The sequence below is a fragment of the Pan troglodytes genome, chromosome 7 (assembly GCF_028858775.2).
Source record: "Pan troglodytes isolate AG18354 chromosome 7, NHGRI_mPanTro3-v2.0_pri, whole genome shotgun sequence".
Lineage (NCBI taxonomy): Eukaryota > Metazoa > Chordata > Mammalia > Primates > Hominidae > Pan > Pan troglodytes.
Window position 1 is genome coordinate 74,224,446 of NC_072405.2, and position 60,948 is coordinate 74,285,393.

Below are 60,948 nucleotides of genomic sequence, written 5' to 3' on the forward strand. Positions count from 1 at the left end.
TGAACAGACGACATGCAGAATGGAAGAACTTTGCATTCAATAGAGGACTAATATTCAGAATATACTCAACTCAATAACAACAAAAAAACAAGTAACCCCATTAAAAGTGGGCAAAGGACGTGAATAAACATTTTTCAAAAGAAGACACACAAATAGCCAACATACATATGAAAAAATACTCAACACCACTAACCATCAGAGGAATACAAATTTCAACCACAAAGAGATATCATCGTACATCAGTGAGAATGACCATTATTAAAAAGTCGAGAAATAACAAATGTTGGCAAGTGTATTAGTCCGTTTTCATGCTGCTGATAATGACATACTGAAGACTGGGAAGAAAAATAAGTTGAATTGGACTTGCAGTTCCACATGGCTGGGAAGACCTCAGAATCATGGTGGGAGGTGAAAGGCACTTCTTACATGGTGGCAGCAAGAGAAAAATCAGGAAGAAACAAAAGCAGAAACCCTGATAAACCCATCAGATGTCATGAGACTTATTCACTATCACGAGAATAGCATGGGAAAGACCAGCCACCATGACTTAATTACCTCCCCCTTGGTCCCTCCCACAACATGTGGGAATTCTGAGAGATACGATTCAAATTGAGATTTGGGTGGGGACAGAGCCAAACCATATCAGTGAGGATGTGGAGTAAAGGGAACACTTATAGACTGTTGGTGGGAATGTAAATTAGTACAATCTCTATCAAAAGCAGTATGGAGATTTCTGAAAATAAAAATAAAAATAGAACTACTATTTGATCCAGCAATCACACTAGCCAATGGAAAATCATTATATCAAAAAGCTACCTGTATTTGTATGTGTATCAGTACTATTTGCAACAGCAAAGATATGCAATCCACCTAACAGTCCATCAATAAATTATTGGATAAAGAAATATGCCAGGCAGCTCGGTACAGTGGCTCATGCCTTTAATCACAGCACTTTGGGAGGCTGAGGCAGGTGGATCACTTGAGATCAGAAGTTCAAGACCAGCCTGGCCAACATGGTGAAACCCTGTAATCCTAGCTACTCAGTTGGCTTAGGCAGAAGGATCACTTGAGCCTAAGAGGCAAAGGTTGCACTCCAGCCTGGGTGACAGAATGAGACTCTGTGGAGGAGGAGGAGGAGGAGGAGGAGGAGGAAGAGAAGAAGAGGAAGAAGAAGAAGAAGAAGAGGAAGAAGGAGAAGGAGGAGAAGAAGGAGGAGGAAGAGGAGAAGAAAGGGAAGAAGGGGAAGAGGGAGAAGAGAAAGAAGAAGAAGAAGGAGGAGGAGGAGGGGGAGGGGGAGGTGAGGGGGAGGAGGAGGAAGGTGCAGGGGAAGGGGGAAGAGAGAAGAAAGAAGAGGAGGAAGAGGAAGAAGAACTATGCGAAGGTTGCACTTCAGCCTGGGTGACAGAATGAGACAAGAAGAAGAGGAAGGAGAAGGAGAGGGAGAGGGAGAGGAAGAAGAAGAAGAAGAAGAAGAGGAAGAAGAAGAAGAGGAGGAGGAGAAGGAGAAGGAGGCAGGGGAAGGGGAAGAAGAAGAAGGAGGAGGAGGAGGAGATGGAAAAGGAGGGGGAGGGGAGGGGAGAGGGATGGGGAGAGGGAGAGGGAAGAAAGAAGAAAGAAGAAGAGAAAGAGGAAGAACTATGCCGGGCACACTTGTAATCCCAGCACTTTGGGAGGCCAAGGCAGGAGGGTCACTTGAGTCCAGGGGTTCGAGATCAGCCTGGACAACATAGTGGGATCCCCATCTCTACAAAAAATTAAAAATTAAAAAATTAGTCAGGTGTGGTGGCACATACCTGTAGTCCCAGCTACTTGAGAGGCTTGAGGTGGGAGAACTACTTGAGCCCAGGAGGTCGAGGCTGTAGTGAGCTGTGACCACACCACTGCACTCCAACCTGGGCAACAGAATGAGATCCCCATCTTAAAAAAATAAAAATTAAAAAATTACTAAAAAGAAATACACGTGTATTTATTATATACACACACAATGAAATACTATTCAGTCATTTAAAAAAAATAAATCATGTATTTTGCAGCAACATGGATGGAACTGGAGGCCATTATCTTAAGTGAAAAATCTCAGAAACAGAAAGCCAAATACTACATGTTCTCACTTGCAAGTGGGAGCTAAATAATATGTATACATGGACATAAAGTGTGGAATAATAGACATTGGAGTCTTGGAAGGGTGGAAGGGCGGCAGGAGGTGAGAGATGAAAAGTTAGTTAGTGGGTACAATGTACACTGTTCAAGTGACAGTTATGCTAAAAGCCCAGACTTCACCACTGTGCAGTATATCCATTTAACAAAATTGCACTTGTACTCTGTAAATTTAGACACAATTTAACATTTAACCCTTCATTTTAAAAAATTGAGGCTGGGCACATTGGCTCACACCTGTAATCCCAGCACTTTTGGAGGCCAAGGTAGGTGGATTGCTTGAGCTCAGGAGTTCGAGACCAGCCTGAGCAACAAGATGAAACCCTGTCTCTACAAAAAAATACAAAAATTAGCCAGGTGTGGTGGTGCGCACCTGTAGTCCCAGCTACTTGGGAGGCTGAGGCAGGAGGATGGCTTGAGCTGGGGAGGTGGAGGTTGCAGTGAGCCAAGATCAAGCCACTGCACTTCAGCCTGGGTGACAGAGTGAGACCCTCTCTCAAAAAAAAAAAAAAAAAGAAAGAAAGAAAGAAAGAAATTGAAAGAGTGGGAAAAAAGTAATCAATTGAGCAATAAAAAATATATTTAAAAAGGAGGGAATCCCCAAAAGAAAAGAATAAAATGACACCTTGCTGTAGCTGCTTAGACCTCAGGAATGTGAAGGACCCAGTGCAAGCTTCCTCCCTGAGGAAGGGGCAGTGCAAGTTTTTTAGGGCTCCAGGATCAACTTGGCATTAACTCCCAAATATAGTCAACCCTCTAGAGGGTTTGTTTTTTCAGGCTTCTTTATGGATTATAAGGCTGTCACATTTCACTTTTTTCATGAACATCATCTAAAACCCACACTAGAAGTTAATTCGCAAAACAGAAGCCTCACTGTGATGATAGGACACAGAGAGTCTAGAATCAGGAACGTACTGTTTGCCATTGAATTATCTGGCTGGGCCATGCATATGGACAGGATGAGATTCTGACCATAAGAGGACAATTAATCAAAGATGCCCCTAAGGCTGGGCACAATGGCGCACGCCTGTACTCCCGACACTTTGGGAAGCCAAGGCAGGCAGATCACTTGAGGTTAGGAGTTCGACAGTAGCCTGGCCAACGTGGTGAAACCCCATCTCTACTAAAAATACAAAAATTAGCCTGGCATGGTGATGGGTGCCTGTAATCCTAGGTACTCGGGATGCTTAAGCAGAAGAAACGCTTGAACTCAGGAGGTAGAGGTTGCAGTGAGCTGAGATCATGCCACTGCACTCCAGCCTGGGTGACAGTATGAGACATTGTCTCAAAAAATAAAACTAAGAAATAACAAAGATGCCCATAAAAAACTATTCTGGGGTCAGCCCACCTAAAAGAGGAAGTACTGCAAGGCATAGTCACAGCAAAACACACCTCCAAACAAAGTGATACTACTATAGAAACAAGGGAGAGAGGCCAATCTAATGCATCAGTCAGACACATAGCAACTAATTCTAAACCCAGGAAAATCATACAGGTGAAGATCCTTGACTGCAGATATAGAAGACAGGGCCTAAGAATCTCACATTATTCCCAACTAAAGGATGCTTATCCTTTTACCAGAGAGCAATGAGGAGCAGTGGCACAGATGTGACCCTGGGTGATCGCTGGCAGCTGCCCCAGTTTGTCCCCAGCGTGTACACACAGGGTCGCTTCTGTGCACTGCTCCTCACTGCTCTCTGGTAAAAAGATCTTGCCTCTTCCCGGCTCCAGAGATGGGCACATGGTTAGGTTAATCCCAGAGCCCCTCTGCATCCCAGCCACATTGCTGGGCAGGGTTGGACAATGGCCAACCTGTAGCTAAGAAGCGGGCCTCCTGTTGCCTCCCAGATTGCAGCCATAGATGGCCTGAGCATTGGTCCCCACCACTTGGGAAAAGCCCTTCCACAGTAATCTATAGAGGCAAAAATGAAGCCAACATGTGCACAAGCTCCAATGGCCTTTACATCTGTAGATCCAGTGGACCCTGGGGCAGGTTCTATGTCTGCCCTGTCTGCAATTTATCTATAGGAACTGATGCATTCTTTTTGGCTTTAACTAAAGTTGGGTGAAAGAGCACTAATGCCTTTCATCTGCATAACAGTTTTATTGAAGAGACTCACCTCTTTGGGGAAATAAATGTAAAATAATTTTTTTTTTTCAAATGACTGCCTCAAGCTGTACTACATTGAGCCTCCCTCTCATCTTTTAAAAATATGCACAGATTAAATGCCTTTCAGTTGTTATAGGGGTCAGCAAAGTTTTTCTGTAAAGAGCTAGATAGTAAACATTTTAAGCTTTGCGGGCTACATATGATCTCTATTGCATATTCTTGTTTATTTTACAATCCTCTAAAAATGTCAGAACCAGGAGCTGGGCTGCATCTGGCCCATGGGTTATTAAAACAGCTCAGCTTTGGGCTTCAATCTCATTGTTAGGATAGGCGCTTTGGGCCTGGAGAGCCCCGACATGTTCCTGCTAAGTGGACTAGACTGCCAGGACTACATGTCCTTTGACATAGAAAATTCTGTAGCTAGTCTCACAGGCAGCTGAATAAGTCAGTAAGTCAGTGGGAAGTCCAGTAGGACAAGCAGAGCTAGGAAGAGGGTAGGGCAAGCAAGTCCCCCAGGGCATAAGATTTAAGGAAGCTCTCCCTCTCAGGTGCCAATTCTGCATTTGCACAAACCTGAGAGTGAGTACCACCTTATGTTGTCTGCCTTGGGCACCATCCCTTGCCTCATCCTCATCCCAGAGTGGATGACCACCACCTAACTGCTCATTCTTGAGGCCAGGGGAACCAGCTTGCCTGCGGTTTGCTACGATGTGTGCTGCTTGATCAAAAAGCACTGGGCTCTTGGCCCTGGCTTCTCCTGGAACAAAACCCACTGCCAGTGTTTGTGTTATCTCAGCCCATGAAATCACCCTCATGGGACTTGGGAACAAGAAAAACCAACAAATACCCTGAGGCTCATGCTTTCATCATGCTGTGAGTATGAAAAGCCACTTGTTTCTGACCCAGGAGTCTGACATCTTCTGCTAGCAGATATGAAATCATAGTAGGCTAGTAAGTTGGGTAAAATCATACCCTTCATACTTCTCGGCTCATATCTGATGCAAAATCTCCACCCATCCCTACTCCTATGACCATCTCAATCACGGACTGGATGCCAACTCCAGGGGCTCGTAGCAGGGTTGTCTGTCTTTGTAACACCTTCTCTCCTTTCATCTTAAGGCTGGAGTTGGGGGAAGGGAGGAAGGATTAGGGAGACCAAAATGTGATGTACTTGCCTGCCTGCCTCATGGTGGTAGGAAGGGGCCCTCATGATTGGACTTGGTTCTCCCTGATGCTGGTGGTCTCCAAACAGCTATCTGTTTGTTCTTGGGTTACTGTAAACTTCACCATGGCTCCTTTGGTTGCTGAGAAGCCCCTCAGGGAGGAAAAGCCTAGTCCCCTTTGACCCTGAGAGTGGTAATGTCCCAACCCCCTCTTGAGGTGGGTTGCCTTCTCACTTGACCTAGGTGACTCTACAGTTCCTGCCCTTTCTTAAACCTCCAAGCTCCTTCACAAGGAGCCCAAATAACCTCTGGATACCTCTTCTAGAGACTCTGAGGACTATGGACACTTAGAATGGGGTGGCAGTTGCCACCTTCTATCCAGGCATACCACATCAAGGTCCTTTCAAGCTCTGCTGACACAGGCTACTTGTACTGATCTCGCATCTTCAGAAGCCTCTGGATAGACACACGGGTATTGGTTTCTATGTACACATTACTGCCCCAAATTCATATGGGATATATTGCAAGCTCTCTCCAGGCTCTGTCCATCTCCACTGAAGTGACAATACAAGAAGGGCCTGTAAGCACTCTTGGTCTCAAGATTGATTCTCTTGAAGCCACCCTCCCCACTCCCTGGGCTTGGGGAAAACCCTCACTCTTCTCCCCATGAGGAGAGGAAGTGGCCTTCTGCTACAGAAACTGTTTTCCCCCAAGGCCAAAGTGTCACTCCTCCTTCCCAAGACTTTCCTTATATACACCTGGGGGTGAAGGAAGTGGTTTATAATGTAAATTTGGAATTCGGCAGTGCTGGGCAACAGAAACGAGAGAATCTAGAACCCATTGCTCTCAGCTTTGGGCCTTGCCAGCAATTCCAGAATAGTAAGAAAGGCCCATCTTAGTTCATTTTCTGTAGCTATAACAGATTACCACAGATTGGATAATTTATAAAGAAAAGAAATTTATTTCCTACAGTTCTGGAGGCTGGGAAGTCCAAGGTCAAGAAGCTGTATCTGGTGAGCGCCCTCTTACTGTGCCATAACAAGGCACAAGATATCACATGCTGAGAGAAGAAGAGCATGCCAGCTCAAGGTCTCTCTTCCTTTCTCATAAAGCCACAAGTACCACCATGGGGACCCAACCTTGATGACCTTACCTAATTCTAGTTACCTCACAAAGACTCCACCTCCTAATACCATCAGTATATAAATTTGAGGATTAAGTTTTCAACACATGAAATTTGGGAGACATATTCCAACCATAGCAGGCCCCATTGAATATCCTGACACAGGTATTTGTAAGACATGTGTCTTTTTTTTTTTTTTTTTTTTTTTTGAGATGGAGTTGCTCTGTCACCCAGGCTGGAGTGCAATGGCACAATCTTGGATCACTGCAACCTCCACCTACTGGGTTCAAGCAATTCTCCCACCTCAGCCACCAAGTAGCTGAGATTACAGGCGTGTGCCACCACGCCTGGTTAATTTTTGTATTTTTAGTAGTGATGGAGTTTTGCCATGTTGGCCAGGCTGGTCTTGAACTCCTGACCTCAAGTGATCCACCCACCTTGGCCTTCCAAAGTGCTGGGATTAGAGGCGTGAGCCACCACACCCAGCCAGACATAGGTCTTTTGAAACCACACTTGAAATGCTCATAGGCAACAATACTGCATTTTTAGGTCTCACTCTAACAACAGGAAACCTCACGCTATTTTCTTTTTCTTTTTTTCTTTTCTTTTCCTTTCAAGATAGAGTCCTGTTCTGTCACCCAGGCTGGAGTGCAGTGGCGCAATCTCGGCTTACTGCAACCTCTGCCTCCTGGGGTCAAGTGATTCTCCTGCCTCAGCTTCCGAAGTAGCTGGGATTACAGGCACGTGCCACAATGCCTGGCTAATTTTTGTAATTTTAGTAGAGACAGGGTTTAGCCATGTTGGTTAGGCTGGTCTCAAACTCCTGACCTCAAGTGATCCACCTGCCTCAGCCTCCCAAAGTGCGGGGATTACAGGTGTGAGCCACCGTGCCCGGCCATGCTATTTTCATAGTTTTTAGTATATATGTTAATAGCACAAATGAAAGCTGGTCTCAAATTTAAGGAGAAATTTTCAAGAGAAATTTAGATGCATTCAAACATATTAAACAGAAAAGTCAACTTCAGAAATTGGAAAAGCAAACATGTCCTTACTAGAAGTATTAAAATCTGACTCAATAGAGTGCTTACAGCTATTTCAGTGCTCAAATTACTATCATGTGCACCAATGGGAACATTGCCAAAAGTAGCTATTTGTATAGTTTTAGGGTTGGCCTTAAAGAGGTCTAGATTTTTAGAGCAACGGTTCTCAAACTTCAGCACTATATACATCAGAATCCCCTGAGGCACTTGTTAAAACACCAAATGCTGGGTCCTGTCCCCAGAGTTTCTGACTCAGTAGCAACTGTCAAGTGGGGTCTGAGAATGTGCATTGCTAACAAGTTTCCAGTGACGCCATGCTGCTGGTCCGGGACTTACACCTTGAGAACTGCTTAGGGAATCATTTCTAGCTCTGAAAAGTCTATCGGTCAAATCCAATCTGTCACATGTTCATATAAATAAAGTTTTATTGTAACAATGAAATAATAATATATATATTGGTCTCTTCTCCCAGTTCCTGACACACAGGTCCTAAATCTCTTGGAATTTCCTGGATGGTAGGACAATCTTTTGTTCTAATGCGATGACTCTTGGTGGGCTCCTGGATAGCCTCAAAGCGATGGGCTGGTTGCCAGGTGAATTAACTATGTGATTAGAGGGTTTGAACTTTCAACCCCACTCCCTGACCCTCTGGGGAGGGGAAAGGCACTGAAGGTTGAGTTGATCACCAATGGCCTGTGCTCAATCTGGCTATGTAATGAAGCCTCCATTAAAACCCTCCAAAAAATGGAATCAGGAGAGCTTTGGATTGATGAACACATCCACATGCTGAAGGGTGAACAACTACATGAGGACAGAAGCTCCTGCTCTTGGGACCCTTCCAAAGCTCATCCTATGCATCCTTTTATCAGGCTGTTCATCTATATCCTTTGTTATATCCAATATTAATATGATAAGCTGATAAATGTGTTTCCCTGAGTTCTGTGAGTTGTCCTAGTAAATTAATCAAATTTGCTAAGAGGGGGTCATGGGAATCCCAACTTATGGCCAGTTGATCAGAAATACAGGCTAAAACCTGGAACTTACAAATGGTATCTAACGTTGGAGCAGTCTTGTGGACTTGAGCCTTAACCTGTGGGATCCAACACTATCTCTAGGTATAGTGTCAGAATTGAACTGAATTATAGGACACAAAGTTGGTGTCCACCGGAGAACTGGTTGTTGGTGGGAAGAAATCCCCGCACATTTTGGTGAGCAAAGGTGAAGTGGTGAGTGATGTTTCTACTGTCTCATACACAGCCACACTTGTTTACATATTGTCTGTGACTGCTTTCTCAGTACAACTGCAGAACTGAGCAATTGCAATAAACTTTACAGCCTGCAAAGCCTTTTTGATCCTTTACAGAAAAAGTGTGCTGATCTCTACTACAGAGCATCATCTTCTAGTCCACAGCCAGCCCTGTCAACATAGCCTTCTGGAATGGACAATTACAGATGATAACTCTATAAGGCTGCTGCCATGACCAGGGCTTACTTTGTTAATTTTATAAATGACTTTGTATGAGTCATTATAGTTACATGTAGTTTTTTAAATGTTTGCACAAAGCCCTGCTTTATATTCAGATCACTTAATTCTCTTAATTAATTTTTTTTTTTTTTTGAGATGGAGTCTCACTCTGTCACCCAGGCTGGAGTGCAGTGGCACGATCTCGGCTCACTGCAACCTCCGCCTGCCAGGTTCAAGTGATTCTCCTGCCTCAGCCTCCCGAGAAGCTAGGACTACAGGTGCGCACCACCACGCCCAGCTAATTTTTGTATTTTTAGTAGAGATGGGATTTCACCATATTGTCCAGGCTGGTCTCGAACTCCTGACCTTATGATCCATCCGCCTTGGCCTCCCAAAGTGCTGGGATTACAGGCATGAGACACCACGCCCAGGCTATGAAAAGATTTTTTTAAGAGGTATCCACTCACCTTGGAAGATAAAGAGCTTTTTTGATTGTCTATGTTAACTGGTAACAAAGGAAAATTGGAAGGATGCAGCATTTATTATAGTGGTTGCATCTCATAGAGTTGTACACACAAGAAAAAAAATCTCATGGAGTCCAAATTATGCTTGAAAATCTAAGTCACCTTTAAAATACAGTATACAACATTTACAGACTATGTTGGAGGCAGATTCTCAATATGTCCAACACAGCCAGTTTTTCTTTCAGTGTTCAAACAGATGGCTCATTCTTTGGGTGAGCACCAGATGAAGTAGTTGGCTTGCTTTTGAGGCCATCTTGTACAAAAAATCCTTATCTTTAAACACTAGAATCACACTCTGCACAGTGAGAAGCTCACACTGCAAGCCACAAAGAATCTATGACCAATTGAGGGAACAGCAGATTAATGTCTCCCCTTTAACATTTACGCTGGGAAATACTCTTCAGAGAGATAGGCAGGCAGAAGCGACTGCACAACTTAAAGTCTCAACCTTTCTCTCTCTTTCTCTCAGCCCCAGCACATATAGTTGGATTCCAAAACCTCGAATATGCCTCAGATGGGACTATGATCATAAAGAAACTAGTAACAAAATAAAGATCTTAAAATAGTTTATTATATCCCATTCTTGGTACCAAATTCTGTCACTGACATGCTCAAATTACAAATAAAAGATAAGCCCAGGCAAATTTATAAGCAAAAATATTTATTTTTAAGATATGTCAGGGCCAGGGGCAGTGGCTCATGCCTGTAATCCCAGCACTTTGGGAGGCCAAGGTGGGCAGATCACTGGAGCCCAGGAGTTCGAGATCAGCTTGAGCAACATGGTGAAACCCCGTAACTATAAAAAATACAAAAATTAGCCAGCTACTTGAGAGGCTGACGTAGGAGGTTCACTTGAGCCCAGGAGGCACAGGATGCAATGAGCCAAAATGGCACTACTGCATTCCAGCCTGGGCAACAGAGCCAGACAGAATCTCAAAACAAAAAGAGGTAAAATTTTATAAACAACTTTCAAATCTTTAGGTGAAATAGAAACTATTCCTTATAGAGCACACAGGCACCGAATCTTTGTTTTATATAAGCTTGTATTCAAAATAAACCGATATTCATTACACTTACATATTTGATAGTTACAAATTATAATGTACATTATAGATACTTGCACCTACATATGCACATAAACTGGCTATAACTTCTTTAATAATGAGATTGCCTCCGTAGAGTAAATGACACAATAAATGTTCAACTATTTTGAATGGTTGCTATTTCCATTTTATGGTCAGTAATATGTCTTCATTGTTTTGAAAATGTAGGCATTTGAAATTAAGTAGTCTACAGCATTCATCTGTAGTAAGTGCTAAGTATGTTATACATGAACAAAAACACTTATAAAAGCATCTTATGCATTCCTTTGAAACAGGTGAAAAATAACAGACATAACTTGCTTTAAAAAGTCATAAAATAGCTGCTTTTCTACTGATAACATTTTTGCTTTTAGCATTTGAGTATTTTTCATATGGAGAATTTATAAATGTACAGGAAACATGTACATTTAACCAATATTTATAGACCAACATAATTTTGTTTGCATAATAAGTTGTAATTTGTAAGATACCAATTAACAATGCAAAGTTATTACAACTATCAATGGCTTCTTCATACTAAAGCATTTATATTCATGTTTGTTGATTAGTTGCTAGTGCTAAATTTTTTATATTCATTTTGTTAAGTATTTGACTACTCAAAGTTAAGCATTCTGGCCAGGATTGTCTTGAGAAAACTTTGAAGTATATTCTTACCTTTTTACTCTGATGATGGTTTAGATTCTGGATATCTGGAGAATCTAACCATTTTTGGATATATGTGTTGCTAAACCACCTATTTTAAAATAATACTAGTTGGAGCTAAAATAGAGTTTCAAGGTTAAGAAACTTCAAATCTATGGTCTGAGTGCAGTGATGTTTACACCTCACAACCAGTTACAGATTTCTTTGTTCCTTCTGCATTCCCACTGCTTCACTTATCTAGACTTATCTACAAAAAAGATTGAAAGAAATTTCAAATCTAGAAGAGTATCTGCTGTCAAATAGCTGATCAGACATAAGCACAAGGGTAAAATGAGCACACTAAAAGCCATACAACGCCTAGTAAATAATGAAATAGCAAAGATATCCAACTAACAATCAAAGGTTTTGTATACATGTTTTTGTTTTAATTCATGATTTGTATAGTTTCTGAAACCAGCTGGCTGGAAGAAGGAGCTTTACTAAATGGAGCAAAAGTTTAAGGTAACAGGTCTCAGAAGATCTTTAAATCTTAGATGTGCACTGTATGTTAATACAATGTTGAAAAGAATACAAAAAGAAAAAAATCAAAATAAAAATCTTTGATGTGCAAGAACTAAGTCATGCCTTTCAACCTGGGCTGTATATAAGCATAACCACAACATGGTTACAAAATACCCAAGCCCTTGCCCCATCCTTAGAAACTCTGGTTCAGTTGTCTGCAGTGGGAACACAGACTGCTATTTATTAAAAATATGCTGGCCAGGTGTGTTGGCTCATGCTTGTAATCCCAACAGTTCTGGAGGCCAAGGCAGGAGGATTGCTTGAGCCCAGGAGTTCAAGACCAGCCTGGGTAATGTAGTGAGAGCCTATCTACATAAAAAATACAAAAATTAGCCAGGCATGGCCATTTGCACCTGTAGTTCCAGTCACTCAGGAGGCTAAAGCAAGAGGATTGCTTGAGCCTGGGAGGTTGGGGTTGCAGTAAGCCATGGTTGTGCCACTGCACTCCAGCCTAGGCAATAGAGACAGACCCTATCTCAAAAAAAAAAAAAAAAAAAAAGCCACACACACACACACACACACACAAAGCATTTAGGAAATTCTAATGTACCAACAGGGCTGAGACCCACTGAACTAAATGAAGGGATTAAATGAAAAGATAAGAGAAAGGTCTGGCACTGTGGCTCACGCCTATAATCCCAGCACTTTGGGAGGCCAAGGTGGGTGGATCACTTGAGGTCAGGAGTTTGAAGCCAGCCTGGCCAACATGGTGAAACCCCATCTCTACTAAAAATACAAAAATTAGCTAGGTGTGGTGGCACGCACTTGTAATCCCAGCTACTGAGGAGGCTAAGGCGAGAGAATTGCTTAAACCCAGGAAGTGGAAGTTACCGTGAGCCGAGATCACACCACCTGCACTCCAGCCTGGGTGGCAGAGCAAGACCCTGTCTCAAAAATTTTAAAAATAAAAAATAAAAAAAAATTAGCTGGGCATGGTGGCATATGCCTGTAATCCCAGCTACTCGCAAGGCTGAGGCAAGAGAATCACTTGAACCTGGAAGGTAGAGATTGCAGTGAGCTGAGATCGCACCATTGCACTCCAGCCTGGGCGACAGAACGAGACTCTGTCTCAAAAAAAAAAAAGATAAGAGAAAGCAGATGACAATCTAGAAATCTGAAGATCTGTCATGGAAATTACTTCATTCATGCTAATGTAAAAAATATTAGTGACTAAATTATTAAGATTGAACACATTCTCACTGTGCTTAATTTTCTTTTTTTTTTTTTTTTTTTTTGAGATGGAGTTTCACTCCTGTTGCCCAGGCTGGAGTGCAATGGCGTGATCTAGGCTCACTGCAACCTCTGCCTCCCGGGTTGAAGCGATTCTCCTGCCTCAGCCTCCCGAGTAGCTGGGATTACAGGCATGTGCCACCACACCCAGCTAATTTTGTATTTTTAGTAGAGACGGGGTTTCACCATGTTGGTCAGGCTGGTCTCGTACTCCTAACCTCATGTGATCCACCCACCTCGGCCTCCAAAAGTGCTGGGATTACAGGCGTGAGCCACTGTGCCCGGCCAAACATTCTCTTCTATATCTGATCTATCTCCTGAATCCATCCCACCAGCATGTAAATACTTGTCTCTCCCCCATCTTAAAACATGCATCCCTGGACCCCCTATTGGTAACCTTGCCTACAATCCTATCCTAACAGTGTCTCCTTGCTCAGTGCGCAACAAGACCATCAGCGCAGCTACTGAGAATCCTGGGAGTCTTCCCTCACAACAAATCATCACATTCTTCTGTGATATGGCCTTAAAATATAATCTCCCAAACACGTCACCTCTCTCCACGTTCACTGCTACTTACCATCCAGCATTGCCCCTGTACTGTATGTGTTAGTAAAAGCCTTGTAACTTTGTAGCCTCATATCCACTTTTCTCCTCTCCAATCCACTCCCCACACTGTAGCCTGACTAGTCTCATCTTAGGCAAGTACTGAACCATGCTCCATGTTTCCCATATGTGAAGTCCACTTTTTCTTCAAACAGAGCTCATAGGATTGTTGAGAAGATCAAATACTAGACAAAACCACTTAGCAACTGCAAAGCATAATAAATGGTAGCTATTATTAGTTTAACATCCAAACATTTAATACCAGCTGAACTACTAACATTAGGAGAAGAAATACTATAATATTCAGGGACTCGAAGAGCCTGCAAAATCTTGTTTAATCTGGCCTCCACTAACATTTCAGTATCATTTTAGATTTGACCCAGCAGCCTCACTCAAAGCTGTCACAATGGGGGTCCCTTTGCCTGGAATGCTCTCCCTGCCCCCACTTGGCCAACTAACTCCTGCTCATCTTTCAAGTTCTGGCTGAAACCATAATTTATCCAGAAAGCCTACCCTGAGTTTCCCACTGCCCAACCCCACAAACACTAGGTCTTCCAAACCTACTGTGCAACTTCCTGATACGACACATTTGTGGTTATCTGTCCTATGACCTTCCTTCCCACGAGACTATGAATCCTGTGAAGATCTTGTCTATAATTCCACCGAGTAGCACCATGAATGGAACAATATAGGTTTTCAAATATTTGATAACCGACTTTAATGACATAACTGAAAAAAAGATACCCTTTAAGTGCTATACTTAAAGGTGCTTTAACAGCCACTGTGCCCAGCCCTTGGCCTATTTTATTATAACATTAGGAAACTTTATAGTGAAGGAAAAATATTGACTTGCTTTCCCATCTTAGATTGTAACTAATTGAGCAGGATCTCAATTTTTCTCTAACTCATTACCTTACAGTTGCCTATACTTGTTATTTACTATTGAATCACAGGAGAATAGATGCCTGTAGATTTCCATCTCCAAGAGTTTTACTATATATACTACTTCCATTAAAAGTTAAATAAAAGGGCTGGGAGCAGTGGCTCATTCCTGTAATCCCAGCACTTTGGGAGGCTGAGGCGGGTGGATCACCTGAGGTCAGGAGTTCGAGACTAGCCTGGCCAACATGGCGAAACCCCGTCTCTACTAAAAATATAAAAATTAGCTGGGCGTGGTCGCAGGCGCCTGTAATTCCAGCTACTCAGGAGGGCTGAGGCAGGAGAATATCGCTTGAAACTGGGAGGTGGAGGTTGCAGTGAGCCAAGATCATGCCACTGCACTCCAGCCTGAGCAACAAGAGCGAAATTCTATCTAAAAAAAAAAAAAAAAAAAAGAAAGTTAAGTAAAAGATCAGGCCAGGCGCAGTGGCTCACACCTGTAATCCCAGCACTTTGGGAGGCCGAGGCAAGCGGATCACGAGGTCAGGAGTTCGAGACCAACCTGGCCAACATGGTGAAACCCCATCTCTACTAAAGATACAAATAATTAGCTGGGCATGGTGGTACGCACCTGTAATCCCAAATACTCAGGAGGCTGAGACAGGCTAATCACTTGAACCTGGGAGGCGGAGGTTGCAGTGAGCCGAGATCGTGCCATTGCACTCCAGGATGGATAACACGGCGAGACTCCATCTCAAAAAAAAGAAGTAAAATCAAAACTAAAAGTGTAAATACCCATATAAGCAAAAGTTTATTGTATACATCTTTATGGGTATTTTATATACCCATATAAGCATATTTTATATACCTATATAAGCTTATATGGGTATTTTAAATACCCATATAAGCAAAAGTTTATTGTATACATCTTTATTTTTATATACAAGTTATCTTAAAGCAGTGTACTTTTTCTCTGAGCTTCTGCACTGAGAGGTGATGACTCATTTTTCCCTTGAAGTTTATTTCCTAAAACTGAGTCTGGCTTCTGGCTCAGCTCTTTCTCAGTCTGCCTTATGGTTTCACCCACATTTGCTATAACTCTGTTTTAAGGTAGGTAAAGTTGATTTTCCATGTATTTCATTTCTTTTTCCATCTTCTTTTATTCCCTACTATCATCTTCAATTCATTCTATGCCACTTTCTTACCTATCGGTTTTCTAATTCATTTCTAAAGTAAAATTTCTCCTTTTCAACCAATCACATAAATACTTTTTCCCCTGAAAGTGCCTTTTCCATTGCCCAATTTTGCTCCTTCTGCATAATTGGAATATTTCTATTTGCTACAGATCACATACAGAGTATTAGTGTTAATGTGTTCTAATGTACTATCTTCCACCAGAAATAATTAAACATGAGAAAAACAGTACTTATACAACTTATCAGCTTAAACTCCTTACCAGACGGGAATTGGTTAGAAAAGGACTTCAGAGTCAGTAAGGGCCAGAAAGAACCTCAGGATACAGGCTGGTCCTGAAGCCACCAGTAAAGAGGAGGCTTGGGGTTAGGCTTCAATTTGGCTTGATAAGGAAGGGGGCAGTAGAAAAGGGGAAGCACAGGGTTTGAAAGAGATCTCTGCTGTCATAATCTACATAATGAACCCATTAAGTAATGAAGACACAAATGACACAAAATCAGTGTCTAAATATACAGCAGACTGTTTAAGTGTTGGAAAAGTTTGAACAACTGGGAAATAGATCAGCAAGAACCAAAACAAACATGGACAGCTTCATGGAATAGCCAGTTCTTGAAGAACAGATAGAATTTTTTAAGTTGAGGAGAAGAGAATGAGTGGACTCCCAAGCACACAATGCATTTACTGAAGTTTAAAGATGTCAATTTAAGTAAAAATATGAGCGTCAGGTCAATTCACAGGAAAGGAGAGCAGGTTATGGGGATTCCTGAAAACATAAGAATTTAGATTTGACACAGTAAGCCATTAAATGCTTATGAGCAGAAGAGTAGAAAAAAATCAAATAGCTGGTGTTGAAAAACCTGAAAATGTTGAAAAGAATACAAAAAAAAAAGTAACAACGAAAATCTTAAATGTGCAAGAACTAAGTCATGCTTCTCAACCTGGGCTCACTCTCAGTCATAGCAATTATTTGGGCAACAGACTAAAAGGTCACTAAGAAGGACCTCTGAGATTTAAATACCAGCAGCTACCACTGATTAGTTTTTAAGCGTATTTAAGACCAGTTATTTTATTTCAGACGAGATCCGGCACGTTTAGGATGATATGACCGTAGACCAGTTACTTTGTTTCTAAGCTTTAGTTTCCTGTGTAAAATGGGTAAGAAAAAGCCCACCTCACTGGACCACTGTGATAATTAAAGGAGAACACAAGTAAAGGTCCAACAGATAGTGTGGGATATAATAAGTGCTCAAGTAATGTTAAAAGTTATTAAGGCTGGGCGCAGTGGCTCCCGCCTATAATCCCAGCACTTTGGGAGTCCGAGACGGGTGGATCACCTGAGGTCAGGAATTTGAGACCAGCCTGGCCAACATGGGATAACACAGTGAGAAGCTGAGGGGAACCACTCTCACACCTTGCTGGAATACTCTCTAAGGAGGAAAGAACCATCAAAATTAAAAACCTAGCCTTTGGCCCATTTACACCTCTAGGAATCCTTCCTACAGCTATACTTATATAGCACTATTTTTTTAAGAGCAAAAGATTACAAAGCACTAAATAAATCATGGAACATTAATACAGTATAATACTTTGAAGCTGTAAAAGAAGGGAGCTGCTTTATACATGAATATACAGTAACTTCTAAGATATACTTTAAGTGAAAAAAGTAGGTGCAGGATATCATACTACCATTTGCGTGGGAAAAATATATGAAATAGTAAATTTGTAGAATATCTCTGATAGGCATACAAAATTGGTAAAAATGGCTGTCCCTGGTTAGAGGAACCAATAACTAAGGTTCAAAAGAAGAGAAGCAGGACTTTCCGCTGGATGCCTTTTTTTTTTTTTTTTTTTTCTTTTTGAGACGGAGTTTCACTCTTGTTGCCCAGGCTGGAATGCAATGGCACAATCTCGGCTTATTGCAACCTCCGCTCCACTGGGTTCAAGCAATTCTCCTGCCTCAGCCTCCCGATAGCTGGGATTACAGGCATGTGCCACCATGCCTGGCTAATTTTGTATTTGTAGTAGAGACGGAGTTTTACTGTGTTGGTCAGGCTGGTCTCAAACTCCTGCCCTCAGGTGATCTGCCCACTTCGGTCTCCCAAAGTGCTGGAATGACAGGTGTGAGCCACCACGCCCAGCCCTGGATGCCTATTTTTACAAGACGGAGTCTTACCATGTTGCCCAGGCTAAACTTGAACTCCTGTACTCAAGCAATCCTCTGCCTCAGCCTTCTGAGTAGCTAGGACTACAGGTATATGCCACCACGCCCAGTTCTGGATGCCTATTTTGAAAATGTTGCCAATGTAAAAAAAAAATTGTAAAAAGATAAATGAAAATAAAATGAAATAAGAAGTTCACAGTTACCTAGACTGTCCATGTTGTGACATGACAGGTGGTTTGTGCTTTCTTATGCATTTCTGTAATATATTGAGCTTATTTTCATAATAAAATATTTTAAAGATGAGAGTAAAAAGGAGGAAATTCCCGAAAAGATTACAAAAAAGATCTAGAGGGCAGGATGAATACAGAATATTTATGCTATAATAGGCAAGGCTAAATAAAGCAGACAGTTATTCTAACAATGAGATATACAACTGTGCCTTTCATAGTCTGAACTAATCCTGGCAAAACTGTGAAAGGCTAGGCTGGCGACTATTTTGATGCTGCACAAAGCAGTCTAAACTTCAGTCCATAGGCCTTTGTTGACATTAGAGCTGAGAATGATGAAAATACTATTAAGATTAAACTGATATAACAGAATGGGTCATTCTAGGAGGAAGAGTAGCCTATTTCTGGCCGACAGACATTTCTTATGTGGCTCTGGTAGTGTCTGATGGGTCTGGAAGAGCCATAAAGTTCAAAAGCTGTGCATTCTCAAAGCCAACTGCCCATATGAGGATAATGTGGTTTCCTTTAGACAGGTGCTTTCTGTGTGTTTTCCTGTGCTGTCGCCTGACTAGGCTTATTGCTTTCATGTACCTAACTTTTCTGGTCTCCAGACACTGAGTTTCTGACTGCTAACAGGTACCTGAATTAAGTCACCAGACCAGATACAAGCCAAAGGGTCTGGACTAGAAGGGTGGTGGTAGATCTGGAAAGGCACAGTGGGGGAACACAAGATGCAGGCTGCCTCCTGGGGGTGTAGAGACTCAGAAGCCAGAATGCCCAGGTTTGAGTCCTGGCTTCCCCACTTACTAGGTCCATAACCTGGCACTAATGAGCTACTTAATCTCTGACTCGTTTTTCCCCATCTGTAAAACTGTGATTTAAGAGTACCTACCTCATAGTGGTCTAGGGCTCATTGAATAAATATTTGTAAAGCATTAGTATAGTGCCTGGCAGAGAATTCATTTTTGTTAAAACTTATTGCATGCCTACCATGAGCTCAGTTCTAATAAAAATTAAAATTCAGACTTTACATTTGATAGGTACTGCAAAGGAAAAAAAGCGCAATCAAAAGTTGACAGTAGAGTGGAGGTTTAGAAATTATCTACAAAAAGGTAATAAAATCCTGACAATAAATGAATTATCCAAGGGAGAAAATTTAGATAAAAATCAAAGAGCAGATGACTAAATCTAAAAACAAAAAACAAAACAAAACAAAAACCCCCAAAAACAAAAACTCTCTGATTCGATGTGGGAAGACGGGAAGATGAGGAGTCAGATAAAGCAAGATTAGAATAGTGTATCACTTGAAGGCCAGGCGTGGTAGCGCACATCTGTAATCCCAGCACTTTGGAAGGCCGAGGAGGGCAAATCACTTGAGGTCAGAAGTTCAAGACTAGCCTGGCCAACACGGTGAAACCCTGTCTCTATTAAAAACACAAAAAATAGCCAGGCTTGGTGGCAGGTGCCTGTAATCCCAGCTACTGGGGAGGCTAAGCCACAAGAATTGCTTGAACCCTGGAGGCGGAGGTTGCAGTGAGCCAAAATCGCACCACTGCACTCCAGCCTGGGCGACAGAACAAGACTATCTTGGAAAAATGGTTACCACTTGAGAAACAATAAATCCATTGCACACTGGTAAATTTTTAGTTTTCAAAGCACTCATCTCTCACTGGATCCTAATTAATGGCCCCATGAGGCAGAGGAATCATCTCCATTTTAATAAATCTCCAATTTAGAGATTAAATAAATCTCCAGTTTAGAGATTAAAATATTGCCTAGGATCACACAGCTCATGAGTTATAAAACAGAAAATCAAAACCACTATTTTATATATATCATATTCTCCTGTAAAAATTCTGTAAGAATCAGGATAATTCTAGCTCCATTCAATGGAGCAAATATTATGCCCCCTCCTATTTTTTAAAAATAAAAACCAAATGACAAAATAAATGAAGACATTTGAGACACTTGCTTTTTTTTTTTTTTTTTTTTTTTTTGAGATAGGATCTCGCTGTGTCATCCAGGCTGGAGTGCAGTGGCATTATCTCGGCTCACTGCAGCCTCAATCTTCCAGGCCCAATCAATCCTCCCACCTCAGCCTCCCAAGTAGCTGGGACTACAGGCACTTGCCACCATAGCTAGCTAATTTGTTTTTTTTTTTTTTTTTTTTTTTGTACAGTCAGGGTTTCATATGTTCCCCAGGCTGGTCTCAAACTCCTAGGCTCAAGCAATCCTCCCACCTTGGCCTCCCAAAATGCTGGGATTACAGGCATGAGCCACTGTGCCTGGCTGAAATTTGTTAAATATTGATAAATCAGAAATAAGCATGCCCAGAAAAAATACATATAACATTTTTCCTTTTGCCCAACAAGTATATTTATGTTTTACTGATTTTTAAAAAAACTTTGCTCATTCCCCCTAAAAAAAAATCTGAGCATTTACTATAAGTCAGGCACAGCTACAAGGTTAATGTGAAGACTCACATCATTATTGTACTCCATAAATATGCACAAATATTATGTGTCAATGCAAAACGAAACTTAAAAAAGATTATCTTCTCAGAGAGCTTAGCAGGGGAGAGACACTGGTAAATATGCAATTTTGATATAATGTGATAGTTGCTACAATGAGTATATGCACAGGAGCAGCAATCCAATCTGGGGAGAGGCAGGTGTGGTGTCAGGAAGGAAACGAATGGAAGATGCATGGGAATTAGTCAGGTAGCACAACTGCAGGGAACTGGGAAAGTGTGCCAGGCAACGTGTGTACAAACAGGCTTAAGAGTAATCAACATAGGGAAACATCACACACGAGGGCATATCAGGGGGTGGGGGGAAGGGGAGGGAGAGCATTAGGAAAAATACCTAATGTATGCGGGGCTTAAAACCTAGATGACGGGTTGATAGGTACAGCAAACCACCATGGCACATGTATACCTATGATACATTCAGCACATGTATCCCAGAACTTAAAATAAAATTTAAAAACAAATAATCAATAATGCTTATACCACAAGTATATAATATCCACTCGATTTTAATTATGTTACCTTTTATTATTTTACAATGTATTTCAAAAAATGCTGTTACAGTTGTCTTAACTACTCTATATGATCTGGAATAAAGAACTCTTAGAATTAGAACACACAAACACCAAGCTGTAATACCTACTTGTCCTGAAACATTACTACCAAAGGGATGTAGTTTTTAAATAAGCAGATGTGTGGCAATGCAAAATAAAATACAAATTTGTTAGAACAGTAAAGTTTGCTTTAATGGCTATAGAAAGAAGATGGTTTTATTTTCTTTTTTAAACACATCTGGTTCTGGCAGCAAGTTATATTATGCATTTAGAGCAGCAGGTGCCCTGAAAGTTATTGTTGTTTTTTTGTTTTTTTTTTTTCAGTTTGTGCGTGTCACTTGAATCAGAAACCAAACACATGTAAAAAAATATCATCCTCAATGCCCCCCATTAACTCTCTCTCCAGAAGGTGACAATGTTAGTGAACTCAAGACTCTCACTGATGATGGTATTTTACAATGAAAACACAAGGAAACCCTTTGAGGTCCAATTTTCACATCATATTCTCCAAATAGTAAAATAGCAGCTCTACATGTTGATGAAAAGAAATTTCAATTTCTTCCTATTTGTTTTTACTCATATCAACATTAATATGTATCTGGATTTATTAATTTCCAAAAAGAAAATTTTAGTTTCCAAATATTTCAGAAATTTAATAAAGCATTACATATATGTAATTAGCACTTATCTACCAAAAAAACATATGTGTATGTATTTATTTATCTTACCTTCACTGAAGTTCTTTTTTCTGGCTGGACATGAGAAACAGGATTAAGTGATCAATGCTGGCTTTATTTCTTCATAAGCAGTAATTTGGGTCTTTTTCATTCAACACAACGCAGCATTTTCATAATAAATTCACAAAAGACAATACAAAGAAACACCTACTGAATAGAACTCTGTCGAGCAATTCATGTTTTAAAGTTGGACTCTATACCAAACTGGCATTATGGTATTATAGGCATTTGATTTTTGTTTTCTTATTTTCAGTTTGTCAGTTTCTTTACTACCATTATTTTTTTCTAGCCGGAGATAACGTATAATCACAAAGTAAGGCCTAGAGACCATTTATAGTTGTTTGCAATATCATGATCACATTAACTCTCAAGAATTGATATAAGCCAAAGTGAAAAGAAGTCAACTAGAACCACATTTGGTCACATTCAAACAGTCTCCAAAAACACTTCACTAATATACATGTTTCCTTCTTGACTGATTTTGTGTTAATTTTATTAAAATTATAATGAATAAGGCTGCAAAATTTTTGTAGAGTTGTTTTTCTAGGGGACTACTGTGTTCAAATGAATGTTTTTAATCTGCAAAATGTCATTAGTAATGTCCTTTCTATAAACACGGTTGGCAAAATAAAAAGGCACAAAAGACGGTAACAAGAAATGTTTTCAGCTTTCAGTGAAGAGTACAAAGCATGTACCCTTCATGAAGAAAAGCACAGTAAAATATTCAGTAATTCATGCACAACTTGAGCTACAAGAAAACTTCTCTTCAGGTAGGTCCTGAGGCTTGAGAAGAAAATGAGTTTTCCTAATCACATGCTTCATGTAAAATAAAATGTAAAGCTGCACATACACACGTGGTTTTAACAGTGGACCCATGGTTTTTAAATATGAGGCAATTAAATGAAAGAAAACAAACCAAAATACTTTCATAAACAAAGCAACTCCATCTGTAGCCTCTGTCCTTTTTACCACTCAGTGGGGTAAAATGTCCAATAAAATGTGAAATGCAGCATATGCGATCATGTAATCTAAAAACTTTTCATGATAACTTATTGCAAATTGCACTTGACAGTTCACCACAACAATGGAAAACTGGCCCCTTGTTGGTTCACACAGTCCTTGAGCCCAAAAGTGAAGTCACCAATAAAATGATCTGGATAAAAAGTTTGCAGCTGTGCTAAGCCAGCTAGCTCCACCTTCTGGGTGTGAGCCGACCCGGGACACCGCTTTGTCCTGTTCCTTTGTGGGACTCTCATCCTCAGGCAGGTAGTCAGGTAGCTCTGTGTTCTGTTCAACTTCCACAGGAGTATCTTGGAATGGGACCAACATCTGATACAGAAAATATTGAGAGTTATTACAAAATCAACTTTACTCCTTATTCTAATTACCGTGGTTATTCTCAGGGTAAATTTTCCTCTTACATGACAGTAGGCCCAATTGCTGAGCACTGTGTCAATACAGAAAGGAGTAAGCAGAGTACAAATAAGAACTCAGAAGTTGATCTGCTGAAATTCTAGGAGTAAATGAGCAACCTCTCTCTGTATAATAATGACTAAAGCAAGTGTCTAGCCACTGCAGCCACTGGATAGCCATGGAACCTCCCATCTATGAGATGGGAACCCAAATGAGCTCAAGGTATATTTGTTTCCCCCATCACAAAGCTAGTGAAAAGAGTAGCAACAGACAAGGATTTTCACCCTATTTACTTGCCCAGTGGTTACACCTTTATTTTTTGGATTGTCAAGATTAGTTAAGATTAGGAAGAAAGTGTTTAAAAATAAATGCAAGGAAGACACATATCCTTTATTTCCATGTAAAATCAGCAAGAGCAGACTCTGATATCCACAAAAGATCTCTCTATATTTCTAAAACAGTTAACTGTTAACCAAGAAACAGCACATCCTTACATACTTGGCACTATTAATTTAGAAATACTGGCAATCTGCTAGCCATAAAAAATAATTGAGAGTGAGTTGGATATAAAGAAAATTAAATACAACTTTTACCTCTTCTCCACTTTCACTTTTCACAACTTGCTGAGCTTTCATAACCTTGGTTGATGCTATTGCTGATGCCAAAGCCTAAGCCAAGATAAAAAGGAACAATTTTGAAATTGATTTGTTTACCTGTAATCTCAAACATATTCAGCCTTTTTAAAATACTTACCTCAGCTTTCAAATCTGAACGGATTCGCACCACACACCTTTGAACAGCCATTTGAAAAGTAAAGCTAATAACACCTTTAATTTTTAACAAAGCCTCTTCACATAGATTTCTCCGAGACTGAAAAAGTAAAAGCAAATTGTTATGAAAACAGGTAAATAAAAGGTAATAAATCAGCGAAAACCAAGCTATATTTTGGAGGGGGGAAGAGAGCAAATGACCTATTTCAGTTTTACCATCTTATTTCAGGGCACAGAGTGGGGGAGTGCTTAGTCAAATTTTTTAAATTTTACAGGATCAACAGAATAGTAATTCCTGCTAAATTTTTAAAGCTTCAATACTAATATGTAGTTTTAATAATTTTTTATCAGAAAGAAGTTAGCCAATGTTAATTTACATCTTAAATAAAGCAGAACACAACACAGGGGGAAAAAATACCAAAAAGCAGAAAAGCAGAGGTTCTTCTAGCTCACGGGTGGGGAAAACTATAGTCCACCAGCTGTTTTTGTAACTAAGTTTTATTGAAACACAAGCACACCCACTTGTTAACATATTATCTGAGGCTAGTTTCACGCTAAGGCAGAGTTAGTAGTTATGACAGAGACCATCATGGTCTACAAAGCCAAAAATATTTACTTTCTGGTCCTATAAAGAAAAGGTTTGGCCAGGCACGGTGGCTCATGCCTGCAATCCCAGCACTTTGGGAGGCTGAGGCGGGTAGATCATGAAGTCAGGAGTTCAAGACCAGCCTCGCCAATATGGTAAAACCCCATCTCTACTAAAAATACAAAAATTAGCTGGGCATGGTGGCGTGTGCCTGTAGTCCCAGCTGCTCGGGAGGCTGAGGCAGGAGAATCACTTGAACCCGGGAGGCGGAGGTTGCAGTGAGCTGCGATTATGCCGCTGCACTCCAGCCTGGGCGACAGAGCAAGACACCATCTCAAAAAAAAAAAAAAGAAAAAAGAAAAGAAAAGGTTTATGATCCACACGCTAGCCTAAAAATCTCCAGGGATAAATTCCAATAGACTGAAGTTAGAATTAGTGAGCATTCAGTGTTTAAGTCACTATTCCTTAAATCACCTGGTATTACAAATATCACTGCATCATCCATTTATGGCATTCTTATGGTTACTATTGCATTCTCAAGGGTTAGACATATCCTCTGTGTGGTTCTCATTTTCCTAATACTCTTCAAAACACAATATAACATGTACCCTTCAATACCTCAATGCAGGGTACTACATTATCCTGGTCTTCCACTTTCCCACTGATTATTCCAGCTTTGTCTCACCTTAACTCCAAAGTCCAGTTCCTAAACTGATTTTCTTTCTGCTTCAAACCTCAGAAGACTATTCTCATCACTTTAGCCATCACTAACATTACTAACTCCAATATGACTTTCTTATTTGTCTGTCAGACATATCCACTTGACCATCAAGTGGTCATCTCAATACAAGATCCAAAGTGAAAATGGAAAAAGTAATTGCATTTTCTCCTCATAGCTCCCTCCACCTCTGGCCCACACACCAAATCACACTCTCTACATTTTCTGATTTCTGTATTGAGACCAAGTTTTGATTTATATTTCTGAGGGGTCAATCTGCAATTGACCCACGTGCCAAATCTGTAGACTATATCCAGTTTTCAACCTTATTTCCACATCCTTCAAAACAACTGCTCACACCATTGCTCATCTCCCTACTTCTGCATTTCAACACTACTCAGGGAGACCTGGGACACGTCAGTCTGTGGCACAGCACAGGCCCACAGTGGGCTCATCTAGTGCACCGTGTCTGGACCTTGCTCTGCAGGGGCCTGCATTTGGTGAAGCCCCTTAGAGGATTGGTGCCAAATAGCACCATGTTTATCTCTTCCACATATTCAACACCAGGTAAACTTGAAAGTGAAGTAAAGCTCACACAATATATATAAGTTAGGATACTATTAATCTGATCCCTTATTTTAAATGTGAGGAAAGTGAAAAGTTGAAAAACAACTTGCCTGATTTACCACAGGTAGAGTCTGGTACTAAATGCCAACCACATGCAACAGTGAGAAACGAGATTCATAAGTCTAATTTATCTTTATTTTAACATAAATTAACACATTTTTAGCAAGCTTATTGCCTGCCTCCTCCAACTATGCTAGCTCCAAGAGAGCAAAAAGTTTTGCTTTTTGGTCATCGCTGTATCCCTGGTATCTAAAATAATGCCTAACATTAGGCGCTCCTTTTTATTGTAAAAATTAGTACATTCTACCATGTGAACTTTCAGATCGGGAAATAAAGTTCCAAAATCATCAGACTGATTGGCATTATTTTAAGTCCACAAATTTAGGAAGAACTAACATCCTTACAAACTTTCAGAAACAGGCATTTCATTCCATTTATTCCAGTCTTCTTATAATACTGAAGACCTTTAATTTTTTTTATTAAGTCTTGTATTTTCTTATTAAGAATACCCTTGCTACTATCACACTGGTCATTAAGTTTAAAAAAACAAAAAGAAAAAAAGAAAAAATACCCCTGCACTCTTCCTAGCTGTTTGTTTTGTTTGGGAGAGTAAAACTACTTTTCTCCTTTTAAGAAGTAACTGATTTCCATATATTTAATAATGTCACTGGATTTTTAAAATATTTTTAAGAAATTTCAGATCATTCTCCTGGATTTTCTATATTTACAGCTATATCAATAGCAAATTATCAAATTATTGACTTACTGATATTATACTAAAATATTTCACTATGTTAAATCATATTTACAAATCCAGGATAAAACTAGATTGTTTCTAGGAAATTATAATATTGTGATTAAAAGTTCGATTCTGGGCCAGGAGCGGTGGCTCACACTTGTAATCCTAGCACTTTGTGAGGCCGAGGCAGGTGGATCACCTGAGGTCAGGAGTTCAAGACCAGCCTGGCCAACATGGCAAAACCCTGTCTCTACTAAAAATACAAAAAAATTAGCGGGGCGTGGTGGTGGGTGCCTGTAATCCCAGCTACTTGGGAGGCTGAGGCACGAGAATTACTTGAACCCAGGGGGTGGAGGTTGCAGTGAGCTGAGATCACGCCACCTCACTCCAGCCTGGACAAAAGAGCAACTCTGTCTCGAAAAAGAGTTCAATTCTGAAGTCACACTACCTAATCCAAAAAATGTTGACTAAGCTAAAGTTACATAGGTAGAGTAAACAGTTAAGTTATTTGACCATTCTAAACTCAACTTCCCCTTCTATTATAAGCTAGCACTTTGGGAGGGCAAGGCAGGCAGATCACTCGAGGTCAGGAGTTCAAAACCAGACTGGCCAATATAGTGAAACCCCGTCTCTATAAAAATACAAAAAAATTGGCCGGGCATGGTGGTGGGCATCTTTAATCCCAGCTACTTGGGAGGCTGAGGCAGGAGAATTGCTTGAACCTGGGAGGTGGACGTTGCAGTGAGCCAAAATTGTGTCACACTGAACTCCAGCCTGGGCGACAGAGTGAGACTCTGCCTCAAAAAAAATAAAGAAAGAAAGAAGATATACATCTCTCTGTGCTGTCAGAAACAAATGAGAGAATCGATGGAATAAACTTACCACTAGTGCCAGGCTATGTCACCAAAAAAAGTTAACATGATAGTACAGTACTAGAATTAACTTGCTAATATTTCATTTTGGACTTTGGTAATCATGTTTTTACTATATATTGGCCTATATATTTGTTTGTTTGGTTTCTGCTCTTTTTTTTTTTTTTTTTTTTTTTTGAGACGGAATCTCGCTATGTTGACTAGGCTGGTCTTGAACTCTTGGGCTCTAGCAATCTTCCTGCCTTAGCCTCCCATATAGCTGAGATTACAGGCATGTGCCACCACACCTGGCTAGCCTATATTTTTGTGTGTGCTTTGCAGGGTTTTATTACTTGATTTGTGCTAGCTTTAAAAAGAAACTATATTATTCTTATTCATTAAAATTAAACACATGGTATTGGAGATATTTTATATATCTTAAGATCTTCCAGTGAATCAATTTACCTTTATCAGAACTTGCTTTCTAGAAATTGTCTTGTGACCCCACTTCCAGTAAGATAGCTGTGGACTGATTGGGGTCTGACAATATGCATATGGAAGGCTTATTTACTAAACCCCATATCCTGAGCCTAAGCACCTAAACACAACTAGAAAAAGCTGTGGGCCAGGCGCCATGGCTCAACGCCTGTAATCCCAACACTTTGAGAGGCCAAGGCGGGTGGATCACAAGGTCAGGAGTTCGAGACCAGCCTGGCCAATATGGTGAAACCCCGTCTCTACTAAAAACACAAAAATTAGATGGGCATGGTGGCGGGCGCCTGTAGTCCCAGCTACAGGGGAGGCTGAGGCAGGAGAATCATTTGAACCTGGGAGGCAAAGGTTGCAGTAAGCCGAGATCACGACACTGCACTCCAGCCTGGGGGACAGAGCAAGACTCTGTCTCAAAAAAAAAAAAGAAAAAGAAAAAAGCTGTGAATAATCTAATATAATCTACCTGGCATTGCTAAAGAGGTAAGTGGTAATCTACCAACTGCTACCCCTAAATATGTAAAGTTATATAACTTATCTCTGTGCAAGGTAACTTCAGGGGAACTTCCAGCTGCAGTCCAGATGGATTAACAGGGACCAGATTTAGCCTCTAGAATTAAACAACTAAAAATACAGACAAAATTAAAATTTTTTTGTGTGTGTGACGGGATCTCGCCCTGTCGCCCAGGCTGGAGTGCAATGGCGCAATCTCAGCTCACTGCAACCTCCACCTCCCAGGTTCAAGCAATTCTCCTGACTCAACCTCCTGAGTAGCTGGGATTACAGGCGTGCACCACCACACCCTGCTAATTTTTTGTATCTTTAGTAGAGACGGGGTTTCACCACGTTGGCCAAGCTGGTCTTGAACTCCTGACCTTGTGATCCACCTGCCTCAGCCTCCCAAAGTGCTGGGATTATAGGCGTGACCCACTGTGCCCAGCTGACAAAATAAAATTTAAGGCCGGCTGCAGTGGTTCATGCCTGTAATCCCAACACTTTGGGAGACCAAAGCAGGCAGATTACCTGAGGTAAGGAGTTCAAGACCAGCCTGGCCAACATGGCGAAACCCTGTCTCTACTAAATACAAACAAATTAGCTGGGTGTGGTGGCGGGCACCTGTAATCCCAGCTACTTGGGAGGCTGAGGCAGGAGAAAGACTTGAACCCAGGAGGTGGAGGCTGCAGCGAGCCGAGATTGTGCCATCGCACTCCAGCCTGGGCAACAAGAGCAAAACCCCGTCTCAAAAAAAAAAAATTTAAAAACCAATGATTTCCAGACACTAGAAAACATGCTTCTATCTGGGCTTGAAGTTTTATTTATGGCATGACTTTTAGCTACAAATTCAATTTCTTTAGCAGATATACAACTAATTGGGTCATCTGTTTCTTCTTGAGTGAGCTTCGGTCATCTGTGTCTTTCATGAAACCTGTTTCATTTACATTATGAAATTTATTGGCATAAAGGTATTTAAAATATTCACTTATCCTTTTTTTTTTTTTTTTTGAGATGGAGTTGTGCTCTGTCACCCAGGCTGGAGTGCAGTGGTGTGATCTCCACTCACTGCAACCTCTGCCTCCTGGGTTCAAGCGATTCTCCTGCCTCAGCCTCCCATGTAGCTGGGATTACAGGCCTGCACCATCACACCTGGCTAATTTTTGTATTTTTAGTAGAGATGGGATTTTACCATATTGGCCAGGCTGGTCTCAAACTCCTGACCTCAAGTGATCCACCTGCCTCAGCCTCCCAAAGTGCTGGCATTACCGGCATAAGCCACCGTGCCTGGCCCTCACTTACCCTTTTGATGTCTGTAGGATCTATAGTGGTATCCTCTCTCATTTCTGATATTGATAATTTATGACTTTTCTCTTTTATTCTTGATCTGTCTGACTAGAGGCTTATCAATTTTAACAATCAGGTCAAACACCAGCTTTTGATTTCATTGGTTTTTCTCTATTGTTTTTCATTTCCCTGATCTTTCTTGTTTCTTCTCTTCTGCTTGTTGTGGCTTTAATTTGTTCTTCTTTTTCTAGTTTCTTTTTTTTTCTGAGACAGGGTTTTTGTTGCCTATGCAGGAGTGTGTAGTGACACGATCATAGACCACCATAACCTTGAACTCTTGGGATCCAGTGATCCCCTTCAGCTGCTTCTATTTTCTTAAGGTAGAAGCTTAAGTCACTGACTTGATACCCTTTCTTTTTTGTATATAAACAGTTAGGCATCTGGAGCTAATGAATTTCCACTTTAAACTTTGTTTAACTACTTCCAACAAATTTCAGCTACATTTTCATGTATGTATCACTTTCACTTTTATTACACTTTCACTTTTTTTTTCTTTTTTTTTTTTGAGACGGAGTCTCACTTTGTCACTCAGGCTGGAGTGCAGTGGCGCGATCTCGGCTCACCACAACCTCCACCTCCTGGGTTCAAGCGATTCTCCTGCCTCAGCCTCCCGAGTAGCTGGGACTACAGGCGCACCACCATGCCCAGCTAATTTTGTATTTTTAGTAGAGATGGGGTTTCACTATGTTGGCCAGGCTGGTCTCAAACTCCTGACCTCATGATCCATCCGCCTTGGCCTCCCAAAGTGCTGGGATTACAGGTGTGAGCCACCATGCCCGGCCTACACTTTCATTTTTATTCAGTTCACTTTCATTTTTATTTTTATTCAGTTCAAAATGCTAATTTCTCTTTTATTTACTGACTCATAGATTACTTTAGAAATGTGCTATTTAGCTAGGTGCAGTGGTTCATGCCTGTAATCCGAGCTCTTTGCTGGGTTGAGGCAGGAGGATTGGTTGAGGCCAGGAGTCTGAGACCCGGCAACACAGCAAGACTCCATCTCTGCAAAAACTTAAAAATTAGCCAGGCATGGTGGCACATGTCTACAGTCCCAGCTACTCAGGAAGCTGAGGCAGAAAGATTACTTGAGCCCAGGAGTTCGAGCCTGCAGTAGACTATGATTGTGCCACTGCACTCCAGCCTGGGCCACAGAACAAGACCCTGTCCCTGAAAAAAGAAAAGGAAAAAAAAAGAAATGTGTCACTTAGTTTTACAAATGTGGGGGAAATTTTTCAGATATCTTTCTGTTACTGATTTCTAATTTGCATTCACTGTGCTCAAAGAACATGCTTTGGGCCGGGCATGGTGGCTCATCCCTGTAATCGAGCACTTTGGGAGGCTGAGGCAGGCGGACCACCTGAGGTCAGGAGTTGAGACCAGCCTGGCCAACATGGTGAAACCCCATCTCTACTAAAAACACAAAAATTAGCCAGGCATGGTGGTGCACACTTGTAATTCCAGCTACTCGGGAGGCTGAGGCAGAAGAGACACCTGAACCCAGGAGGCGGAGGTTGCAATGAGCCAAGATTGCACCACTGTGCTCCAGCCTGGGTGACAGAGTGAGACTCCATCTCAAAAAATATATAAAAATAAAATTAAATTAAATTAAAATTAGGTTAAATTGGTTGATAGCATTATTTGAGTCTTCTATATTCTTACTGATTTTCTGTATGCTTCCTGTATTGACAGAGTTGTGTTAAAATCTCTATTTCTAACTGTGGATTTTTCTATTTCTCCCCATTTCTCTAAGTTTTACTTCATATATTTCAATGTTCTATTATTAGGGACATACATATTTTAAATTCTTATATCCTATGATTAACTGACCTCTTTAGCACAAAATGACCCTTTTTATCAGTAAAATACTGATATCGAGATTTATTCTCAAAGACTGTTAGCAAGTGGCACTGAAGAAACTATTCAGTAAACATGATTTCTCTTTCCCATCTAACAGACCTTACCGTATCATCAAGGCCATCTATATGCAAAACCACTGTTTTGGCACGTTTGTTTGTAGTTCCCAGAAAAAACTGAGCTTTCCTTCGACGTGAATTCATCTCATTAAAACTATCACCATCTGCCATATTGGAGGACTGAAGAATGTCATAGATTTCAGAGGCCAGAAGTTTTGTTTCTCCTGGAGTTGTAGTTCTTGAAAAGAAACACATATATAATTAGTCTTGTCACTTCTACTGATTCTGTAATTTTATTTCTCCACTAAAAGGAGCCTTGTTTCTTTTACTCTAATGCCTTGTTCAATTTAAAAGCAATAGCAGTGAATCCTAGAATAATCAATAATGTAGAAAAAGCATCTTGTCTATAATAATCTTCTAATTTCATTTTAAACTCGTGGCTCATTGAGATTCAAAATCCAACACTATAGAGGTATAAAAACACATTTGGCCAGGCACAGTGGCTCATGCCTGTAATCCCAGCACTTTGGGAGGCCAAGGCAGGTGGATCACTTGAGGTCAGGAGTTCAAGCCTGACCAACATAGTGAAACCCCATCTCTACCAAAATACAAAAATTAGCTGGGTGTGGTGGCGCATGCCTGTAATCCCAGCTACTCAGGAGTCTGAGAGAGGAGAATCACTTGAACCCAGGAGGCAGAAGTTGCAGCAAGCTCAGATCACACCACTGGGCTCCAGCCTGGGCGACAGAGGGAGACTCCATCTCAAAAAAAAAAAAAAAACCACACATGTTTAATAAAAATAATCAAATACAAAATCAACTAACAAGATCAGGTTGTAACATGTTCCTGTATTATAACATTCAACTCTCAATTTGAAAGTACCTTGACTGTTAAGAAAATACAACATATAAAAATCCAAAAGGAGAAACCAAATTTGAAAAGGATCATTCATACTATCAACTAATTTCAAGATTTCTTTGTATGTTAAAACCAATTTTTTAATTTACATTTTTTACATATTACAAATTATGTGTTTATCATAAAACCACAGCTCTAACAAAAGTTTTCATTCTTAAGCTTTTAAATCCTACTACAGATCCTCACATCAACATCTAGGGGACTGTGCTGTCCAATAATCTTTCTGCAATGATAGAAATGTCCTATAGCTGCACTCTCCACTCACATGAGGCTACTGAGCACTTGAAATGTGGCTAGTGCAACTAAAAAAAATTAATTTACCTTTAATTAATTTAAATTGCCAAACAGAGTGAGTGGCTAACCATACTGGACAGCACAGTCTAATGGCTCTTATTAGTGGAACTGAACAAAGAGTAAGTACATGTAACTGTAAGAAAAGAATCCTCATTTCACCTATCAATGGGCTCAACTAAGTCCAAACCCTTTAATGTACACTCAAGGCCTTAAAATCTGGCCCCATTTGGCTATCTCCATCAGCTCATTTTGTCCTTCTATTATTCTTTGGGTTGACTATGACACTTGGCCATCTCCTACAAAGACCATGCATTTTTATATGTTCTTTGTTCTAGAATGCTTTCTACCCTTAAGTTTTGTTCAGGTCTTTCCTCAGCTGGAAGAGCTTCACCCGGACTGCAGGCTTTCCAACTCTTATTTCAATGCTTGAAGGCTCAGCTTGACCAACACCTTCTATATAATGCCTCTACCTAATAACCCAATTCTCCCTTTGCATTCAGAGTACTATGCTTGTACTTATACTACTGATCTTAATTTTCTATTTCTTTTATAAGTATATGAACTCTTTAAGAGGAGGAAGGTATCCTTTTTGTACCTTCCATAGAACCTAACAAAAATGTTTGCAAGTTATTTAGTGAATGAGTAGGAATACTTCAATTTCTGATACTCAGATTGTATATGTTCTAGCTACTTAGAGCTTTAATTCCAGGGGTGATAATCTGACAGTATTCCAGACACTCAATTACTATATCAAGTGCTTTTCTGAGCCACTGTTGACCACAGAGATAAGTTACTTTGGGTGACTTTAGCCGTGTGTTACAGAAAGCTATCAAAAGGACTAATTTGTACTAGTTGCCTCAGCATTTTTATTGATAGCTATTTTAGAGTTTATTGAAAAGTCACTGCAGTTCTCAGATATTTTAAATATTAACCAAGAACAAGTTATAAAGAGCATGAAGAGACAATGATTAGAGAAACTTATGAATTTAAGGTAAAAAAAAAAAAAAAAAAAAAAAACAGGGCCAGGTACAGTGGCTCATGCCTGTAATTCCAACACTTTGTGAGGCTGAGGTGGGTGGATCACCTGAGGTTAGGAGTTCGAGCCCAGCCTGGCCAACATGGCGAAACCCCGTCTCTACTAAAAAAGCACAAAAACTAGCCGGGCGTGGTGGCAGGCGTCTATAATCCCAGCTACTCAGGGGGCTGAGGCAGGAGAATCACTTGGACCTGGGAGATGGAGGTTGCAGTGAGCCAAGATCCTACGACTGCACGCCAGCCTGGGTGACAGAATGAGGCTCCCTCTCAAAAAGAAAAAATGAATAAATAAAATAAAATAAAATAAAGTAGCCAGGTGTGGTGGTGGGTGCCTGTAATCCCAGCTACTCAGGCGGTGGAGGCAGGAGAATCACTTGAACCCAGGAGGCGGAGGTTGCAGTGGGCCGAGATCATGCCATTGCACTCCAGCGTGGGCAACAAGAGCAAGACTCCGTCACAAAAAAAAAAAAAGAAGAAGAAAGAAAAACTGTATTATTGTCACTCCTTTCCATTGTCAATAGTTTTGCATCAACTAAAAAATGAATCATAACACATAATAAAACATCCAATAACTGTCATACATTTTTTGAAAACCTGGATTATTTCAAAACTGTTTAATATGCTTAATGAAGCAAGAGTGACAAAAAATATTAAAATACTAAAACATAAATTATCTTTCTGTTTTGCATAAAAACTGTAACAGTAATTCCCTCTCCCCTCTCCCCTCTTCCCAGTCTCCCTCTGATGCCGAGCCGAAGCTGGACTGTACTGCTGCCATCTCCACTCACTACAACCTCCCTGCCTGATTCTCCTGCCTCAGCCTGCCGAGTGCCTGCAATTGCAGGCACGCGCTGCCACGCCTGACTGGTTTCGTATTTTTTTGGTGGAGAGGGGGTTTCGCTGTGTTGGCCGGGCTGGTCTCCAGCTCCTAACCACGAGTGATCTGCCAGCCTCGGCCTCCCGAGGTGCCGGGATTGCAGACGGAGTCTCGTTCACTCAGTGCTCAATGTTGCCCAGGCTGGAGTGCAGTGGCGTAATCTCGGCTGGCTACAACCTCCACCTCCCAGCCGCCTGCCTTGGCCTCCCAAAGTGCCGAGATTGCAGCCTCTGCCCGGCCGCCACCCCGTCTGGGAAGTGAGGAGCGTCTCTGCCTGGCCGCCCATCGTCTGGGATGTGAGGAGTGCCTCTGCCCGGCTGCCCAGTCTGGGAAGTGAGGAGCGCCTCTTCCCGGCCGCCATCACGTCTAGGAAGTGAGGAGCATCTCTGCCCAGCCACCCATCGTCTGAGATGTGGGGAGCGCCTCTGCCCCGCCGCCCTGTCTGGGATGTGAGGAGCGCCTCTGCCCAGCTGTGACCCCGTCTGGGAGGTGAGGAGCGTCTCTGCCCAGCTGCCCTGTCTGAGAAGTGAGGAGCCCCTCCACCCGGCAGCCGCCCTGTCTGAGAAGTGAGGAGCCCCTCCGCCCGGCAGCCGCCCCGTCTAAGAAGTGAGGAGCCCCTCCGCCCGGCAGCCGCCCCGTCTGGGAAGTGAGGAGCGTCTCCGCCCGGCAGCCACCCCATCCGGGAGGGAGGCGGGGGGCAGCCCCCGCCCAGCCAGCCACCCCGTCCGGGAGGTGGGGGGCGCCTTTGCCCAGCCGCCCCTTCTGGGAAGTGAGGAGCCCCTCTGCCCGGTAGCCACCCTGTCTGGGAGGTGTACCCAACAGCTCATTGAGAACGGGCCATGATGACGATGGCGGTTTTGTCGAATAGAAAAGGGGGAAATGTGGGAAAAGATAGAGAAATCAGATTGTTGCTGTGTCTGTGTAGAAAGAAGTAGACATAGGAGACTCCATTTTGTTCTATACTAAGAAAAATTCTTCTGCCTTGGGATGCTGTTGATCTATGACCTTACCCCCAACCTGGTGCTCTCTGAAACATGTGCTGTGTCCACTCAGGGTTAAACGGATTAAGGGCGGTGCAAGATGTGCTTTGTTAAACAGATGCTTGAAGGCAGCATGCTCCTTAAGAGTCATCACCACTCCCTAATCTCAAGTACCCATGGACACAAACACTGCAGAAGGCCGCAGGGTCCTCTGCCTAGGAAAACCAGAAACCTTTGTTCACTTATCTGCTGACCTTCCCTCCACTATTGTCCTATGACCCTGCCAAATCCCCCTCTGCGAGAAACACCCAAGAATGATCAATTAAAAAAAAAAAATTAATCACACCTAAAATATACCTTTAATTCATGACAACAACACACACTGGGAACGACTAGACAGGGGCAAGGGTTGAAAAACCAACTGTTGGGTACTACGCTCTCTCTCCGGGTGACAGGATAATTCATGGCCCAAACCTCAACATCAAGCAATGTACCCATGTAACAAACCTGCTCATGTACCCCTGAATCTAAAATAAAAGTTGAAATTATTAAAAAGAAAAAAAAAAAACAAAAAAACTGTAACAGTAGTTCTTAGCCAATTAAGGCAATATACTAATTAATCCTTTTTTCGGCGGGGGTGGGGGAGGGAGCGGACAGAGTCTCACTCTGTCGCCCAGGCTGGAGTGCAGTGGCGCAATCTTGGCTCACTGCCACCTCCACCTCCCGGGTTCAAGCGATTTTCCTGTCTCAGCCCCGTGAGTAGCTGGGATTACAGGTACGTACCACCATGCCTGGCTAATTTTTATATTTTTAGCAGAGACGGGGTTTCGCCATGTTGGTCAGGCTGGTCTCGAACTCCTGACCTCGTGATACGCCCGCCTCGGCCTCCCAAAATGCTGAGATTACCGGCATGAGCCACGGCGCCCAGCCATTAATCCCTTTAAGAACCTAATGTAAGGCCAGGCGCAGTGGCTCACACCTGTAATCCCAGCACTTTGGGAGGCCGAGGCAGGTGGATCACAAGGTCAGGAGTCTGAGACCATCCTGGCTAACACGGTGAAACCCCATCTCTACTAAAAATACAAAAAATTAGCCGGGCGTGGTGGCGGGCGCCTGTAGTCCCAGCTACTCGGGAGGCCGAGGCAGGAGAATGGCCTGAACCCGGGAGGCAGAGCTTGCAGTGAGCCAAGATTGGGCCACTGCATTACAGCCTGGGTGACAGGGTGAGACTCAGTCTCAAAAAAAAAAAAAGAACCTAATGTAAAGTGTCTCACCAGAAAACTCCAAGTGAAAAGTTTTCCACATCAATTTCAGTGGAATTATGTCCCCACCCAAACCATCCATTTTCTAACAGTCTCAACACAGACATTTAAATTGTTTTTAAAGTTGATTTCAAATTAAACAGGGAAGGAGAACTATGATGTCAAGAAACTATCCCAATGTTTGGAAAAATCTAATAAAAAGGTAACTGTCGGGTCGGGGCGGTGGTTTACACCTGTAATCCCAGCACTTTGGGAGGCCGAGGTGGGCGGATCATGAGGTCAGGAGACCGAGACCATCCTGACTAATGCAGTGAAACCCCATTTCTACTAAAAATACAAAAAATTAGCCGGGCGTGGTGGCACGTACCTGTGGTCCCAGATTCTTGGGAGACTGAGGCAGGAGAATCGCTTGAACCCGGGAGGCGGAGGTTGCAGTGAGCCGAGATCGCGCCACTGCACTACAGCCTGGGCTACAGAGCGAGACTCCATCTCACAAAAAACAAACAGACAGAAAAAGGCAACTGCTGGTAAAAGCATCATAGGTATCATTTGAAAACAGGGATACAAAGACAAAGATATTTACATCTTTGACTTAGTAATTCGCCAGTAAAATCTGTTAGGAAAATAGTCCATGAAACAAAAATAATCCAAAACAAAAAAAGCCCTAGAGGCAGTTAAGCAAAGAAATTTTAGAGCAGGCCAGGGGTGGTGATTCACCCCTGTAATCCCAGCACTTACAGAGAGGCCGAGTGCAGGTGGATCACCTGAGGCCACGAGTTCGAGACCAGCCTGGCCAATATGGTGAGACTCCGTCTCTACTAAAAATGCAAAAATTAGACGGGTGCAGTGTCACACACATGTAGTCCCAGGTACTCAGAAGGCTGAGACAGGAGAATCGCTTAAAACCGGGAGGAAGAGATTGCAGTGAGCTGAGATCACAGACATTGCACTCAAGCCTGGGTGAGAGTGAGACTTTGTCTCAAAAAGAAAAAAAAAGAAATTTTCGAGCAGCTGGGCATGGTGGCTCACACCTGTAATCCCAGCATGTTGGGAGGCCGAGATAGGAGGATCACTTGAGTCCAGGAGTTCGAAACCAGTCTAGGCAACATGTCGAGACCCCATCTCTACAAAAAAATACAAAAATTAGGCCAGGCGCAGTGACTCACGCCTGTAATCCCAGTACTTTGGGAGGCTGAGACGGGCGGATCACCTGAGGTCAGGAGTTCAAAATCAGCCTGGCCAACATGGTCAAATCCTGTCTCTACTAAAAGCACAAAAATTAGCCGGGCATGGTGGTGGGTGCCTGTAATCCCAGGTACTTGGGAGGCTGAGGCAGGAGAACTGCTGGAGCCCAGGAGGCAGAGGTTGCAGTGAACCAAGATCGCGCCATTGCACTCCAGCCTGGGCAACAGGATGAGACTCAAAAAAAAAAAAAAAATTAGCAGGACATGATGGCCTAAGTCCCTGCTGCTCAGGAGGCTAAGGCAGGAGGATTACTTGAGCCCATGAGGCAGAGGTTGCACTGAGCTAACATCGTACCAGCCAAGGTGACATATTGAGACCTGGTCTCAAAAAAAAAAAGACAAGAAAAGAAAAATTTTAGAGCAGCACTCTACATCAGAACTTTCTGAGATGATGGAAATAGTGTCACTAGCCACATGACTAAACACTTGGAATATGGCAAATGTGACTGAGGAGCTGAGTTTTTAATTTTAATTAATTATTATTATTATTATTAGTTTTTTTTTTTTTTTTTTGAGAGGGAATCTCATTCTGTCGCCCAGGCTAGAGTGCAGTGGTGCGATCTTGGCTCACTGCAACCTCTGCCTCCCGAGTTCAAGCGATTCTCCTGCTTCAGCCTCCTGAGTAGCTGGGAGTACAGGTGCCCGCCACCACACCTGGCTAATTTTTATATTTTTGGTAGAGATGGGGTTTCACCATGTTGGCCAGGCTGGCCTCGAACTCCCTACCTCAGGTGATCCACCTGCCTCCCAAAGTGCTGGGATTACAGGTGTGAGCCACCACTCCCTGCCATTAATTTTAATTAATTTAAATTGCCACATGTTGCTATTGATTACCATACTAGACCCGTTTCAGAAAAAAAAGGAAGATGCTTCTGTTGTCATCCTTAAGCCAGCGCTCCTCTTCCTGGTTAATCACTGCTTCTATCCCTCTGACTAATCACTTCTCTAGCATCCTTTCTGAACTGAGGTCCTGTAAAAGAATTTAGTTCCATTTAAAAAAAAAAAAAAAAAAACACACAACTATCTGGGCAGGGTGTGATGGCTCATGCCTGTAATTCCAGCACTTTGGGAGGCTGAGGCAGAAGGATTGCTTGATCCCAGGACAGCAGCCTAGGCAACACAGTGAGACCATGTCTCTACAAAATAATTTAAAAATTAGCCAGGTATAATGGCACATGTCTGTAGTCCCAGCTACTTGGGAGGATGAGGTGGGAGAATAGCTGGAGCTTGGGAGGTTGAGGCTGCAGTGAGCCATGATCATACCACTGCACTCTAGCCTCAGCAACAGAGTGAGACCCTGTCTCAAAAAACTAACCAAACAAACAAAAAAACCCAGAGTTATTATTTTCTCAATTACTCCAAGGATAGTATAGAGCTGAAACCATTCCAGATACATTGCACAGAAGATAATCCATTATATCCAATGGATTCCTTAGGGCTTTAGGGCTTAATTCTCTTATAAACCAGTTCTAGTGGCTTCCACATTAGCAGCAACAGGATGAGGGGAGAAATAGCCAAGTATTCATATTCATATTAACAATGTGCAAAGTGGGGGTAAGCATGCTTATGATTGCCAGTATAGCTACTGAGGCTACTCGCACTATTTTAATTATAAACTTAAGAATTTACTACAAAACTATATTACAGAGTCACACAAGCTTCTGTCTACTTAGATAAACAAAGCAGTTACAGATGAGAGATCAGCAACAATGGTTATATAAATTTTATTTTTTGAGACACAGTCTCGCTCTGTTGCCCAGGCTAGAGTGCAGTGGTGGGATCTCACCTCACTGCAATCTCCACCTCCCAGGTTCAAGTGATTCTCCTGACTCAGCCTCCCGAGTAGCTGGGATTATAGGCACGTGCCACCACACCAGGCTAATTTTTGTATTTTTACTAGAAACGAGATTTCACCACGTTGGCCAGGCTGGTCTTGAACTCCTGGCCACAAGTGATCCGTCTGCCTTGGCCTCCCAAACTGCTGGGATTTCAGGCATGAGCCACCATGCCCAGCATGTATGAAATATTAAATGCCTCTACCAGCACCATCTTAACTTTCTTATTTTATAGTTCCACAGTTTTACCATTTTCCTACAGTAATAAATTACTTCGTGACTAATTTGTAATTTTTCTCTACCTAAAATTGAAATTTTTTTTTTTTTTGAAATGGAATCTTGCTCTGTCGCCCAGGCTAGAGCGCAATGGCACGATCTCGGCGCATCGCAACCTCCACCTCCGGGGTTCCAGCGGTTCTCCTCCCTCAGCCAGCTAAATGATTAAAAACAGTTAACTACAGGACATTAAAACATAGTATTCCAATAATAGTAGTAATCATGCCTATAATTCCAGCACTTTGGAAAGCCAAGGTGGAAGGATCGCTTGAACCCAGCATGGGCAACATAGTGAGGCCCTGTAAGTAAGTAATATAAGTAAGTATATAAATAAATGAGACACTGTCTATTGTACTTACTTCTGTATAACATTTTGTAAGCTCAACATCATACCCAGTTCTCCTTTCATCTTTTCTCTGTTTGCACGGCATTCTGCCAAGTATCGAAGAGCCTACAGCAGAAGAAGTAATAAGTTAATTCGTCTGTCCAGACTATTCAAAATTGAAACTACTACTAATTTACTGCAAGAAAACAAAAAAGGAGAAAATAGGTTTTTGTTTTTAGAATAAAATCCTTTAAATGAGATGATTCAGAATTATTCCCTAGGGAAGAAATGATCCTTTGAGCTGTAGTAGCTGATCTACTCTTCGAAATGAAGGTTCCTAACTTAGTCACAAGGTCAAAATTAGGTTGTTCTGGTTTTACTTTCACCACTTCACAGGGATGAAACTATATTCCATTTAGTGGGGAAGTGAGCTGTGATTGCGCCATTGCACTCCAACCTGAATGACAGAGTTACTGTGCCTCAAAAGAAAAAAAAAAGGTTGGGGGGGGGGGAACGACGTGGGCACAGTGGCTCACACCTATAATCCCAGCACTTTGGGAGGCTGAGGTGGGCAGATCAAGACCATCCTGGCCAACATGGTGAAACCTCACCTCTACTAAAAATACAAAAATTAGCTGGATGTGGTAGCATGTGCCTGTAGTCCCAGCTACTTGGAAGGCTGAGGGAGGAGAATTGCTTGAACACGGGAGGCGGAGGTTGCAGTGAGCTGAGATCACGCCACTGCACTCCAGCATGGCAACAGCGAGACTCCATCTCAAAAAAAAAAAAAAAAAAAAAAAAAGGCTGGGCGCAGTGGCTCACGCCTGTAATCTCAGCACTTTAGGAGGCCAAGGCGGGTGGGTCACGAGGTCAGGGGTTCGAGACCAGCCTGACCAACATGGTGAAACCCCATCTCTACTAAAAATACAAAAATTAGCTGGGCATGGTGGCAGGTGCCTGTAATCCCAGCTACTCAGGAGGCTGAGGCAGGAGAATTGCTTGAACCGGGGAGGCGGAGGTTGCAGTGAGCCGAGATCGTGCTGCCGCACTCCAGCCTGGGCGACAGAGCAAGACTCCGTCTCAAAAAAAAAAAAAAAAAAAATGCTGGGCGCTGAGTGGCTCACGGCTGTAATCCCAGCACTTTGGGAGGCCAAGGCAGGCCGATCACTTAAGGTCAGGAGTTCGAGACCAGCCTGGCCAACATGGCAAAACCCCGTTTCTACTAAAAATACAAAAATTAGCCGGGCATGATGGCACGCACCTGTAATCCCAGCTACTCGGGAGACTGAGGCAGGAGAATCACTTGAACCCAGGAGGCGGAGGTTGCAGTGAGCCGAGATCACACACTGCACTCCAGCCTGGGCGACAGAGCAAGACTGCATCTCAAAAACCAAACAACCAAAAAAAACCACCATCCATATCAAAGACATCATAATTATTTGCTGAAAATCACTAATAAAGTTCCAGGAGAAGCCAGAAAAAGGCATTATATAAGGTAAGAACAAGAATTACGGTAGTTTTCTTATTAGAAACCATACATGCCAGAAGACAACAAAGTAAAATCTTTTTTTTTTTTTGGTGTGATGGAGTTTTTGTGCTTTCGCCCAGGCTGGAGTGAAGTGGCACAAACTCAGCCTACTGCAACCTCCACCCCTCGGGTTCAAGCGATTCTCTTGCCTCAGCCTCCTGAGTAGCTGGGATTATAGGTGCCAGCCACCACGCCTGGCTAATTTTTGTATTTTTAGTAATGATGGGTTTTTGCCATGTTGGCCAGGCTGGTCTTGAACTCCTGACCTCAGGTGATCCACCTGCCTCGGCCTCCCAAAGTGCTTGGATTACAGGCATGAGCCACCACGCCCAGCCAAGACCCTGTTTCAAAACAAAAACGAAAACAAAACCCAAAAAACAAAAATGAATCTATATTGGGGAATAAACAACACCAGAAATGTAAAAATGAAGGTAAATATAAAAGACCTTTTTTTGCTAGGCATGGTGGCTCACGCCTATAATCTCAGTACCTTGGGAAGCTGAGGGGGGCAGATCACCTGAACTCAGGAGTTCAAGACCAGCCTGGCCAACATGGCGAAACCCCGTCTCTACTAAAAATACAAAAATTAGCCAGGCATGCTGACATGCACCTGTAATCTCAGCTGCTAGGGAGGCTGAGGCAGAAGAATCATTTGAACCCGGGAGGCAGAGGTTGCAGTGAGCTGAGATTGCGCCACTGCACTCCAGCCTAGGTGACAGAGCAAGACTCCATCTCAAAAAAAAAAAAAAAAAAGACATTTTAAAATTTTTAATCTCTTTAAAAGATAATTGACTGTTTAAGGCAAAAATATATACACTGTAGGTTTTTAAACATATGTAGAAGTAAAATGTATGACAAAAATAGCACAAAAGATAGGAGAAAGAAATGGAAATATACTCTTGTGTGACTCTTACACTACATGTTAAGGGTATGATTCATTTAAAGGTAGGCTGTAAGAAGTTAAAGACGCATATTGTAAAACCTACAGCAACCACTAAATAAATTAAAATAAAAACAAAAGTGTATACTAATAAGCTAACAGTGACGAAAAAAGGAAATCATAAAAACAACACACCCAATGGCCAGGCATGGTGGCTCACACCTGTAATTTCAGCACTTTGAGAGGCCAAGACAGGCAGATCACCTGAGGTCATGAGTTCGAGACTAGCCTGGCCAACATGGTGAAAAACCGTCTCTACTAAAAATACAAAAATTAGCCACATGTGATGGTGCGGGCCTGTAATTCTAGCTACTCAGAAGGCTGAGGCAGGAGAATCGCTTGAACCCAGGAGGCGGAGGTTGCAGTGAGCCAAGATTGTGCCATTGCTCTCCAGCCTGGGCGGCAAGAGCAAAAACTCTGTCTCAAAAACAACAACAAAAAAATCTTTTCTTCAGCCTCTTGGGAACTTTCACTCACTGATCCCTCTCCTTAGCTCTGTCCCTCCATGACTTTATACTTCCCTTCCTATTCAGCCTAGTATCTACTGTATATCATTTCAACCAATCCTGCCAAGATCCTAAACTCCCTTGCACAATCATTCTGCCCAACTTAACCTGGCCAAGTAACAACTCTGGACAAATCCAAGTACTGGGCTCTCTGAGCCTACAGCAGGCCTGAATCATATCGATTCAGTATTACCAAACTAATCAGCCCTCAACACTGCTGAACAACTTTATCATTCTCCTCAGTTAGCAAATCTTTCCTATTTTCTGCAATTATGAGAGCCTTCCCCTCAAACCTCTCCCATTCTAGTAGCCCTTGCCCTCTGAACTTAGACATATTCTAGTCTATTTAAAAACAAAAAGACTTACTTCCTTTAGCCCCAAGTACCTATCTATAGATCAACCCCCTCTTTCTTCTCATCCTTCTTGCATTTCTTATTGAAATTGAACCCAGACTGGGGGCTGTGCCATTTTTCCCATTTGTTACTAGTGTTCTCTTATACCAATGTCTTTTTTGACTGCTAAACTTCATTCTGTAAAGGCAAAATAGAAATTTTTTTCCAAAAGGAAAAGTCTATATGCCTTCTGTACAAACTTGTGAAATTAGACTAAATGGGGAATCATCATGAGTCCTTAAGTAAAGGGCAACAGATAAAATTTCCAAAACATTAATTTTTTTAACAACTTTTTTTTTTTTTTTTTTTTGAGACGGAGTTTCGCTCTTGTTGCCCAGGCTCGAGTGCAATGGCACAATCTTGGCTCACTGCAACCTCTGCCTCCTGGGTTCAAGGGATTCTCCTGCCTCAGCCTCCTGAGTAGCTGGGATTTCAGGCACCCACCACCACGCCCGGCTAATTGTTTTGTATTTTTAGTACAGACAGGGTTTCACTACGTTGGCCAAGCTGGTGTCAAACTCCTGACCTCAGGTGATCCACCCACCTCGGCCTCCCAAAGTGCTAGGATTACAGGAGTGAGCCACCACGTCTGGCCCTATTTATATGCAAAATATATAGGCATTTTTGCCAGAACAGGCAAATATAGACATACAAAAAGTAGATTAGTAGTTGCTTAGGGACAGGGAGTGTTGGGGTCTGGGAAGCAATAGATAAAAAGTTGTGGTGGGCCGGGCACAGTGGCTCACATCTGTAATCTAAGCACTTTGAGAGCTCGAGGTAAAAGAATCACTTGAGGCCAGGAGTTTGAGACTAGCCTAGTTAACATAGCTACATCCTATCTCTACCAAAAAAAAAAAAAAAAAAAATTTACTTATAATAAATAAAAATAAAAAGTTGTGGTGATGGTGACACACAACTCTGTGAATATACTAAAATCACTTAATTGTATACTTTAAATGAATGAATTATATGATGCTGTGTGCTTACATCTTAAAAAGCTGTTATAAAATAAAAACAAAATAAGTGCCTCTTTGAGTGTCTCTGTGTATGATATGATCCAATCCTCAAGATTGTTAAATGAAAAGGAAGTGGTAGGACATTCCATGCATGGAGTATGCAACAATTTGTATAAAAGAATAAAAACAAGGCTGGCCATGGTGACTCACAGCTGTAATTCCAACACTTTGGGAGGCCAAAGTGGAAGGATCACTTGAGCTCAGGAGTTTGAGCCTGGCCAACATGGCGAAACCCTATCTCTACAAAATATCAAAAATTTGGCTGGCATGGTGGTGTGTGCCTATCATCCCAGCTACTTGGGAGGCTGAGGTGGGGGGGATGGTTTAAGCCCAGGAGGTGGAGATTGCAGTGAACTAAGATCCTGCCACAGTGTACTCCAGGCCTAGATGACTCAAAAAAAAAAAAATAAAGAATAAAAACAATGTAGCATGTTACCACTGGTGTAAACAGACCACAGACCACACATACATATGTTTGTACATACATAAATACAAACAACTAATTGCTCTCTTTCTGTTTTTTTACCTTGTCATCTAGCACTTTTTCCAAATTCTCACCTTAACTGCAAAAATAAAACAGAGATTGAAATTACTAAAGGCAACTTACAAGCAAAGCGGAGTGGACGACTGGAGGGTTGGGATGGTCCATAAATAAAATAAGGCCAGGCAGACATCCCTGATCCTGGACGATGGCTCTTCTGTTTAACGGATCTGCTGCTAGATCCCGTAACTGGTTAACTACCGATAGAGCGTCAGGCTCTTCACTCATGGTGGAAGTGGAAGAATTCATCTTCTATGCCATGCACATGAATAAAATCTTAAATTCTGTAGAAAAGGTTTGCAGAATTAGTTCTAGGCTGCTGAGGTATATTATAGCACTTGTGAAATAACCAGGATTACAACACCTTTAGAAAGAATCAGGTAACTAAAACTAAATCACATAAAAACTTAGAAATCGGCAACTGTACAGTTTGAGAAAAGTAAAATGAACATAAGACGACTGAAAAAATTTGTGTGCACAATGTTTAAAGACATATGTTATCCTCAATATTCCAATAAATTATGTTTTAGCATACATATTTTAACAATAAAATCACAATAAAGATCTTTACAGTTCAAGCTAGTAAGCTTTGCTATACTTCTAAAACTGTTAATATTACCAGTGCTTTTTATCCTCTAGACTATTTCTAGCCCTAAAACAAGTGCCTGAGGGAAAAGTGGCTAGTTTACAGCTTTCTTATTCATCAATGAACAAAAACCTAGCATACTCTGTCTACAAAGAATAAAATGCCCTTGGAAAAAGGAGGCAGAAGTCTGTAAATCAAGAAGACAGGAAAGGTATTTAGCCTGTGGCTCAGGCCAGTAGAGTGTGAAAGATCATAGTGAATCTACACTGAATCTAAATACATCTGTCCATCTGATTATGCCATATTCTACTGCCTAACAGAAAAGCAAAAATAGGAAGAATGAAGTAGAATTTGACATAATTCATTTGCCAGATGAGGAGCTAGTCATAGAGAGGTTCAATAATTTGCCCCACATCACAAAATCTAGTTAGCATAGAACTGGCCTAAAATATTATTTACTATTTCCTAAACTCATCAGCAGTCTTTCCACTTTGCATACTTTGTTTTCCTTGTTTGTTTTGTTTGTTTTCTCCAAGACAGAGTCGCATTCTGTCACCCAGGCTGGAATGCAGTGGCACAACCTCAGCTCACTACAACCTCCGCCTCCCGGTTCAAGAAATTCTTCTGCCTCAGCCTCCTAGCCACGCCCAGCTAATTTTTTTTTTTTTTTTTTTTTTTTTTGTATTTTTAGTAGAGACTAGGTTTCACCATGTTGGTCAGGATGGTCTCAAACTCCTAACCTTAAATGATCTGCCCGCCTTGGCCTCCCAAAATGCTGGGATTACAGGCATGAGCCACCGTGTCCAGCCTCATACTTTCGTTTTAAAATCAGTATTTTGGCCCGGCATGGTGGCTCATGCCTGTAATCCCAGCACTTTGGGAGGCCGAGGCAGGCAGATCTCCTGAGGTCAGGAGTTCGAGATCAGCCTGGCCAACATGGTGAAACCCCGTCTCTACTAAAAATACAAAATTAGCTGGGCATGGTGGCACGCACCTGTAATCCTAGCTACTCGGGAGGCTGAGGCAGGAGAATTTATTAAAGCCAGGAGGCGGAGATTGCAGTGAGCTGAGATTGTGCCACTGCATGAGCAAAACTCTGTCTCAAAACAAGCAAACAAAAAAAATCAGCATATTGGCCGGTGTCAGGAGTTCAAGACCAGCCTGGTCAACATGGTGAAACCCTGTCTCTACTAAAAATACAAAAATTAGCTGGGCTTGGTGGTGGGTGCCTGTAATCTCAGCTACTCAGGAGGCTGAGGCAGGGAGAACTGACTGAACCTGGGAAGCAGAGGTTGCAGTGAGCCGAGATTGCGCCATTGCACTACAGCCTGGATGACAGGGCGAGACTCCATCTCAAAAAAAAGAAAGAAAATGTGATATACATACACAATGACACAATGGAATACTATTCACCCTTAAAAAAGAAGGAAATTCTGTCACTTGTGACAACATGGACAGAACTGGAGAACATTGTGCTAAATGAAGTAAACTAGGCACAGAAAGAGAAATGCTGCATGTTGTTGCTTAACTGTTGAATCTAAAACAATAGAACTCAGCAGCAGAGAACAGAATGGTGGTAAAAGGCTGGCGGATAGGCAAAATGAGGAGATGAGGATCAAGGGATACAAAGTCGTAGTAGGAATAAGTGAGGGTTTTTTTGACATCTATTGCACAAGATGGTGAATATAGTTAATAATAGTGTATTCCAGATGGGCGCGGTGGCTCACACCTATAATCCCAGCACTTTGGGAGGCCAAGGCAGGCGGATCATGAGGTCAGGAGTTCAAGACCAGCCTGACCATCGTGGTGAAACCCCGTCTCTACTAAAAGTACAAAAATTAGCTGGGCGTGCTGGCGGGCGCCTGTAATCCCAGCTACTCGAAAGGCTGAGGCAGGAGAATCACTTGAACTTGGGAGATGGAGGTTACAGTGAGCCGAGATTGTACCACTGCACTCCAGCCTGAGCAACAGAGCAAGACTCCGTCTCAAAAAAAAAAAAAAATCAAAACAAAACAGTATATTCTCGGTCTTAAAATGGCTATGAGTTGCCAGGGGTGGTGACTTATGCCTGTAATCCCAGCACTTTGGGAGGACAAGGCGGGTGGATCACCTGAAGTCAGGAGTTTGAGACCAGCCTGACCAATATGGTGAAACGTCATCTCTACTAAAAATACAAAAATTAGCCGGGCATGGTGGTGCAAACCTGGAATCCCAGCTACTTGGGAGGCTGAGGCCAGAGAACTGCTTGAACTCGGGAGGTGGAGGTCGCAGTGAGCCGAGATTGTGCCACTGCACTCCAGCCTGGGTGACAGAGCTAGACTCTGTCTCAAAAGCAAAACAGAAAAAAATCGCTGTGAGTAAATTTCAAGTGGTCTCACCACAAAAAATAAGTATAAGGTGATAGATATGTTAACTAGCTTGATTTAATTGCTCCACTTTATATTCATGAATCATAACATCATTTTGTACCCCATAAATATATACAACTATAAATTACCAATTTACAATAAAATGTTTTAAAATAAATCAGGGAAAAAAGAACCAAACACTCTGGGTGTTGGCCTTTTGCATACAACGCTGGCCTTGACACTGAAGAGTTCCATTCTCATTCAAGGTGCCATTAGATAACTATTCAGTAGGAACTATACTGAAAAAAAGTTACATAGCTTTCCTGTTCCTTTGGGATGAACAAAAATCAAAACAACTAAAACTTCCAATCTTCGGCCAGGCGCAGTGGCTCACGCCTGTAATCCCAACACTTTGGGAGGCCAATGCAGCCGGATCGCCTGAGGTCAGGAGTTTGCGACCAGCCTGGCCAGCATGGTGAAACTCCGTCTCTACTAAAAATACAAAAATTAGCTGGGCATGGTGGTAGGTGCCTGTAATCTCAGCTACTTGGGAAGCTGAGGCAGGAGAATCGCTTGAACCCGGGAGGCGGAGGTTGCAGTGAGCCGAGATAGTGCCATTGCACTCCAGCCTGGGCAACAGTGCCAGACTCCGTCTAAAAAAAAAAACACAAACAAAAAACCTTCCAGTCTTCAAAGAGCACTGATAAGGATTGGGCTCAAATCAGCATCTGCACAGGATCCATCAAAGACCTTAGCTAATGCAGTTGGTGCTCTGTATCCACAGGTTTCAAATCCTGAGAATATTGTACAGTATTTTCGATTCATGCTTGGTTGAATCAGACAATGTCATGGGTTTACTGTATAACAGAGGCAGAAACTGTGGTCACTGCATTTCCCATGGCATTTAAAGGAAGGCAAGAAAAGCTGACAGAAGCTGTGATTTGTCCCTCAAATTAGAAGGGTTTTATGTAAAACTTCAGGAGAGAACTCCTCACAGTTAAGACTCATTTTTCTTACCTTGATATTCTTGATGATATCAAGTTACTCTGACATCCATTTCTAACTACCACATTGCTTGAATTTTTGGGGGGGAACAGGGTCTCACTCTGTCACCCAGGCTGGAGTGGCGTGGTACGATTTCGGCTTATCACAACCTCTGCCTCTCAGGTTCAAGCAATTCTCCTGCCTCAACCTCCCAAGTAGCTGGGACTACAGGTGCCTGCCACCATGCCCGGCTAATTTTTTATTTTTAGTAGAGACGGGGTTTCGCCGTGTTGGCCAGGCTGGTCTTGAACTCCTGACCTCAGGTGATCCACCCTCCTCGGCCTCCCAAAGTGCTGGGATTACAGGCGTGAGCCACCACGCCTGGCCATTGCTTGAATTCTGTTAAATGATCAATATTTCTGTGGATTGCAGCATTCACAAAGCAGATTTTATGAGATAGCAATAGAACAGTTAGGAAACTGAAAACAGATAAACGAAAGTTACAACTCTAACCCCAATCATGTATTAGATACATATTATGTTTCTGTGTTAATTTCATCAACTTCACACACTCAAGCTGTTTGATAAAAATGTCTGCCTTTGCTGGATGCAGTAACTTGGGAGGCTGAGGCAGGAGACTGGTTGAGGCCAGAGTTCAAGTCTACAGTGTGCTATGATCTTGCCTGTGAACAGCCACTTTACTACAGCATGGACAACATAGCAAGACCCTGTCTCTTAAAAAAAAAAAAAAGTCTATCTTCATAGGTTGGAAAAAATGATTTTAAATGAATATTTTAGGATTCAGTCTATCCTACCCACTATATGCCCAATTTGGCAAAGTGCAAAATAATTTTTATTTTATTTTTAAGATAGGGTCTCGCTCTGTTGCCCAGGCTGGATGGCAGTGGCAGAGCCACTAAAACTTTATGCTGCTGTATAAATGCATCTCTTTTAAACATGGCTATGAACATATGAATAAAATGCTAAGCTCTAAAACTCTGTAAGATGGCCAGGTACCATGGCTCAGGCCGGTAATCCAAGCACTTTGGGAGGCCCAGTGGGGTGGATCTCTTGAGCCTAGAAGTTCAAGACCAGCCTGGGCAACATGGCAAAACCCCATCTCTACTAAAAATACAAAAGCTGAGGTGGGAGGATCACCTGAGCCTGGGAGCTCGACAGAGTGACAGCTCATCTCAAAATAATAATAATAATAAAATTTGGGAGGCCGAGGCGAGCGGATTACGAGGTCAGGTGATTGAGACCATCCTGGCCCACACAGTAAAACCCCGTCTCTACTAAAAATACAAAATATTAGCCAGGCGTGGTGGGGGGCACCTGTAGTCCCAGCTACTCGGGAGGCTGGGTCAGGAGAATGGCGTGAAACCGGGAGGCGGAACTTGCAGTGAGCCGAGATTGTGCCACTGCACTCCAGCCTGGGCAACAGAGCGAGATACCGTCTCAAAATAATAATAATAGTAATAATAAAATAAAACTCTACAAGACGCCGGGCACAGTGGCTCAAGCCTGTAATCCCAGCACTTCGGGAGGCCAAGGCCTCTGGTACTCCAGGGGTTGAGGCAGGAGAATCGCTTGAACCCGGGAGGCGGAGGTTGCAGTGAGCCGGGATCGCGCCACTGAACTCCAGCCTGAGCGACAGAGCGATACTCCGTCTCAAAAATAAAAAATAAAAAATAAAGACCATAGCCTCACTAACAAATGATGAAAATGTGAAAAGACTTTTTATACCTTTACTTTCTCTTGTTTAGTTCAACTTGGACAAACAAATCATTCTATGACAAAGAATACTTCTCATCGTTTAATGAGCACTCTGGTCAGTTAAAGGTTCCTGTTAAAAAGCAAATGCTGATTCAGTAGGTGGGAGAGTCTGAGATTCCGCATTTCCAACAAGCTTCCAGGTGAGGCCTATGCTACTTGTCACACTCTGAGAAGCAAGCAGTTAGAAGATACATGTGAGACACCTGTAATTAGGCACATGCCTGCAAGATTTTTCCTTCTCGTACAGTCAAGATTCACCATTCAATTCAAAGATTTAATTCTCACATGCCAAGAGATGCAGAGGGAATACGTTTAACCTAAATCCTTATTCAGTTAGGTGGGCTTTGATAAAAATAACATAAGCATTGATATTAAATCTGACTTTCCCCTTACTCGAAGAGTTAACTGTAACTTTGAGAAGTTAAGTTCTTAGAGCCTCAGTTATCTCACATAACAATCCTCAGCGGTTATCAGATTAAAGTAAGAACGCGAAATGGTAAAATCAAACACCAGCAATTACCAAACCAGAATACTACTTGCTCATGTGGGGACATCTGTCCTGCCAGGTGTTGGAGGTACCTTCTGCACTGCCCTGACACTTCAGTGCACTAAGTATCACGAAAGGAGTTGCTAACTGCACGAATACCTACCCCCGCCCTCCCAAAACACAGTCTTAAATATAAAAATGGGAACACTGGTCTCTCTTGAATTAAGCCTAACACAACTATGTCTTTCCGCTCTTAGGAGACACGCAGGTGCACAAAACTAACAGAAAGTTACCAAAGAATGACCTGGAGAGATGAAAAGATGAGATGACACCCATTAATAATACTGGGGTTAGTAAAAGTCAGATGTGAGGGGGGACAAAGAAGAAATGAGCAAAGCTAACAGATTCACGGGACACGTGGGGGTAGAGCGTGCTAAAGCGCCTCACTGGGACCCACTACTGGATCTGACAAGAGGCAGGCGGGGCGCCCCTCCCAGGCGGATTCGCTGCCTCGGTACAGGGGCCGCTTCCCGCGGCCTTCCCGGCTCCACTGCTTTGTCTGCCGCCCGTGGACCCCACATACCGCTCCAGAGCTTTAGGAGTCCAGAGCCTGCCACACCATCAGGGCCACACCTACGGATGAGGTAGAGACCCAGGCGGCGCGGAGCGAGCCCTTCGGTTCGCAGCCCCGGCCGCGGCGATCGCAAACAACCGGACTAACTCAGGGAGCCAAAGAGCGAAGGCGCTGGCGGGCAAAGGCTCTGCAGACTCTTCCCAGGTGACCTGACGCCTCTGTCGCTTATGCCCTCCTATTGGCTGATAATGAGTCCAACGTGAGGATAAAGTATCCAATCAGTGAAGGTCTTTTTAGAGTGAAGCGCTCATAGGTGGTTTAGGGAAATACACTAAGAGTCGAGGGACTGATCCAATGAGGACCCAGGAACACTATATTGGCCCTAACTACTCGCCGTCCACCAAGCCCTAACCGAAGAAATTTGATTCCGGCTGGGAAACTGTCACACCTTCACAACCTCAATACCCAGCTTTGCGGGGCCGGCAGGACTTCTCCGGTCCTGCATTCGGTAATTCAAATTGAGTATTTCTTTAGCAACTCTTGCAATTCTAATAAAGGCAATACCTAATATTTTATTCGCTTCTGTGAGTCTTAATTCATAAATTTTTTTTGTTTTGTGTTTTACTGTGGACGTTAGCACTACATTAGGCGTTCCTTGGATTTTCGTTTATTTCTTCTTGGTGTCCACTGTCTCCCTAGCAGCTTGAAAGACGCAAAGTACAGTTTTCGTTTAAGTAGCAATTTATTTTGGGGAAGAAGTTTTTTTTTTTCTTGTAAGGAATTTATTATCAGAATCTTCTCAAATTCATATTTTAAAATATCTTCTATGTAGTTTATCAAAGTAAGGATTTATATACTTGTTTTATGGATGGCAATCACTTGAAGTTTTTGTTTAGGCATAGATTTTTTTTTTAAATTTCTTTAAATACAAACCTACTCAACCCGCAGGCAGATCTTTGAGAATAATGTATCCATTGCAGTCAATAACCCCAATAAACAGATTCTGGATTCTCTCTATAACAGTTTGATTCGGCCACGTAGCTCATGTATTAAAGTCAGAAGGAATATGAGAGTCCTCTAATAGGAAAAGAGTGTGGATAACAATAAATATCCCAGATTGTATTCAATGCTAATATCTCCTATACTTCTTGAATTTAAAAACCAAGCAGCTACTTCTTGAATTTCTTTCCGTTCCCTTGTTCTCGGTTATCCTCTTGCTTCCAATGAACTCAAAATAGGAGCAAAATAAGCTAAGTAGAAAACAAATAGGCCGGGTGTGGTGGCTCACGCGTGTAATCCCAGCACTTTGGGAGGCCGAGGCGGGCGGATCACTTGAGGTCAGGATTTCGACACCAGCTTGGCCAACATGGTGAAACTCTGTCTCTACTAAAAACCAACCAACAAACAAACAAAACTAACCAGGCGTCGTTGCGGGCGCCTGTAATCCCAGCTACTTGGGAGGCTGAGGCAGGAGAATCGATTGAACCTGGGAGGCTGAGGTTGCAGTTAGCCGAGATCACGCCACTGCACTCCAGCGTGGGCAACAGAGCGAGACGGTCTAAAAAAAAAAAAAAAAAAAGTCCAAAGGGCACAGCCAGGTTAAACATAACCCATTTGGTTGAGTTACTTTCTTCAGTATAGTTATTAAAAACAACTAAAAAAAAAAACCCAGGAAATTAAACTTGCTATTTTTGTTAACGTTAATATATTAGGAAGGCAGGTACGGGGGCTCACGCCTGTAATCCCAGCACTTTGGGAGGCCGAGGTGGGTGGATCACCTGAGTTCAGGAGTTCGAGACTAGCCTGGCCAACATGGTGAAACCCCGTCTCTACTTTTTTTTTTTTTTTTTTTTTTTTTTTTTTTTGAGACAGAGTTTCTATCTTCCTGCCCAGGCTGGAGTACAATGGCGCAATCTCGGCTCACCGCAACCTCCGCCTCCCTAATTACAGGCATGCGCCACCACGCCCGGCTAATTTTTGTATTTTTAGTAGAGACGGAGTTTCTCCATGTTGGTCAGGCTGGCCTCGATCTCCTGACCTCAGGTGATCCGCCCGCCTCGGCCTCCCAAAGTGCTGGGGTTACAGGCGTGAGCCACCGCGCCCGGTCAGCCGTCCCTACTAAAAATACAAAAAATTAGCCTGGCGTGGTGGCGGGCGCCAGTAGTCCCAGCTACTCCGGAGGCTGAGGCAGGGGAATTGCTTGAACCCATGAGGCGGAGGTTCTAAGCCGAGGTCGTGCCACTGCACTCCAGTCTGGGAGACAGAGCGAGTCTCCGTCTCAAAATAAATAAATAAATACTAAATATAATCATGCTTCTGCCATTATTGAGAAAAGTAATTCTTCCTGCACACTGCCATTACAGAATAGATGACTGCTATTGAGAAGCAGGGGGTGTGTTCACAAAAAAATAATTACCAGTTTCCTAAGCACCTATGGATTATAAGCCTTAGGGAGGTATTTAAAGATTTTAATAATCTGTATTCCCATATTAAAATGTCTAAACTTGGCCGGGCGTGGTGGCTCAAGCCTGTAATCCCAACACTTTGGGAGGCCGAGGCGGGCGGATCACAAGATCAGGAGATGGAGACCATCCTGGCTAACACGGTGAAACCCCGTCTCTACTAAAAATACAAAAAAAAAAAAAAAAAAAAATTAGCCGGTCCTGGTAGCAGGCGCCTGTAGTCCCAGCTGGAGGCTGAGGCAGGAGAATGGCGTGAACCCGGGAGGCGGAGCTTGCAGTGAACCGAGATCGCACCACTGCACTCCAGCCTGGGCGACAGAGCGAGACTCCGTCTCAAAAAAAAAAAAAAAAAAAGTCTAAGCTTGACACCAGTGAAGTTATACTACCTCCCATTGTGAGTCATTGCTTGTTCTTAGCCTCAGGTATCTTCCCACAGGACACTGGAATGTCGTTTCTCAGTAGCTGTGTTGCTTAAGACATGATTCAGATACTGGCAGTTTCATTCATTTAATTATTTAACAACCGGTTTTTGAACGCATACAATGTGCCATAGACAATCTTGACTATGGATTCAAAGGTAAGGAAAATCACAATCCCTGCCCTCAAGCAGCTCATGGTCTAAAGAGCTCAAGAAACGGTGGATTTCAAAACTTTTTGATCAGGCAACACTTTCAGCTTTATATATATGTATTCGAGTACATAGCTCTGACATATTTTTATGTATTTATTCCTAAATTCTATACATGTACTATCAAATTAATATGTAGTTTTGAAAATGTCAAAGTAGAAATTTTTAAAGAAAGAGAAATATTTATAAATTGAAGCTCTCACTACCTATCCAGATGAAAATAAAATTGGATCCATATATTACATCATTTACCAAAAAAATAAATTCCAGGTGTATTAAAAACTCAAACCTTGAAGACTACATATATGACCTAGAAGCAGAGGGAAACCTTGAACAAAACTTGAAACCCAAAAGTTAAACAAGAAAAAAAATGGATACATTGGACTTGTTTTAAAAAGTAGCTGGCCAGGTGTGGTGGCTCACACCTGTAATTCCAGCACTTTGGGAGGCCGAGGTGGGTGGATCACTTGAGGTCAGGAGTTCCAGACAAGCCTGGCCGACAATGGCCAAACCCCGTCTCTGCTAAAAATACAAAAATTAGCCAGGCATGGTGGCACACACGCCTGCAGTCCCAGCTACTTGGGAGGCTGAGGCAGGAGAATCACTTGAACCCGGGAGGCAGAGGTTGCAGTGAGCAGAGATCACACCATCGCACTCCAGCCTGGGTAGCAGAGCGAGACTCTGTCTCAAAAAAAGAAAAACAGCTCTATAGGTCAGGGTCAATCCCAAGAGCTGGTTTATAGAAAAGAATACCACAATCTCTGGAAAGTGGTGATCCTTTAACCTATTTGGATATAGATTTTTTTTTCTGGTCACTATGCACTGATCTAAGAAGAATTAAACTGTTTCAAGACTCAGAACAACCAAATATACCCCAAAGTCTATGACTGAAACAAAATAGCTCAACAATTTTTCATTGGGCACCATGGTAAAAACATTCATTCAAATTGAGATTTAGATAATAAATGCAGATTAAAATGTTATCTTTTCCCAACAATATGTGCTTTTTTTTCTTCTTCTTTGAGATGGAGTCTTGCTCTGTCGCCCAGGCTGGAGTGCACTGGAGTGCAGTGGTGTGATCACGGCTTACTGCAACCTTTGCATTCTGGATTCAAGTGATTCTACTGCCTCAGCCTCCCGAGTAGCTGGGATTACGGCATGCACCACCACACCTGGCTACTTTTTACATTTTTAATAGGAATGGGGTTTCACCATATTGGCCAAGCTGGTCTCAAACTCCTGACCTCAGGTGATCTGCCCGCCTCGGCCTCCCAAAGTGCTGGGATTTTACAGGCGTGAGCCACCTCGCCCAGCCCAATATGTGCTTTCATTAGTAATTAAAGGAGCTTTGAAGTCAATGGGCACTGCATGCATCACTGACTCTTGCCTCAGGTGAGATGAAGTTGGCCCACTAACTGGTCTTGACCAGCTCTCCTGTAGCCCAGCCTCTCCCAGACACATCTAGCCTCACTGTGTCTCAAAGCACCCTTCAGAAGGGCACTTCACCGTCCTACCCAATAATCTTTTACCATCCATTCCTATATTCTAATGCAGAACCTCCTGAAGCTTATTTCAGTGTGTTACATTTTCTCCAGGGGGCAATTAGAGCTGGGGAAAGAAAAAACAGAACTAGAGGAAAAGGGTCTCAACTTCCAGGAAAGATCCTTTGTAAGCTTTGCAGATTATTCAACCTGTCTCAAAAAATGGGGCTGTCATTAAGCCTTATATGAGAAACAGGCTGACATAGACATTGGTCTGTTCCTACTTCACTAACCACTGGATCGCAACCACCCAAGCTGACTATATATCCTACATGGTTATTATTTATTGGGCCCTTGAGCTAAACCAGGCACTCCCTTGAGCATTTGACAAATGTTACATAATCGGTCCTCAAGGCTACTCTTTGAGCCGTCTACTACTGCCACTGTGAAAGCCAAGAAATTGAGACCCTGGAAGGCTGACTGTCTTGCTCAAGACCACACTGCTAGTCATTAGCAGAGGCATATTTCCAACAAGGGTCTGTCTGCCTCTGAAGCCCATATTCTTTCTACTACAGTATACTGCTTCATTGTCTACCAATATTAATGGGAATCTGATATTTTGTTAAATCTCTATGATGAAGGAAGCTCACAATCAGCCTTGGTCACCTTTCTTTTGCCTAATACATCTAACAATGAATAAATCTATTTGCCTAAATAATGGCATTTATAATCCTTTAATTTCCTACTCAGAATTCGGAGGCCCAAAAAAGATAAGGGACTTTTTCAAGGCCATACAGTGAGTAAGAGAGCTCTGTTTCTTTCTCTTCTATTCAATAAAAACTGCAAATGGCAGACGAAGTTTCAGTTATTCCAGATTCTGCCAAGAAAACTGAGCCCTTAACTTGGGTCAAGAACTCTAGGATCAAATACACTAAAAAGAAAAGTATTCTATTTTCTTCTCACATCCCCAAATGGATTGCCCTATAATCTTCCACATTTGTTTCCAAAGCTAGCTATGCAGAACAATCATAGTTCTGCCGAATAGACCTGCAGATGTAGAGGCCTGGGCATACATAGTTTTAAACAGCTCCATTGTGAAATTTGAGAGCCACTGATCTTGTGGAGGAAACATAAATTGTATTAATTGTCTAATGTGTCATTTGTATTTAATTTTATTTATTTAATTTAACTTAATTTAATTTTTGAGACAGAGTCTCATTCTGTCACCCAGGATGGAGTGCAATGTTGAGATCAGGGCTCACGGCAGCCTCAACCTCCCCAGGCTCAGGTGATCCTCCTACCTCAGCCTCCTGAGTAGCTGTGACTACAGATGCACACCACCACACCTGGCTACCTTATGTATATTTTTTCTTTTTTCTTTTTCTTTTTTTTTTTTTTAAGACAGTGTCTTGCAAGGCCCCCTGGGCTGGAGTGCAATGGCGCAATCTCAGCTCACTGCAACCTCCGCCTCCTGGGTTCAAGTGATTCTCCTGCCTCAGCCTCCAGAGTAGCTGGGATTACAGGCGCCTGCCACCACGCCTGGCTAATTTTTTTTATTTTTAGTAGAGACAGGGTTTCACTATGTTGACCAGGCTGGTCTCAAATTCTTGAACTCAAGTGATCTACCTGCCTCAGCCTCCCCAAGTGCTGGGATTACAGGTGTGAGCCACGACACCGAGCCCTTACGTATATTTTTTTCTAGAGATGAGGTTTCACTATGTTGCCCAGGATGGTCTTGTACTCCTGGGCTCAAGCAATCCTCCCGCCTTGGCCTCCCGAAGTTCTGGGATTACAGGTGTGAGCCACCGTGCCCGTCCTGTATATCGCTTCCTAATACATTTCTACAAAAGTTGTCAACTTAACACAATAATAATTTACTAGCTTATAGTTTCTGTGCATCAGGCATCCATGTGCAGCTTAGCTGGGTGCCTCCGGCTCAGATCTCTCAAAAGGCTGCTATCAAGAGGTCAGCCGGGGCTTCAGTCATCTCAAGGGTTGAGTGAGAGAGGCTATTTTTCCAAGCTCAGCTCACATGGCCGTTAGTAGGACTCAGTTTCTCATAGCTGATGGAAGGAGAGCCTTAGTTCCTTGCTGAATGTTGGTCAGAGGCTTCCCTCAGTTTCTTGCCACAGGGGCTTCTCCTTAGGGCAGCTCACATATGACATTGTCTTTCCTCAGAGCACGTGAAGGAGAGCTAGAAGGAGCAAACAGAATGAAAGCCATGATCTTTTTGTAACCTAACCTAGAAATGACATCCTTTCATTCTCACTGTATTCTATTCACTAGAAGCAAGTCGATGCTCAAGGAGAGGGGATTATACAAGGGGCATGAATACCAGGAGGCAAGGATCACTGGGGGTCACCTTAGAGGCTGACTATCACAGAGATGTAAACAAAGAATTAAAAAACAAGGTGGTAATATATTTCCTAGCTCTGTCTTATAAGAGAAGCTAAATTCAACAATATCCTGGGCGTGGCATGGTGGCTCATGCCTGTAATCCCAGCATTTTGGGAGGCCAAGGCAGAAGGATCAGTTAAGCCCAGGAGTTTGAGGCCAGCCTAAGCAACACAGCAAGATGCCATCTCCATAAAAAATAAAATAAAATAATAAATTAAGTGATATCCCAGTAGCAATGAGATCATCCAGTACCTAAATCTTGGTTTCTAAATACCATTCCAGGACTCCTTGAAGAAATGGCTGATTTTAGGGCTGGGTAAGGAAAAATACAAGATAAGCACAGAGCATCTTATAGTTCCAGAAAAAAGGAGATAATCAAAAAACAAAAGGACCACATGAACCTAGTTAAAATAACTCCCAATGGCCAAAGCTGAAACAATTTGAGTAACAGTAAAAATCATAGTATACTTATGAAACAAAGTATAAAATAAATATACAAGAGTCTATATGTCTATATAAATAAATGATCGAATATAAATCAATAAATGAGGAAAGACAAATCTTCCTTACAGAATTCCAAATAAGGCTTATAGATTGTCCACTCCAGAAGTTGAAGTTTAATCCCCTGTTCCACTTGAGTGTGAGCAGTATTTAGTGACTTGTTTTCAAAGAAACGAATATGGAAAGTGGGAAAATACATCTTTATAGTGGAGTAACTAGCAAATATTACCATGTGTGAGCCTCACCAGTAATAAGGTGGGGTGATAGCATGTATCCTCTGACATAATGTGATGAGAAGGTCATCTCATCATGTGATGTTTTCCCCAAACCCTATAACCACAGTCTAATCATGAGAAAAACATCAGACAAACACAAATCGAGGGACATTCTACAAAATACCTGACCAAACTTCAAAACTGTCATGGTCATATCAGGGTCATGAAAAACAAGAGAAGACTGAAAAACGGTCACAGATCAGAGGAGACTAAGGAGGCTTGATGACTAAATGCAGTGTGGCATCTTAGATTAGATCCTGAAACAGAAAAATAACCTTACTAAAACCCAAATGAGGTCTGGAGTTTAGTAAATAGTAATGTACCAATATTGGCTCTTTAGTTTTTTTGTTTTTTCCTTTTATTTATTTATTTATTTATTTATTTATTTATTTAAAAAATAGAGATGGGGTCTCACTTTGTTGCTCAGGCTGGTCTTGAACTCTTGGGCTCAAATGATCCTCCCAGTTTGGCCTCCCAAAGTGTTAGGATTACAGGTGTGAGCCACCACGCCTGGCTGGCTCTTTAGTTTTGTAAG

General features: G+C 42.2%; 1 protein-coding gene across 2 annotated transcripts; it reads right to left on the bottom strand.

The window, feature by feature from the left end:
• Window positions 1-21,202: 21,202 nt before the first annotated feature.
• Window positions 21,203-52,909, bottom strand: ARMC1 (armadillo repeat containing 1). Of its 2 annotated transcripts, none has more exons than XM_519788.8 (7): window positions 52,679-52,909; window positions 45,981-46,198; window positions 41,026-41,117; window positions 31,994-32,183; window positions 24,167-24,283; window positions 24,007-24,081; window positions 21,203-23,329 (listed from the first exon to the last, which is right to left on the bottom strand). In XM_519788.8, exons 2-7 carry the CDS (start codon window positions 46,161-46,163, stop codon window positions 23,138-23,140), a joined length of 849 nt encoding a protein of 282 aa, XP_519788.2. In that variant the 5' UTR covers window positions 46,164-46,198; window positions 52,679-52,909; the 3' UTR covers window positions 21,203-23,137. The 2 variants fall into 2 exon arrangements, with proteins under 2 accessions (XP_519788.2, XP_063672400.1); XM_063816330.1 differs by lacking the exon at window positions 52,679-52,909 and adding an exon at window positions 51,579-51,679.
• Between the last annotated feature and the right edge of the window lie 8,039 nt (window positions 52,910-60,948).

Bases quoted from the DNA above. Each gene is read 5' to 3' on its own strand.
- ARMC1 (XM_519788.8), bottom strand. From the start codon at position 46,163: ATGAATTCTTCCACTTCCACCATGAGTGAAGAGCCTGACGCTCTATCG. The intron at 24,082-24,166 runs GTAAGTATTTTA...ATCTTGGCTTAG, and splicing joins GTTCAGATTTGAAAGCTGAG to GCTTTGGCATCAGCAATAGC. The intron at 23,330-24,006 runs GTAAAAGTTGTA...TTTCTGTATCAG, and splicing joins AAAGTGAAAGTGGAGAAGAG to ATGTTGGTCCCATTCCAAGA.